The 72089-nt window shown below is 35.3% G+C and overlaps 4 protein-coding genes across 4 annotated transcripts in view; 3 read left to right on the forward strand and 1 right to left on the reverse strand.

The window, feature by feature from the left end:
* Window positions 1–8067: 8067 nt before the first annotated feature.
* On the forward strand, window positions 8068–11374 carry LOC145101451 (glycolate oxidase 1-like). Its single transcript, XM_079038654.1, has 11 exons — window positions 8068–8244; window positions 8938–9096; window positions 9176–9300; window positions 9554–9600; window positions 9775–9852; window positions 9970–10094; window positions 10185–10251; window positions 10352–10484; window positions 10604–10704; window positions 10835–10939; window positions 11051–11374. Exons 2-11 carry the CDS (start codon window positions 8960–8962, stop codon window positions 11234–11236), a joined length of 1104 nt encoding a protein of 367 aa, XP_078894780.1. The 5' UTR covers window positions 8068–8244; window positions 8938–8959; the 3' UTR covers window positions 11237–11374.
* Window positions 11375–18026: 6652 nt separating this feature from the next.
* Window positions 18027–19159, forward strand: LOC145098308 (uncharacterized). The gene is made up of 2 exons (XM_079035945.1): window positions 18027–18630; window positions 18696–19159. The coding sequence occupies exons 1-2, from the start codon at window positions 18027–18029 to the stop codon at window positions 19157–19159; spliced, it is 1068 nt and encodes a 355-aa protein (XP_078892071.1).
* Window positions 19160–69452: 50293 nt separating this feature from the next.
* On the forward strand, window positions 69453–71288 carry VAMP724 (vesicle-associated membrane protein 724). Its single transcript, XM_079038656.1, has 5 exons — window positions 69453–69793; window positions 70393–70534; window positions 70623–70743; window positions 70832–70894; window positions 70987–71288. The coding sequence occupies exons 1-5, from the start codon at window positions 69604–69606 to the stop codon at window positions 71134–71136; spliced, it is 666 nt and encodes a 221-aa protein (XP_078894782.1). The 5' UTR covers window positions 69453–69603; the 3' UTR covers window positions 71137–71288.
* A 50-nt stretch (window positions 71289–71338) lies between these two features.
* Window positions 71339–72089, reverse strand: part of LOC145101452 (DUF1365 family protein) — a 1479-nt gene continuing 728 nt past the window's right edge. The window contains exons 3-5 of the mRNA XM_079038655.1: window positions 72024–72089; window positions 71738–71935; window positions 71339–71653 (exon numbers count right to left, since the gene is read on the reverse strand). The exon at window positions 72024–72089 is cut by the window's right edge and continues 27 nt beyond it. Coding sequence (XP_078894781.1) covers window positions 71414–71653; window positions 71738–71935; window positions 72024–72089 — 504 coding nt within the window. The 3' untranslated portion in view covers window positions 71339–71413. The remainder of the gene's footprint in view (window positions 71654–71737; window positions 71936–72023) is intronic.

Below are 72089 nucleotides of genomic sequence, written 5' to 3' on the forward strand. Positions count from 1 at the left end.
AGGGTTAGGGTTTCATATTCTATATATACAAAGAGGTGACGGGTTCACACCCGGTGATGCATCTTCCCCATAACTACAACTTCGGTCCCTCCTCCCCCTTTCCTTTCAATATTAGGCCTTAATTTACAAAGCAGCCCCCAACACCCAAAATCCTTTCACAATTAGTCCATAAGTTACCATTTGAACCCTACCATCTAAAAACTTTTACAAATTAGGTCCGAATGATCAAACTTCAGCCATGTTAACATTTTTAGTCCCTCCCCTTCTCATTCTTTTCGACTTAAGTTCCAATAATTACCATGGAGCCCCTGACTTCATAAATATTTATAATCTAAGTCCGAAACTTACACTTTTGACCCCCAACTTCTAAAATTGACAATTAACTCCTCGAACCCAACACCCTGCATATATAATTATTTATTTTAGGCTACCATTTGTTCATTAATTTATTTATTTAACTAATAAATAAATGGGTGTTACAGATTTATACTTTATTTTAATACATATATATGCTATTATAATTTGTAACTCGTTCATACAAACTCCATTTTTGACGTTCTTTATATCCATCTGTTGGTATTTATGAGTACTACAACTTTCATTTAGACGTCGTCAGCTAATTCTCATTCTACCTTAGATTTACGAAACTGTATCGAATTTATCGCGCTCGAAGAGTAGGGACCAAGTTTCGTCCATATCTTTAACATACGATCTCTACTCTCGACATTCTTTATATCCGCGCATAGGTAAAAAGAAGATCTAAAACTTTCATTTAGACTCCGTAGGCTAATTCTCAACCGATCTTAAATTTAACAGTAGGAGGAGATTATACTGTTAAATGTTCGCGTAAAATTCATAACTTCTATATACAGACTCTGTTTTCGTCTGTCTTTTTACCGTTGAGTTCCTATTAATGAGATATTCAACTCTCATTTAGGTTGCATAGGCCAAAAACCGCTCGAACTAAAATTCGAGTTTCGGGTCGTGCACTGCTATGCCAAATGTTAGGAAATTCATAACTTCCTCATATGAAGTCAGATTTGGGCGTTCTTTTTATGGACGCTCTTAGTTTAACATATTCTACGACTTTTGTTTAGATTACTAAGGCTAAAAATTCCTCTATTGTAAATTCAGTATTTACGTCTCCCGGTGCCGTGCCGGTTTTGCCAAAAAACTTCGATGGGTCATAACTTCTTCGTTATAACTCGAATTTCGGCGTTCTTTATATGTACTATGTACTGAACCCTTGTAAAATATACTAAAACTTGGTTAGGATTAATCCTTATAAATAATATTCCATCAAAAACTCATTTTGATGCTTATTGTCTCCAAATTGATTAGCCCGGATCTGCGGGCGTTACATCTCTCCATTGTTGGACATGATCAAGGAGGCCCAGGTCGAGGGAGTGAAGAAAGAAAATAGAAAGATGGAGGGAATTCGGGGACAATATCCTTTGTTCGTTAAGGATAGTTGTGGCCTTTTGACACAGTGTGGACGGGTATGGGTACCGATGACTGGGGGAGTGAAACAGAGGATATTAGAGGAGGCACACAAGTCCAAGTTCTTTATACATCCATGGGCTAAAAAATGTATAGGGACTTGAGAGTGAGTTATTGGTGGCCCTGCATGAAGTGGGAGATCGCCTGGTTTGTGGAGTGCTGCTTGACGTGCAGGAAGGTCAAGGCCGAGCATCAGCGGCCTCATGGAAAGGTTCAGCCGCTACCCATTCCCATGTGGAAATGGGAAGATATCACTATGGACTTCATCACGAAGTTACCGAGGACGGCAAGAGGTGTGGACGCCATATGCGTGATTGTGGACAGACTGACGAAGAGTGCCTACTTCATTTCGATTTCTGAGAGTATATCCGCTGAGAAGTTGGCGAATATTTATGTGCGAGTGGTGGTGGCTAGGCACAGGGTGCCAGTGTCGGTAGTCTCTGACAGGGAAGTTCAGTTTACATCTAGGTTCTGGAAGAAGTTCCATGAGGAAATGGGCACTCAGCTACATTTTAGCACGACGTACCACCCCCAGACCGATGGCCAGAGCGAGAGTACGATCCAGACACTGGAGGACATGCTTCGAGCATGTGTGTTGGATTTTGATGGGAGTTGGGATATTCACCTCCCATTGGCAGAGTTTTCGTATAATAGCAATTATCAAACCAGTATCGATCGAGCTCAATTCGAGATGTTATATGGTCGGAGGTGCAGGACCCCGATTTGTTGGGATGAGATTGGGCACCAAGTCATGGGAAGCACTGAAGTAATGCTCAAGACTACTGGGCTGATTCAGCAGGTGTGCGACCGGCTGTGGGTCGCGCAGAGCCATCAGAAAAGTTATGTTGACCGACGGCGATCAGATCTTGAGTTTCAGGTGGGAGATTTTGTGTTGCTGAAGGTGTCACCCTGGAAGGGGATTATCAGGTTTCGGAAGAAGGGCAAGTTGGGGCCTCGGTACATAGGCCCGGTCAGGATCACGAACCGGGTTGACAAGGTGGCATATCGCTTGGATCTGCCGGAGGAGCTTAGCTAGATTCACAATACCTTCCACGTATCTCAGCTTCGGAAGTGTGTCACTGAAGAGTCCACAGTCATTTCGTTGGACGATATTCAGGTGGATGAGAGCCTGAACTACGTCGAGAGGTCGGTTTCCATCTTAGATAGGAAGACAAAGGGTCTTCGGAACAAGGAGGCGAAGCTGGTAAAGGTGCAATGGCAGCACTGAAGAGGCTCCGAATGACTTGGGATTCGAATGAAGAGATGCGGGAGCATTATGTCGTTCTATTCACAGCTACGGACTACGATGACAAGTTTAGTTCAAGTGGGGGAGAGTTGTAACACTCCAAATCAGGTATAACTTTGAAACCCTTGAAGAAATCTAATTTTAGCATAATAGCCCCTTATGTACGCTGGGCGTACTTATGAGTACGTTTAGCGTACTGTGCAAGGATGAACGCGGAGGGGCAACACGTACGATGGGCGTACGTGCCGGATGTCTTAACCCTAAATTACGGACTTGAGGCCTATTTAAACATCCTTAAGCCCCTTGTACTTAACCCTAGAGAGCCTCCATAGCCTTAGTTCGTTCTTCTACTCCAGAGAGAGCTTGTGAGACCATTTTGAGCTTAGAAAGGGTGTTGGTGGCCATTTTTAGTGTCATTCAAGATGGAGAAGTTGTCAAGGAAGCTTGGAGTAACATTAGGCTTCAAGAATCTGCATCTAGTTCACCTCGAGGAGCTTCTGGAGGTATAAAGCTTAGACATTTCCACCTTAATCATTAGATCTATCTAGGGTTTTCTAGTTTTGTTCCCTTTGTTGGTTTTGGATCTCCTCTTGTGAGTTGGGCAAGTCCAGAGGATGGAAATGTTAGATCTGAGGTCCCTTGGTCCATTTATAACAAAAAAATGAAGTCTCGATGGGTGTTTTGACCTATGCATGGGTTAAGACCCTTAAAGAGGTCTTAATAGGAGTGTTAGGAACATATGGACTTGCAAAGGCATAAAGTTGCTAACTTTATGCCCTAGGTCGTCTTAATAAGCTTAAATATGACTTTTAGATGTGAGAGAATCGAGTATTAAGCACTTAATGGAGAAAGTGCTTAATCTGTTAGTATGTTGGGTGTAACCTGGCGTACGCAGAGCGTAAGGCCCAGAGACTCAGTACGCTGCGCGTACCACGGTGGTATGCTAAGCGTATGCACGACAGATAGGCTTGGATCCATTTTGGGCCTTTGAACTGTTGCGCTTCAATTGGTCATTGGGCCTGTTTGTATTTTAGGGATGGTGGTCCAGTTTATCTGTTTTGGGCCAATGATGTTATGGTTGGGCCTTAGTGGGCCATGAGGCCCATTAATGATTTATGGACATGGACTTTGGGCCCATTATCAAAGGAAGAATATTTGGGCTTTATGGAGGGACTTGAAGTTTGGATTTTTCCATTGATTGTGTGAAGTTATAACAATGGGTAATGTTATTATTCAGTGCAGGTGGTTACAGACTGTTAGGAGAGCAGCCTTCGGATTCTACAGACAGAGGTGAGTCTCCTCATCATACCAATGAGTCTAAGGCACCAACGTTGGCCCATTAATTGTTACGTGATGTGATAGTGGGTTATGGAATATGTGATATGCTTGATTATTTGTGACATTTACGTGAAAGACCTCGGGGGGTTCCCAAGGCACCTAGTTGTAAGACCTTGGAAGGTTTCCAAGGCATCCTCGGTAAAGACCTCGGGGGGTTCCCGAGGCACGTGGGCTAAGACCTTGGGGGTTCCCGAGGCACCCGGAGTAAGAGCCTGGATGGTTTCCAGGGCATCCATATATGTTGTATGTATGGATTATGTGGTATATGTAGTCTTATGGCTAATATGATATGTGGATTGTATGTGCGGTATGCTCTGGGGAACTCACTAAGCATTAGCTTACAGTTTGTGGATTTGTTTTAGGTATATTTGAGCCCAATGGCAAAGGCAAGGCTTGATGGCGCGGCGTGCACTCTCTCATCGATGTTTTATGGGACACTTTGATGTTTTTAAATAAAGTTGTAATGGATGTGGATTTGAAAACAATTGTTTTGCAAAAAAAAATCTTAATATTTTGAGTTAGTTAATGAAATAGTATCAAATTAATTTGTTACCGGTTGAACTAGAAAAAAATGATCAGAATGCAACCTGTTACTGATTTTTAGGATTTTTTTGTATACAAATTAATTTGTGAATATTTCGTATACCGACCCGAACTGTTGAAACTTTTCTGAAGATTTTCCATAATTTCTTTATCCGTTTTATATGAAAAAGATTTTGTTATTTAGGGTTTGTTTATCGATTTATATAAAAAATGTTATTTTAGGGTAAATTGACAAATTTATTTATTTTTTTAAATTATAGTGATTATAATATATAAAATTAATTATTAGTTCTCAAAAATATTTAAAAAAACAAATTTGAATACATAGGATATTTTAAAAGTTAATAAGGGTAAATATAATATTTTGATTTAAAGTTGTACAAATATGATAATTTGATACAAAACAAAAAAAATATATGAAATTCATCCTAATTTTTTTAGGTCCTTAAATTTTTTCATATTTTCACAACTTTATTTTACTTTGTTTTTTCATTTTTTTTTACAAATTGTTTTTAGGGAAATCTCCAATAAAGTCTAGATATTTTGGGACAGTTTCCGGTTTAATCTAAATTAATTTTTGTTTAAAAAAAACAGATTACCGGCTAAAACTTCAAAATTATCATTTTTCATCTATTTCCCAAATTTAGCCAGTACCCCATCTTTTTTCGTTAATTGGTCAAAATATTAGGACTTTTTTAAAAATGCGTTATTTTTAGCCAATAACTAAAATTAGTTCAAGGGCAATCTTCAAAAAAGTCTTAATATTTTGTTTACTGTTAAACATAACTAAATAATATAGATTAGTTTAAGGATGATCATAAGAAAAATCTCAATATTTTAGTTATTGGTAAAAAATAATGTAATATTTAGAAAAGTCTTAATATTTTTTACCAATTAACGAATAAAGAAATAATACTATCTAAATTTGTGAAACTGACCAAAAATAGTTATTCCGAAGTTTTGGCAGGAACCTGTCTTTTTCTGTAAACAAAAATTATTTTGGAATTATACCATAATATGACCTAAAATATTTAGACTTTAATGAAGATTTCCCCTTATTTTTATAACTTTGTTTTTACATGTCTTTCCATGCTCCGTTTTACAAGTTTTTTACTTTGTTGTTATAAATTTTCAAAATTCCGTTTTACAACTTCATTTTTTAACTTCTTATTTACATCTTTTTCTTCGCAATCCTAAGTCTTCATTTTTTTACAGTTTTATTTTCTACCTTTTTACATGTTTTTTTTACAACTTTGTCTTCCAAGACAGTGGCGTAGCCAGGATTTTATTTTAGGGTAGACCAAATAATTTATAAAATATGAACAAGTAGTTAAATACTTCAGATGGTAACAACATGTAACAATATATAATTTTAAAGTAAATTGTTCGTTTAAATTGGAAGTGATTAATTAACTATAATAATAATAAAAAAAATATGCATATACTAACCTGATGAACGAGGAATTCATCATGGAGATTGAAATACAATTTAATATATTCAAAAAATTGTTGTCTTAATTTTTTAATCGAAAGTAGGTAAAGTATTCCATTCATTATGAATTTAAATTTTGAACGGGATACAATTTACAGTCTTAACATTTTTTATTCAATAGAAATATAAAATTTATATATAATATTTCATCTCAAATTTGTCTAGGGTGGACCAAGGTCCAATCTTGCAACCATATAGCTCCACCCCTTTCCAAGAGTGTGGACGTTGCCACACCCTCTTCTTGTGTTGATATTTTTCAAATTAATCGGACTTTACAAACATGTTTTTCAAAACGTTGGTAAATAGCAACCGAGCCAACTATGTTGATTAGAAAAACTTGGGTTATCACCGCCCAAGAATTGCAACCTTATATCCTTATTTCTACATAAATGGTATATTGTTATAAAAAGAATGTATTTTCAATCAACTTGTCTATCTCCATAACATATATTTAGAACCAATGTCTATCTATGAGGAGATGATATTTTCATTTGTATTTTTGACATATCCATTTTAAAATAGATATACACCCACATTAGATTCCCTCTCTTTTGATTGAAATGGTAGATATAAAAATTAAAATATTTTTTTAATGACAAATTGTAAAAAAAAATCATTATATTATCTTAAAATTTTAAATTTGAGACCTAGTTTATTTTTTTTTATAATTATGTCACTATATTTACAATTTTGTTGCAATATCAACCAAATGACTGATTCTACATGTTCTTCCGATAACCATTTTTTGAATTGTAATAAAGTCATTATGTTTACCAAAATTATGATTCTAACACTATGTGTTTTTCTTAATTATGTTATCAATGACGGATTTAGTATAGGGCCGACGGTTGCCCGTGCAACCCTTGACTTTTCCGGACGCAATGTAAAATTTCGAAAATTTTATTTTTTCTACTATCGTGCAACTTATGACATTCTTGTGACATCCTTACTATGAAATTTTGTGTCCGCCCCTGTATCTTATTATATTTACAATTTTGGTGCAATATCAACCAAATGACTGTTACCATTAATCCAGAGCCAGTTCATAGATATAGTTGACCCTGGGCGAAAAGAAAAAAGATGAGCCCCCAAAAACATAAATATGATAAAAATTAAATCGAAAATAGAAACACCGTTATAAAATTCACTATTAATATTAAAAAACATAAATATGGTCACAACATTACAAAAACAACTAAAGAAAAAAACTTCTCTTAACATTTTTAATTAGGTTAATTTCTTCTATATATATATATATATATATATATATATATATATATATATATATATATATATATATATATATATATATATCATACATTTTAGTAATTTTGGGTCCCTTAGAGACATGGGCCCTAGACGACCGCCCGTATTGCTCACCGTCTGGACCGGGTCTGTATTAATCTAGCGCAAGTTAGCAAATAAATAAAACTATATTTATGCTAGAATGTATATGGTTGTATATTGAAAACGTTTTTTTTTTACTTAATTATAATCGTATAATTTAATAAAGGAAAATTAAGTGATCTAATCACATTTAAAGAAAATAACCAAAAAATAGCGAAGTTTTGAAGAAGAAAAAAACATTTGTTAACAAAAAAATATATTTTAAACTGAGTTTCAGAATAATATTCCGAATTTCAGATTGAAACTTTGGATCTTCTCAAAAAAAAAAAAAAAGAAAAAAGAAAACTCTGAAATTTGAATAAAAATTCCCAAATCCGATGAACAATTTCAAAGTTTTGGAAATTTTTTTATTTTAATCTAACAAAATTAAACAACATAGTTAACGTATACTTGAAAAATCCAAAAATAACTCCAAAATTTAAATGAACCAAAACCATCATTCTTTTTATATTCATTTATATTCGTACCTGCAACTGTGAAACTCAAGAACCACGTTGGCTGCTTTGTATGTTTTGATTGTAGCTCGTATTGTAAGCCCCATTTGATAATAATAAACTGATGAGTGATGATCACGTGAGCTCTTACACAACAATTTTTGTTCGTATTACTTCCCCTGTAACTTCCCGGTGTTCTTCTTCACCGCCGCCTTTCGCCACCGAAAATTATTGCCATATATACAACTCCTCTCTTTCCATCTTCCCTGAAGTACCCGATCAAGGTCTGATTTCATGCATCATTTCTGGGTTTATGACTTGCTATTGCTTTTTTATATTCATCTTGGTGCTTTCTTGCTTGCTTTTTATCCGATGATTCTGAAGAATACGCTCTTAAATCATTCGAAGTTTCTAAATACCATCATTACTCTGAGCAATCGAATGATTTGGTGGCTTTCTATCATGATCTTGATTGTGATATATACTTGTGCTGCTTCAGATTGATTGATTTTAAGTGATCGTATGATTTGTTACCAAAGTTCCGTGATGGAAACGGAATTGTTAGTTTCTTGATTTACTGTTTCTATCAACTTCTGTGCAGTGTTTGATCCTAAATGAGTATCCAGACCAAAGGGTCAATTGGTCAGTGTTCTTGTGAATTCGAATATGGATTTGATTTTCATGTATTCTTTGTTTTGGAATTCAAGGGTTTTTGTCAAGAGGATTCAGTTTCTTTTTGGATTTTCAATGTTGAAGTTATTAACAAGAAATTAAGCATCTACATTAGTGTTTATGCATGTCTGATATGTACAAACGAACAATGAAAAATGAACGAATCTGAGTAGCTTGTTTGCCATGTTCATTAACGATCTCATTTCTCCAGCTTCTAATCATACATCAAAGTGCAATATATGCATGATAAACTGAAATAAACATTGTTACATTGCTCCAAATTGACCTTATACTTCATTTTTCAGCAAGTTTTTGTCTTCTTGAAATATGGAGATTACCAATGTAATGGAATATGAAGCACTTGCAAAGGAGAAGTTACCCAAGATGATCTATGATTATTATGCATCAGGTGCAGAAGATCAATGGACTCTTATGGAGAATCGAAATGCTTTTTCAAGAATCTTGTAAGTTGTTTCTTCACTTCACTTCATTCATTTCTCTATCCTCTTAACATTAATCTTGATTTCTTTTATACAAAAACAGGTTTCGACCACGTATACTTATCGATGTAAGCAAGATAGATATGACCACAACAGTTTTAGGCTTCAAGATTTCAATGCCTATCATGGTTGCACCTACAGCTATGCAGAAAATGGCTCATCCTGATGGTAAAGACTAGGGTTGTTTCTTTTTGACTTAATCTGGATAGAATGACTTAATGGGTTAAGCCAAAAAACCTGGCTTAATGTATTAAGACACTAACCCATTACCTATTTTCCCTTGTTTTGTTTCCTCCTAACACCCCCACGTTAAAATTGATGAATATTTGTGGAATGTGTTTATTAGAATGTAAGGGTAAAATGGTCATTTTGTATCACTCAAAACCACCTTATGTATTTAATCGAGTTTAATTTTTTACAGGAGAGTATGCAACAGCAAGAGCATCAGCAGCTGCTGGAACAATCATGGTTTAGTTCCTTACTTCTTCGTTATATTTTCTTTCTATCAGTGTCCCACATCAGTCTGACACAGTCCCATCAGTCTCAATATATATGTTGGAGTCTACCCTCTTTTTTTTGTTGCGTCTAAAATCTAGGACTCTACATATCTAACTAATTCAATTATTTACATTGGTTTTCTAGACATTATCCTCATGGGCTACTTCCAGTGTGGAGGAGGTTGCTTCAACTGGTCCTGGTGTTCGATTTTTCCAACTCTACGTGAGTACTCCCTTCTATCTTTAAAAACTTTTTTAAAAAATACGTGTGATTAATTATTTCATATAAAAGTACCCAATATATGATTAATTGTTCCCAAAACATTTCTCCTATCACTAGGTGTACAAAGACAGGAGTGTTGTTACACAACTGGTAAAAAGAGCCGAAAAAGCTGGTTTCAAGGCTATTGTCCTTACTGTTGATACTCCAAGGCTCGGCCGAAGGGAATCTGATATCAAGAACAGGTCAAACCATAGACTTCAAATTACTAATTTACCCCTCTTTATAGCTTCAATAACTGAGTTAACATGTTTCTTGAATGTGCCCTCTTACAGATTTGTTCTCCCACAAAATCTTTCATTGAAGAACTTTGACGGGCTAAATCTTGGCAAGCTAGATAAGGTGAATATGATACTATTATATACATAATCAACAATTATTAACTTTTCTTTTTCGTATTATAAATTTATAATTACATCAAGATTTTGTGATCAAATTGCAGACAGATGACTCGGGATTAGCTTCATATGTTGCTGGTCAAGTTGACCGGTCTCTTAGTTGGAAGGATGTGAAGTGGCTCAAGTCAATAACCCCGTTACCTATTTTAGTGAAGGGCGTATTAACTGCTGAAGATGGTATATGATATGAACTAATATATTTTTTTTTATTCCTAGTCCATTACATATACTAATCATGCTCCTTTATTAATAATCTTTTTTTTTATAACATTTCCATTTTCCAAAATTTCTTTTAGCAAGGATCGCAGTGCAATCTGGAGTAGCGGGAATTATTGTGTCAAACCATGGAGCTAGGCAACTTGATTATGTCCCTGCAACTATTACGGCTTTAGAAGAGGTCTATCTATACTTCACTTGATTCTTTTATTGTCCTTTGTCACACTGGACAATACTGAACTGACAGTATTGAACAGGTTGTACTGTGTTTGGCATGCATTGAACTGAGATAGTGATATTATATTCTACAGGTGGTGGAAGCTACTCAACGTAGAGTTCCGGTATTTCTTGATGGAGGAGTTCGGCGTGGGACAGATGTCTTCAAGGCATTGGCTCTTGGAGCATCCGGTGTATTTGTAAGTATAATTTTGTGGTTTTCATAATGTTTCTTATTGCACTTGAATAAATATGGATTCAAATCGGTGTTGGTTTAAACTATATAACATGTTTGTTATGATGTTTTTCAGATTGGACGACCTGTCATTTTCTCATTGGCTGTAGATGGTGAGGCTGGTGTGAGGAAGACTCTTCAAATGCTGCATGATGAACTTGAGCTCACGATGGCATTGAGTGGGTGTCGTTCACTAGCAGAGATAACACGCAACCATATTGTGGCGCCATGGGACCCACCACGTATAGCTCCTAAGCTTTAAGCTGTAGCTGAAAAATACGTGAAGTGTTATGGTTTGAGAGGTAGTTTATGTTTGTTGTAATTTAAATTAGTGTCTTTGGTTCGTGTATGGATGATAAACTAATAAAAATTTGAATTAGTGTCTTTGTTGCTCCTTCAATATATGTCCTCTAAATGAAGAAAAAAAGTTACAAAAAGGGATAATCACAAAAACGCCCGAAATGGTATGGTTTATTTGAGAAATTGTTAGTCCCAGCTTACTGTTTAGATTTGATGATGGCTTAAATGGTTGTGTCCCCAAAATATAAGCTTTCACAATCTGTCTTAGAAGATTGTGTGGATCGACAGATGGGGTTAGATTGTCTTGAATATTTAGCTTGGAACAAGCATAATTCTGTTAGAATATGTTGATCAATCTTTGTAGTAAACTGTGGCATTAAAATAAGTTTAGTGTTAAAAGTATCAATAAGGATAAAGTGTAGGGACCGTTACTATAAATATGGGGAAAATGAGTATAACCCTTTATTTATATAATGTAATCGTCTCTCTCTCTCTCTCTCTCTCTCTCTCTCTCTCTCTCTCTCTCTCTCTCTCTCTCTCTCTCTCTCTCTCTCTCTCTCTTTTTTTTTTTTTTTTTTTTGCAATTTAACCAATAAAAATGGTTATCACTTGCAATTTGGCTTAATTTTCAGGTTACCACAAACAAAAGTAAGTTTTAATCATTAAATTGTAAACAAAATATCCAAAGTGATTTTTTTTTGTCAATAAACTAAAATATAGGTATTTTTTATTTTTTTCAATGCATAATAATTTTTAACATCAAGTCTTATATATTTTAAGATTAAAAGGGTGTTTAGGATTTCATTTTGAACCTCAAAATGACCTTTAGACAAAATGACTTATTAACTTATAGTGGTGAGAAAATAATTTTTTTTTTTAAATGTTTGTCTTAACTTATACATGTTTTAAGAGGTATTTGACTTTTACAACCCAAAAAATTATAAAGAATTTTGAAAAGTTAGAAATCGCAACTTATTGAAATCTTTTTTATTTTTTTTATTTTTTTTGTTGAAACACCCTCTACATTCATTATAATCTATTTTTGTTGAAACAACCATTACAATTTGTTTGATTTTTAATATATAATCATTGTTGAGGATTTATTGCATCAAGTACATAGTTTAAAGGAGTATGAATAATCAAAAGATTCACATAAGTGGACATGCATCATAGAATCTAGGTTTTACTAGTTATAGCAATGAACTTAAAAACTAACAAAAGAAGTATAAAAATACTTACATCTTGGTCCTCAGATCATGTGGTTAACAAACAACCTTCCAATGGATAGAAAGCCCAAGATAGAACTCTTCTAATGTAGTCAGACCCAAGACTCCAAAAGTAAAACAAGGAAAACCCTATTAGGGTTTATTTGAAAATCCCATAACCCTAGAGAGGGGTTATGGATTTCGTATATAAAAGAGAGAGAGAGAGAGAGAGAGAGAGAGAGAGAGAGGGAGGGAGGGAGGGAGAGAGAGAGAGAGAGAGAGAGAGAGAGAGAGAGAAGGGGGGAGTGAGGAAGAGGGAGGGATAACGAAAGTTAAAAGCTTTATTCTTGTTATTATTTAGAAATATTACCAACTAATTAATGACCTTGGGCACCATTTCCAACTATAATAAATAAATACAATTTTTTAATTATACTTATTTAATAAAATATAAAAACGATTACAATGCATTAATTCATCCATGGATCGATAGAGAAGATGAAAAACAGTTTTGTCCGCATGGCATAGAAACTTTGTTCTTGCAATATCTCAGCAATAAGTATTCTTAATTTATATAGAATGTATATTACAATATACCACGTTGATACTAATATGTCTACGATTTTAAAAATCCAAACAACAAACGGCATACTGTATTCTTTCTCTCTTGGATTTTCATAATGGTTACCAATGTCAATAGTGGTTTCATAATTGTTTAAAAATATATTTATGCAATTAAAAAAACCGTGTTTTTGATACATATTAACCCACATGAAGATTTTTCAACAAAGTACTTTGTATATGAATGTATTTCGTATCAAATTTTGATTTAGTTCCATCATCAAAAACTGATGACACATTTCATAACAAAATACTTTTATATTTTAGTAAATAGAAGTATAATTAATATATATATATATATATATATATATATATATATATATATATATTAAAAATCAAACAAATGGTAATGGTTGTTTCAACAAAAGTAGATTATAGTTTAATCTTAAAATAGATAAGACTTGTTAAACTTATTATGCATAGACCTGACAATGGGGCGGGTTTGGAGCGAATCGACCTTGATCCAAACCCTTTTAACAATTTCCAAAATCCGATCCAAACCCGCTCCATAACCCGCAAGGTTTTCAATAATCAAACTCATATCCTTATCCACCGAATCAACTGATATCCAAACCCGCCCCGTAACCTGTATGTTTTTTGAATAATCAAACACATTTTAATTAAATCATAAAATCACATTTCTTAAATGAAACAAATGTTGATTTAGAAAACACATTATATACTCGAAGACTTTCTATTGAAATTAAAATCATTATTGTAATTACTTTCAATTGGTTTTTGACCCTCGATTGCATTGATAGAGAATAAAAATTACAAACTTTCTTCCAGTTGATAAATGAATTTATTGATTTATAAATGAAATTGGTGTTTACATGATGAAATATAAATGAAATGACATCATGATTCTTGGGAGAAGACTGGAAGTCTAGAAGTTGAGTCCCCGAATCTTATGTATAAATAGTTTAGTCTTTGGCTTTTTCTCTTTGGACTTTCGATTGGAATTTAAAGTAAAATTTAGGCAACATAAAATATAAATTTATAATTCTAAAATTTATATGGGGCGGATTATAAATGGAGCGGATCGGTGATGATCCATACCCGAGCCTTTTAATAAAAGTGTTAGCGGATACGGGTCGTTAACCGGTAAACGGATCAAAAACTATGCTCCAAACTCGTATAAGTGTTAAGGGTTTGGATTGGATCAAGATCAAAACTCGTTCCATTGTCAGACCTAATTATGCATTGAAAAAAAAATTATACATATTTTGGCTTATTGACAAAAAAAGTTACACTTGATATTTTGTTTACAATTTAACCATCAAACTTGCGATGATTTGCAGTAACCTGAAAATTTAGCCAAATTGCAAATAATAGCCGGTTCTGGTGGTTAAATTGCAAAAAATAAATAAATAAATTATGGGTAACTTTGTCAATAAAACCAAAATATAGTAACTTTAATGCATATTTCTCTTTTTCTTTTGGTTTTTGTGTGTAATAAACACATTCAATTCAAGAAATAATTTTATTTGGATCATTATTTGTTGATTTCTTTTACATTTCTTCGTAATTTATCATTTAATTCTTCCGTAAATACACAAGTGGTAACAAAGCTTGGAATGTTTGAATTTTTCTCAGAACGTGGGTTTAATTTGGAGGTTCTTGACTCAATTTTTATTTGATTTCTTCGACATTTCTTCATAATACATATATTTATTTATATTGGAGTTTTGAATTCATAAAAACTAGGAGTTACATCTCTGTGATGCACCAGAAACCTTATGTATGTAGAATAACAAAAGAAATTATTTACAACAATGTTAAGTTTAACGGTCAAAAAAGTGCATCCAAGGTTGGTTTGGAGAAACAAAAAAAATGTCGTAATATATTCAAAAGATATTACCACACGATTAACAAATACTAATTTTTAATTTATCATTTATTATAATTTTATATATTTACAAAATAGGTATTTAGATAACACTTAAATGATTAATTATATAAGATAAATCTACGAGGAAGGAATATAGAAAATAATAGGAATGTTTAGGTTGCGTTTAGTTACGGAAAAACAATTTTCATTTTCCGTTTTTTGTTTTCACTTTTCGATTTTCGTTTTCCGTTTTTATTTTTCATTGAAAAGTTTAGAAAACGCGTTTAGTTAAACTTAATTTATTTTTCATTTTCAGTTTTAGAAAATTAGAAAACGTGTTTAAATGTGTATTTTTCTATCGGTTTTCATTTTTAGAAAACGGTAGCGGTGGTAGGGTGTGGGTAGGGGCGGTGACGGTAGCGGGTCGGCGGCGGTGGTGGTGATGAGAGGCGATGGTGGTGGCGGCGGCAATTGTGTCAGTGGTGGTGACGGCGGCAACATCGGTGGTGGTGGTGCTAGTGACGGGTTAGTGGTGGTGGTGATGGTGATGGTAGGTCGGTGATTGTCGTGGTGGTGTTGGGTTGGTGGGGGTGTGAGTGTGTGTTTGTGTGTGTATATGTGTGTGTTTGTGGGGGTAGGTGTAGGTTTGTATGTGTGGGTGTGTGTGTCTGTGAGGGTGGGGGTAGGTGTGGGTTTGTGTGGGTGTGGGTGTATGTTTGTGGGGGTGTGGGTGGGTATGTGTGTGAGTGTGTTTGTGTGGGTGAGTATGTATGTGTGGGTGGGTGTGTGTGGGTGGGTATGTATGTGTGTGTTTGTGGGTTGGTGGGTGTGTGTAGGTGGGTATGTATGTGTGTGTGGGGGGGAGGGGGGTTGGTGTGTGTGTGTGTGTGTGTGTGTGCGGGTGAGTGTGTGTAGGTGTGGGTATGTATGTGTGTGTGGGGGGGGAGGGGGGTGTTAAGGTGGGGATAGGTAGAGGTGGATGGGGTGGAGTGGGTGTGTGTTTATATTTTAGAAAAAAATTGGAATTAGAAAAATGTGGAAAACAATGATTATCAGTTTTCCAAAAATTTCCACATTCTTTGTAATTTTAGAAAACGGAAAATTTTCATTTTCCGTGAAAATTTTAGAAAAATAGACGAACTAAACGCGTTTTCAAAATTTTCATTTTTCTTGGAAATTTTTTCCGGAAAACGGCCCATTTTTCTGCAACTAAACACACTCTTAGAGTTCAGCAAAATATTTTTCAATTTACCATTTAGTATAAAATATATATTCCTAAATTAGTTATTTAGATTACAATTAAATATGTAAGTAAATCAAAATAGAATATAGGAAACAATTGAAGTGATTGTGGTTGAATAACATAATAGTAAGGTTTTGTTTGTTTTTTATTAAAAACCTCTTCAAACCTCTTCTTGCTGCGCGGCGCAGCACACGCGCAACACTTTTTTTCCCGCAACTGTTTGTTTTTTCGCAGCCTTCGAAATTAAAAACCTCTTCCCGTCCTTTGCTTGGGACAACACTTGAAAATTGCTTCTAACCTCTTCAAAACTAAACCAAAAAAAAAAAAAGCGGCCATCTCCTTTCTTCCAGCAAATCGATCGTGAGGAGCTCTCCAACCTCAACTCGACATCGTGTCTTCTCAGCCCAGTTATCACCGGCGCAACCACCACCCACCGGCACAACCCCCACCGGCCTCTCCTCTTCCGTCGGTCGTCCTTCCAGGTTAGTTTTCTTGTTTTTTTTTTCGTTTTTGGCTGCTGAAGGCAGCGATTGTCTTGAACCTTTCTAGTTTGTGTCTTGAACCTGAATCGATTACCTTTCAAGCTTGTCAATAGAATCTCTATCACAACATGGGATCTCAAACAATCAAACTTGAACCAGATTTAAAATAATCAATGAACGATTTTTGTTGTGCAGCTTCATTGGTGTTTTACTTCATTGTTCATGCTTCATACTAATTGTTTGATTTTTGTTGTTGAATCTTTGATTTTGCTTGTTGGTGCTAATCTTATCAAATAGTTCATGCCTTATATCAAATAGTTGTTCTTGAATCTTTGTTCTTGCCCCAATTTCTTCAATTTGTGCTTAAAATGTCATATGTTGTTGCTTAATTGTAATGAAATATTGTTGAATTATTGCTGAATTGTCACTAATTATTGCTGAAATGTCACAAATTGTTGTTGAATTGTCACAAATTGTTGCTGAAATGTCACAAATTGTTGCTGAAACGTCATGAAATATTGTTCAAATGTCATAAAATGTTGCTGAAGTGTCATAATTGTTGCTGAAATATGAATAATCTTTGTTGAAATTGATTATGTTCATCATTACAAGTTGTAATTATGCTGAAAGTTGTTGGTATTAGGTCATGTGTGCTAAAGTATGTATTCCATATGGTTTTTTTTATTAGCTAGTGCCTCACCTGAGCAACCTTCTAGTGCCTCCCCTAAAGCTTCTATTACTGCTGATGATTTAGCATTGGAGATGTAGAAAGCTCTACGACATTTGACTCAAGGGCCAACAATTCCCCAATGTTTAGAGAAGCTAGAGTTACTCGAGTTAGGCACGGTTGACCCTCTACGATTTGTTGCTTATCATATTTTTGGAGGGACCATGAATATGAGAGAGATGTGGGTAAATTTGCCTAATGATCCACAAATATTAAGAGGGTGGATCGAGATGACAGCTACAAGTTTAGGAGTATTGAAGGATGGAAAGATTGTCCATTAAGTTTACATATTTGAATTGTTTAGATTTTAATTGTATGTGTTAGAACTATGTGGTTATGTTTTTTGGTTATTTGGTACTTGGATGTTATTTGTAGTATGTGGTTATTTGGTACTTGAATGTTATTTGGTACTTGAGTTTTATATTTTTTTATTTGTAGTATGTGGTTATTTGGTATTTGAATGTTATTTGGTACTTGAGTTTTATATTTTTTTATTTGTAGTATGTGGTTATTGGTACTTGTGTTGATTACTAGGTTCCTAATGGATCACGACAAAAAGATACTACTCATAATTCTAATGTACGTGTACGTCCGCTACTTTTGGAAAAGGGGTGTAAAACGAGTGCGGGACAACTATTCGGAAATGACGGGACATGAATTTACGTTAGAGTTACTTCACCGTAATCGTCTACAATGTGTTGAAGTGATACGCATGTCCCGTAAATCATTTGTCCGACTATGTGCTCATTTTAGAGTAAACTATGCGTTAAATGATAGCAAACATGTGTCGGTTGAGGAGAAGATGACTATGTTTTTTATGATGATCGGTCATAACCAACGTTATGTGATTATCAAGCGGAGATTTCAACACTCAAAGCAAACAGTTCATAAGTTTTTTCATGAAGTGTTGGACAAAATGTTGCTTTTCGCACATGACATTATAGTGCCAACTTCTTTTAATCCGAATCCAAACATTCCAGGACATAATAGGAGGCTACGACGGGTGTTCAAGGGAGCAGTTGGTGCACTTGATGGCACCTTGATACATGATGTTGTCCCTGCAAACAAACAGGATTTATATAGAAGTAGGGGAAAAGGCGATTGTTACCAAAACGTATTGGCAATATGTGACTTCAACATGATGTTTACGTTTGTTGTGGCCGGTTGGGAAGGGATAGCACACGATTCTAGAATTTTATCAGAAGCATTAGCAAATCCACATGCACCATTCCCACTTCCACCACCAGGTAAATTTATGGTTATTGAAATAGTTTTATCTTAGCTTGAAAAAATAAATGACTTTTTTTTACAGATAAATATTATCTTTGTGATGCCGCTTATGCAAACATTCGAGGTTTTATGGCACCGTACCGTAATGTGAGGTATTGGCTTGGAGATTTCCGTCGAAGACGTGCATTAACGAATAAAGAAAAATTTACCCATGCACACGCAAAACTTCGGAATGTCATTGAGCGTGCTTTTGGTGTCTTGAAAGCACGATTCCCTATATTGAAGAGGATGACACCATTCTTATTGGTTACACAACGAAACATTACCCTAGCATGCTTTGCGCTTCATAATTTTATAAGAAGAGAGGGACTACGTGATGAGTTTTTTGCACGATATGACGAACCAAATGCCTTGGTTCGGAATAACAATGCAGTCGTTGATAATGATGAAGATGAGATTCCAACACATGGTACTGCAGCGGATCGTGAATATATGACTCAGTTAAGAGATGAAATTATCGAACAATTGATGCAAAATATGGAATGAAAATTATTAAAGTTTGGTTGTATGAATTTTATTTAAAAATGTTATTGTAAGACTAATTTGGTTGTTTGAATTTTACTTCAATGTTTTAAGATTACAATTATTAAATTTTTGGTATTAAAAAACTATTATCGGTTTATTAAATTATTTTATTTTAATTTTTTTAATATCTGCAGCAGTCTGCAGCCGTTAAAAAAACAAACATGCTTCTCATTACAGTCTGCAGCACTTTGGTCCACCTCTTCTGCTGCAGAGGGCGGCAGAGGTGGTCCGCAGACTTCAGACAGTTTCACTTTGAAAAAACAAACAGCGCCTAAGTGAAAGTTGATAAAATATAGTACTGAAAACATCTAGAATATTAGAGTATTTTGGTTGAAGAAAACAATGATCTGTACATGGACATGTAGTCGTTTTTTACACCACAAATAAAAAATAAAAATAAAAAGGTGTTGAACATGATGCAATGCACCAGAAAATATGTACATATAATAGGCAAAATATAATATACAATGAAATGATGTTTTATATGTTTGTACAACCTTACATAAATAAAAACGGATTTCTGAAAAACACTAATTTGTAAAATGAAGAAATCTTTAAGAAACATGCATAAAAGCAAAAGCATAAAGATCTTTGTAAAAAAAATTCTAAAGAAAACTAATTTTATAGATATTTCATAAAAATATGTTGTAAAAATATGTAAAAAGGTAATATTATAAAAAAAGAAAATGAATTTCCAAATAAAACAATTTATAAAAAAATCTTAATGAACACGAATAAAACAACAAATGTATATATAAAAAGTTAGGTTTAAATGATCAAATCCATATTCTAATAAATGAATAGTTTTAATCTTTTATTTATAAGTGTCATTCTAATACAACTTCTTATTAATATTATGTCATGTGTCATATAAATATATTAGACAACTCATTTCAAAATTCAAATTTATATTTTCTAATTATATTTTAAATTTGAAGTTATAATAACTTTAAAATTTTGATATATCTCTTAATTAATAATTTATTTAAAATGACTTATTTAAAATAACTGATTAATAATTATAAATTTTATTATAAAAGTTTAATTAATTTTATAATTGTGGTTCTCACAGGTTATAAACTAATGAGACAATAAAATTATGTGAGACATGGAGACCTATTCTTAACCAATTATTTTTCATATCAACAAAAAATATTATAAAATTCAAAATAAATAGAAATTCCAGAAACAAAATTAATATTATTTTCATTATTATTTATCCAAAAGATAAATTACCATTTTTTTTTCCATTACGTGTATATTTTTTAGAATTTATAGAATATTTTAATATTATACTAAAATATTGTATTATTTTTTTTAGAATACCATAGAGTATTCTAATAAAATATTATGCATATAAGTATTCCAACACAATATTATAATCTTTTAAAATATACGAATAGAATATTATACGTACAATTCTATTAGAATATTCGTATATGTACATTTAAAAACAATGATTTTTTTTAGATAAAATAAATAACAAAAATAATATTTATATAAAAAATTTTGAAATTTTCAATTTACTTTGGATTTTAGAATTTTTTTTTTTTTTTAGTTTTTTATCTCAAAATAAAGTTAAGATTATGTCTTCGTGTCTCACAAAAAATTCATTGTTTCAAATGAAATTTTACCTATATATAAATACTTGTAAATTTAAAATAACCAATATGTATAACCCGCTAGGCAACATATATTTTTGTGTTGTTAGGGTGGTTGGAACTTGGAATAGCACGGGTTGTGCCTAATATTTACTTCTAAACAATATTTGAGACGAATAAACTAGTACTATAGTTACGATTTGTGGATTGCCAAATGTTACTATTTAAATTTGTTAAATATTAATTCAAATTGGTTTTTTCGTTTATCATGTGATAAAATCAAGACGAAATTGTGAAAGTGTTAAATAATATGAAAAACCTATATGACCAAAAAATCAAAACAGAAAGCAACTTTTATCATACACCAAAAAATGATCATTACAATTTCAAATAACAACTCAAATTATAGAATACATTTTAATATAATTAAGTACAGATAAAATAGACAATATTACATTGTATTTAAAAACAATATGACATTTAATTTAAACTACTAGTTTTAAATAATATTTATGATATAACAATTTAATAATGTGAGTAAATTACAATATCCAGTTCGTTCTGAATTTCCAATCATCTCTATTCTTTTTATGGAAGGAGAAAATACATAAACTCTTACTAATGACTAAAAATCATTAAAAAAACATATTTTCAACTTAATGATTTCTCAGCTAATAATTTATTTTCATGAAATTTTTGATCGATTTGATTTCTCTATTAATGGTATCTCGATCGTAATGAGTAATTTCATTTTTCTGCTACATATTTTTGTAATGGTGTGTATTGGATGGTGGTTTTGATTTGGGAAAATGACTTATGAAAGTAGCCACTTCTTATGTTTGTTCACATGTTTGACAACTTCTTCTTTATTATACACATAAAGCCAACTAACTTGTTTTATGTGTTCAATTTACACCAATATTATTGGCTAACGTATGTTTTAACCGGCTGACTCAAATTAACTCACTTAAAAGAAATTATGTGGCATATTACATGTTCATTACACCCTTTTGTTCGAAATCGACTTCATTTAATTAGGGTTCCTCATATTTACTCCCAAATCGTCCCCGATTAATTAAGTTTTCTCATAAAGCAATCGATCGAAGCAGTAGAAGCTCATTGTTTGGAATTGAAGTTGGGACTTGAAATCGTCGACTGTAACATGTCAGAATCATCTAACGGTACGTATCTTACAGTAGATTTTCACTACAATGGAAGGTTTGCACCAAACCCATTAGTGTACTTAGACCTTATAAGAATGTCAGTTCGTGATGTGGATTTTGGTGGCATGAACTATAGAGAATTTGTGTTGTGGGTTACAAAGCAGACTAGAAGAAGGTGTGAAATTTTGTACTATTATAGTAGAAATGAAACATTGGCAAAAGGTATTAGAAGAATCGACAATGATGCTAAATATTTTGAGTTATTGAAGATGATTACATGACTAAGAACGAGCTAAGCATGAATGTTTACATTGACCATCAAAATGAACCTATTCTTGACTGGGCCGATAAGGAGGTGTTAACAGGTGATGAGGTGTTTGAGTTGGTAGAAGATGATGATAAGGACTCATATATTTCAGATATAATGGAATGTGATCATAAACCTAATAAAGAGGTGCATACTTTTGACAAAACAATTGATGATGAATTTTTGAACAAGTTGTGTGGTAAACCCATTCCTAATAGTAATGAAGAAGAAGTAAATGATGATGATGATGAAGATGATGAGGTTGTGTCCCTGTCTTTGAACAAGTTGTGTGGTAAACCCATTCCTAATAGTAACGAAGAAGAAGTAAATGATGATGATGAAGATGATGAAGTTGTGTGGTTTCTTGATCTTCTGATTGATGACATTGGAATGAGAGTTGGGCATGGACTAACCATAATATCAAACCAACACAAAATAATGTTCAAACTTCCCTTATTGATATTTTTCATACTTGATATGTTTAGGCTTATGCTTTGTATGTATTGATTATACGAATTAATTAAAGTTGTGAAGAAAAGTGTTCTAGTTGCAGAGCATAGGCCATGTGCTAGGCACATCTATGCTAATTTCCAGAAGATTTAAGGGTCAAATATTTAGGAAGTTGTTTTGGAGAGATGATGGATCTACAATTCAACAAAATTTTGAGTACCATATGAATGAAATCAAGAAGCTAGAACCAATGACTTATGAACATTTGATGGAAAGGGACCCTAAAACCTGGTGTAAAGCATTTTTTTCACGGTGATAGGAGTTGTGATGCATATGAAAATGGTGTTTCTAAAATTTTTAACTCATTGATTGAAGCTTCTAGGAAGAAACCACTCATTACCATGTTCGAAGAAATCCAGATTTATGTGATGGCAAGGGTGTGTATCTGCAAGAGCAAGGGTCAATCTTGGGATGTAAATATATGTCCTTCCATAAGTTGAAGTTAAAAAAGCTTAAGGAACAACAAAGGTAATTTGTTGTTGCTTATATGTTTGACATTTTTAATATTTTCTAAATTATATGTAATTATGGACAGGTTTTGGCAAGTGGTAGCTTCTGGTTATATGTAATTTGATGTGAGGCTAAGGTCTGATGGATATGTTGTAGACCTTAATACCAGACAATGTGGATGCATGGCTTGGCAGTTAACATGGTATCCTTGTATGCATGTAGATGCTGCCATTTTAAGCCTCAATAGGGATCCTAAGGACTACGTGTCAGAATGGTTTACTACATCAATGTATGCAAGTTATATAGGTATAACATTAGGTCACTGAACTGTAGTTCTATGTGGCTTGAAGTGGACTACACCAAACCATTGCCCCCTAAAAAAAAGGAGGCTACCTGGAAGACCAATAATGAAAAGAAAAGGGGATCAGGTTGAGAGGGAAGCTAAGGGAACAAGGCATATGGTCTCTAAAAGGGGAATGGTCTTGAGATGTATCATTTGTAGGGAAAGAGGACATAACAAATCAACATGTCCTCAAAGACCAAATGATGTACCATCTACTTCAGGTTTACAAAAAAAAAAAAAAAAAAAAAAAAAAAACCCTAAGAAACAAGGTATTGTGTTAACTTATCTGATATTTTACACTTATGTACCATTTCTGAACTTTTGCCCTCTTATAGGTAAAGTTGATGTTCAAGTGGACATTGAAGCTGAATTGGAAGTGGAACGTGTAGTTGTGTTTAAAAGTGAAAGTGATAGTGACTTTGAAAGTGAAAGTGAAGTTGAAGCTGCAAGTGATGTGGAAGTTGCCATTGAAGTACCTGAAGTGGAAGCTAACATTGAAGTTCCTGAAGCTGATGTGGAAGCTAACATTAAAGTTCCTTTAGTTCAAGATGAAGTGGAACAGGACATTCAAGAAGAGGTTCAAGATGAAGTGGAACAGGAAATTCAATTTAACATTCAAGACTAGGTTGAAGATGGTGTGGAACATGAAATTCAAGATGATGTGCAACAGGAAATTCAAGACAATGCAGAAATTCAAGTTAGGAAGAGGACAAGAAAAACTTCAGAAAGAATTACAAAGATTATGCTAAGGAAGAACATAGGGAGGAAAGAGGGAAGCAGTAATGAACACCCATTGGAGGTTTGATTTTAATGTCTTGTTTATATTTTGGCATAACTTTTGGTATGCATGTTTTGGAATTTTGGGTCTTGTAATAGCTTTTGGCACAATAGGACAAACTTGACACATCTTTTGGGTCCCCATATTTTGGAATTCATGTTTTATGATACATGTTAGGGAATCTTTTGTATTGTAAAGTACTTTAGTACGTGTTTTGTAATGGCTTTTGTGATGTTTACCATCTTTATTTAAGTACATGTTTTGTAATGGATTTTGTGATGTTCATAATACCGTTTGTGTTCCTTGTCTTTAACATCTTTTGCACAAGTTCATTATATATCAAACTTTAGTCATGATACATCAAAATTATGTTACATTAACTAAAACACATGCTTTAGTCATAATACATCCAACTTTCATTGCATACAAAACTTCATGAACTACATGATTTATTCAAAATACATCAAATAGGATATAAAGAGCACATCAAACTTTCAAAACTACATCTTTAACATACAAAAAAATAACACAAATAATGCAAATTTATGAGTAAACAACTTTCACTTCACTTTATCCAGTTCTTGTCTGAAGAACAAATCAGAGTTCTTCTTTTCTTCCAACTTCTTCATGCATATACTAATTTTGTTTTCCAAATTTCCAAGCTTCAATGATAGGTTGTAGATTTGTCCCAAATCACCGTTCTTCTCTACTGCATAGTCATCCTCTTCCATGCATTCCCAGAAATTACATTTTGGAGTTCTTGCACTTTTCAATAAAAGTATAAAAAGGTTAAACTGAAGAGAATATGAAGAAGAAGATTCAATTACAGATAATAATAAAAAACTAATTTACCAATGAGTTTTGACAAACTCGATTTTTTTTCCAGGATTGTCGAGTGTTTTGAAATCCTCACGCGAGATGTCATCTCGCACTTACATGGATGGTCAGTTTGCAATTCGACATTGTGTTTAGAAGAGACAAATGAAGAAGAAGAAGCCAATGTCGATCTAGGGCCTTAACATACAAACGATCCATATAACACCCTTTATATAATGAACTAATGTGTACTATGTCACGTAGATGCCACGTATTATGTTGTATATGCCAACCAAGCCTTGATTTAGCCACATCATCTGAAACAGGCATTAGCCGGTAATATTGGTGTAAATTGAACACATAAAACAAGTTAGTTGACTTTATGTGTACAAAAAACAAGAAGTTGTCAACATATGAACAAACATAAGAGATAGTTATCCTCCTAAGTCATTCTTCCTTTTGATTTTGCTTTCAATCACTTTGATTTCTTTGTTAATTAGAATCTTCAATCGATTTGATTTTTGTCAAAGACGTTTGTAGGTTTTGATTTTAGGTGGTGATGTGTCGTTAAACCGATGGTGGAGAATGTAACACTCGTGTTTCTAGCCTAGGCATTTATATTGAGTTAATAGTCTAGTTTAACCTTTGTAACTCATTTTGAAGAAATGAAAAGGAATTATGTGAATATTATGTGTTTTATGCTTAATTATTAGGGCTTAATTAATTAAGAATAAAAAAATAAGCGTCAAAATTAAAGTGTGAGATAAGCCCGATATCTTTACATAAAGTTGTAGTGGTCGAAACAAGGATTTCGGGGATATAAAGAATACCAAAATCCAAGTTATAACGAAGAAGTTATGACCTGTCGAAGTTTCGCGACAAAACCGGCACGGTGCTGAATGTCGTAAAAAGTGAGTTTTTGATAAACTACTTTTTAGCCTTATTAATCTAAACGAAAGTCGTAGTATTCGTTAAACCGAGAAGTTCGATAAAAAGAACACCCAAATCTGACTTCGTATGAGGAAGTTATGATTTTTCGAAGTTTCAGCGTAGCAGTAGACAGCTAAAAACTCGAATTTTAGATCGAGCAATTTTTAACCGACACAAACTAAACGAGAATTGAAGGTCTCGTCATTAGGAGCACAACGGTAAAAAGTCTGACGAAAACGGACGTCGGATGAAGAAGTTATGAATTTTTAACGGATTTCCTGTCCCGGTCTGTTAAAAATAATAATATAAAATTTAAAGTCCAAATTAGCCGACGAAGTCTAAACAGAAGTTGTAGATCGTAATTTTAGCTACGCGTGCATATAAAGAACGTCAAAAACGGAGCTTGTATGCGAAAGTTATGGATTTTAGAAGTTTTGGCGCGAAAACCAAGAAATTTCGCATAGTCACACTTTGCCACGTCACCCTCGCCTAGCATGCGCCACGTGTCCTGCTGAGTCACCAGGCTGCTGAGTCACCGCATCTGCTGAGTCATCCGAGCACATGGCCCTATCCGAAGTGGTCCAGTGAAGATCCGACGCGTGCTTTCTCCCTCGTATCCGAGCCCTTGCAGAAGCCACGAGCTTCCCTCATCGGATCCGGACTTCGGTCCAATCACAGGCCGCCAGCAGCTCCTTCGCACGCGCAGACCTCATGCGAGCCTCCCCCCTGCGATCCTTCTCAGCCGTCGGATCAGAAGACTCCTAACCGTCCGATCAGAAGCTTCCCCCTATAAATAGAAGGCTGCGAGCCTTCTCGGATAACTTTAAGAAATTGCCACTTTTAACCCCTAAACCCATATTTTCTTCATTTTAACATCCCGCAAAGCCCCGGTATTGATTGTAAAGCCCGGAATACCCCACGAAGTGCCCAAGAAGCCCGGAAAATTTATCTTTTCGGTTTCGAAGCCCGACTTTTACAAAGCCCGGTTTCCCAATAAAACTCCCGGTTTTATTAGAAACAATCGTTTTAGGAAACGAATTGTTGCCCGATTATCATCAAATCATGTGAGTGTATAGTCACTTTCATTTTGCACATAGATATGAAGTATTTACCTTATAATACGTGCTATGTGTAAATATATTAATTATTTATTTGAGGTAATTGTTGTGTTGATATTTTATACAAGTTTTAAACTGTATAAGTATTTTTATCTACAAATATGTTGGGTAGAACATGGGTAGATTCTGATGTGTGATAAAATAAAATTGATGAGAGGCCTCGATGTGTTTTGAGATCCAGTCATCTAGCGGAGTTTGGATGACGACCACAGACTTTCTAGACAGTCCAATGGGAAACATTAGCAGGTCCGCAACCTGTAGGTGTTAATGAACTAAGAGTGTTCATTCGCTGTACTCCATCCCCCTCATGGTTGCCTTTAGGACATGTATGGCTGAGGAAACCCCTTAGCAGTAGTGTCCATCCCGATGATATTCTTTAGGCTAGGTCCCTTTTGATAAGTGTTTAGGGACATAAAGTGAGGATAACGGGAACGGATAATCAGGGTTATTGTTGATTGATGAACTTAGTAAGTTTATTATTATTGTGGGTTGAAAACCCTATATGCTCACCAAGCTCCCAAGCCTGACCCACTCAGCTTTTTATGTTACAGGTAGTGGACCCCGAGCATAGTCGGAGGACAACGAGAGATTTTTGGATTATAGGCCAGTAGTTGTAAATAACTGTTGAAAGGCTTATAATGTCTTGTTTATGCTTTTGATCTGTATCGGAACATGACATCCCGAGGTTTTGATATATATATATATATATATATATATATATATATATATATATATATATATATATATATATATATATATATATATATATATATATATATATATATATATATATATGGAAAACATATACCTTCTTAATGAAGGGTTTTGATAAACTTTTATCATATTTTGTTTGGGGACCAATTCCGCAACATCTTTTAAAAAGATTTCTCTGATTTTATTTTAAAAAGCATAAATTAAATCGGTCTTTTCTGGCCGAGAAATTAGGGGATGTCACAGTTGGTATCAGAGCATTAGTTTAAGCGAACTAAGAAATTGTAGAATTTCTAGACTTGAACTTAGAATGCTAAGTGATGATTGTGAGATGAGTGTCTACCATATTTTAGACACAAGCACTAGTTTATTTTAGGGAAGATGCCTAAAATGCCCTTATGTGCTAAATGCTATGTGTTTGCCATGTGTGCCATTATTTGTTCGGATCTATGGTATGTTACCGACCGGATCTGGAAACCTTATGTGTGTAGGATTCTAAGCGTATGATTACGGGATTAGAACTAACATGTAAACATTTCGGAGTGATAAGGGAATTGACATGTCTAACAAAGATAAAGACCTAAATTCACCTTATTCGTTATATAGATTGTAATGGCCATAACTTGTAGTGGAGCTGCAAATGCAAACGGAAACAGGGATCAACAGCCTCAACCTCAAGTAGTTGAGCAAGTACCTGTTGTAGGAGCTGCACCTGAGCCAATGACGATGGCTGGGGTACAAGCAATGATGCAAATGATGTTAGATCGCCAAATGGAGGAGACAAGGCGATTACTACAACAACATAGGGAAGAGACTACGATGCCTGTTGAATAGCCCGTATTGAATGAAGGGCAATCAGTAGGACGGAACTACAGTGGGACTCTTGGTCAAGCCAACCCACCGATAGTTAGGCAAAACAACCAGGATGGAGGAGTTAATGGACGCGGATGCAAATACAAAGATTTCATGGCATCTAAACCGCCGTGTCTATCTGGAAGTCCGACACCGGTGAAAGTCATGAATTGGATCTCCGAAATGGAGACGATGTTTGAAAGTTGCGAGTGCAGCAACAAACAAAAGACTGCACTTGCGATTCCTCTGTTAAAGTCTGGTGTGTTAAGCTGGTGGAAGTTACAAGCTGATTCGATGCCCAAGGGTGAAGCTAGTAAGATGTCTTGGGAAGAATTTGTGGTACAACTGAAATTGCAGTACTGCTCTGAGAAGGATCTTCTGGAAATCAACAATGAGTTTCAGAATTTAAAGAAAGGAAAGATGAGCGTTACTGAATACGCTGCTAGTTTTATGGAAAAGATGAAGCTAGTTCCTCATATAGTTCCAACTGAACTCTCTAAGGTCAACAAGTTTGCCCTCGGATTACCAGCGGACTTTGGTCCGATGGTTAAGCAAGCAACCACTTTGAAAGCTGCCATCTGGGCTGCTAAGAATTTTGAGGTTCAGATCAAAGAGAAGGGTCTGGAGAGGGCAGAAGTTGGTGAAAAGAGAAAATTTGAAGGAACTTCGGGTTCCAACAAGAAAAGCAAATTTTCTAAGTCCAAGAAGTTTGGAGGAGGAGGAGGTGAAGTGAAATGGTGTGAGAAGTGCAAGAGAAAGCACTTTGGGAGATGTAGTGAGGAGGTGACTTGCTTCAAATGTGGAAAGACTGGGCATTATGCCAATGTGTGTCCGTCCGACAAGAGGGTATGTTTTGAGTGCCATGAAGTAGGGCACGTTCTTAAAGACTGTCCAAAGAGGAAGGATGCCGCAAAGCCCAATCTACCACCAAAGTCGAAGGCGAGAGCCTTTCAGATGACACTTGAAGCTGCAAAAGAAGAAGTCGATGCCGCTTCAGGTACCTTTCTCGTAAACGAATTGTCTGCCCAAATTTTGTTTGATTCTGGAGCCAATTACTCCTTTATATCGCATGAATTTGGTAGAAAGCTAGCTTTGCCTGTAGATAGGCTAGTTAATGCCTTATTAGTCGAGATTGCTAGTGGCAAGTTTGTACCTGTTAGCCATCGTATGAAAACATCCTCATTGACTTGGATGGGAATAAGTTCCAAGAGGAATTATTGCCTATCGAGTTAAATGGATTCGACATAGTTTTAGGAATGGATTGGCTTAGCGCCAATGATGCAGAAATACTATGTAGAAAGAAGATAGTTAAAGTAAACCCGCCAGGGAAAGAGTCGTTTATGGTGTATGGAGAAAAACGCAGAGTAAACTCTGGAATCATTTCCCTAATGAAAGCCAGAAAGTGTTTGGCCAAGGGATGTACATCATATCTAGCGTTCGTGATCGATGCCAAGATGGAAAAGAAGGAGGTGCAGAATATTTCGGTGGTGTGTGATTATCCGGAAGTCTTTCCCGAAGATCTTCCCGGATTGCCCCCTGATCGACAAGTAAAATTTCGTATCGACTTGTTACCAGGAACGACGCCGATAGCGAAAGCACCTTATCGATTAGCGCCAACCGAAATGAAAGAACTTATGACACAACTTCAGGAGTTATTGGACAAAGGTTTCATTCGACCTAGTTCATCACCCTGGGGAGCCCCTGTGTTATTTGTAAAGAAGAAAGATGGAAGCATGAGAATGTGCATCGATTACAGAGGGTTGAACAAAGTGACGATAAAGAATAAGTACCTGTTGCCAAGGATCGATGACTTGTTCGACCAGTTGCAGGGTTCGAGCTATTTCTCGAAGATCGATCTTAGGTCGGGATACCATCAACTAAAGGTGAGAGAGCAAGATATCGAAAAGACTGCTTTTAGAACGAGATATTGACACTATGAATTTTTGGTTATGTCATTCGGACTAACCAATGCCCCAGCAGCTTTCATGGATTTGATGAATAGGGTTTGTAAACCATTCTTAGATAAATCCGTGATAGTATTCATAGAAGATATCTTGATTTATTCGAAAAGCAAGCAGGAACATGAAAAGCATCTACGTGAAGTGCTAGAAGTCCTGAAAAAAGGAGAAGCTGTATGCAAAGTTCTCCAAGTGTGAATTTTGGATTCAAGAAGTCCAATTTTTAGGTCATGTGGTTAACCAAGAAGGAATAATGGTTGACCCAGCAAAGATTGAAGCTGTAATGAAGTGGGAACAACCAAAAAGTCCTATGGAGATTCGAAGCTTTTTAGGATTAGCTGGATATTACCGAAGGTTTATCCAAGGCTTTTCTTCGATTGCTACTCCATTAACAGCTTTGACCCACAAAGGAGCCACTTATGCTTGGAATGAGAAGCATAAGGAAGCCTTTGAGAAGTTGAAGAAGAGATTGTGTGAAGCACCGATTCTTTCATTGCCTGAAGGAGTTGATGACTTCGCAGTTTATAGCGATGCATCTGGAGTTGGGTTAGGTTGTGTTCTGACCCAAAGGGATAAAGTGATCGCGTATGCATCGAGGCAATTGAAGGAACATGAAAAGAACTACCCCACTCATGATCTAGAGTTGGCAGCGGTAGTATTTGCCTTGAAGATATGGAGGCATTATCTTTATGGCACAAAGTGTAAACTTTTCACTGATCATAAGAGTCTCCAATATCTCTTTAATCAAAAGGAATTGAACATGAGACAACGACGCTGGCTAGAGTTACTCAAGGACTACGACTGTGAGATACTTTACCACCCTGGTAAAGCAAATGTTGTTGTCGATGCTCTCAGTCGGAAGGTAAACCTTGAAAAGAAAAGGCCAAGAGCGTTGAGAATTGAAGTTGTCTTGACAATTGTGGAAAGTATAAAGAAAGCTCAAGAGGAAGCTTTAGAGAAAAATGACCGAAAGGAAGAACGTTTGGGCAAAACGTTAGTGTTCGGTACAAACAACTAAGAGTTGAGGGTATTCCAAGATAGAATTTGGGTACCTAAGACGGGCGGAGTCAGAGATCTTCTGATGGAAGAAGCTCACAAGACCATGTACTCGATTCATCCTGGCAGTACAAAAATGTATAGGGATCTAAAACCCTATTATTGGTGGCCGACGATGAAGCTCGATGTTGCTAAGTATGTGGCCGAGTGTGTAACTTGTGCTAGGGTTAAGGCACAACATCAGAAACCGTATGGGAGTTTAGAACCTTTACCCGTACCCATGGGTAAATGGGAAGATATCACCATGGATTTTGTGACTAAACTGCCCAGAACAAGGAACGGTCACGACATGATTTGGGTGGTCGTTGATCGCTTCACTAAGAGTGCGCATTTCATAGCGCCCAAAGAGAAATGGTCTATGGATAAACTTGCGAATTCTTACGTGAAGGAAATTGTGAGGCTTCACGGTGTTCCGTTAACGATTGTGTCCGATCGTGATAGCCGTTTTACCTCAAGGTTTTGGAGGAGTCTACAAGAGGAATTGGGTACCAAGTTATGTTTGAGTACAACTTACCATCCGCAAACCGATGGTCAGAGCGAGCGAACGATTCAAACATTGGAAGATATGCTAAGAGCATGTACCCTAGAATTCCAAGGTAACTGGGATGAACACTTACCTTTAGTAGAATTCTCCTATAATAATAGTTTCCACTCAAGCATTAAGATGACACCTTATCACGCTTTGTATGGGGAGAAGTGTCGAACGCCATCATGTTGGCTGGAAGCTGGGGAAAATCAGTTTATGGGACCTGAAATAGTCCATGAGACTGCTGAAAAGTTGAAAGGGATAGGGAAAGGATGTTAGCTGCTCAAGATCGGCAAAAAAGTTATGCTGACAAGAAAAGACAACCGATATCCTTCGATGTTGGAGATTCGGTTTTACTTAAAGTCTCGCCGTGGAAGGGACTTATAAGATTTGGTAAGAGAGGGAAGTTGAGTCCAAGGTTTATTGGACCATTTAAAGTTCTTCAGAGGATCGGGAATCAAGCTTACAAGCTAGAGTTACCGGAAGAACTGGAAGGTATTCATAACACCTTTCATGTGTGTTATTTGAGAAAGTTCACAGGAGATGTGCCCGACATAATTCCGATTTCTGAGTTAAGGTTGGATGAAAACAAGAGGTTGACCGAGGAACCTGAGGCAATCGTTGACCGTAAGACTATGAAGTTACAACGCAAGATGGTCGATTTAGTGCTTGTGCGCTGGAAACATACGAATGGACCAAATCTCACTTGGGAAGCGGAGAGTGACATGATGAGTCGCTACCCGCAGTTGTTTGGTGATATGTGATTCCGGGGACGGAATCATCCTAAGGGGGAGAGAATTGTAACACTCGTGTTTCTAGCCTAGACATTTATATTGAGTTAATAGTCTAGGTTAACCTTTGTAACTCATTTTGAAGAAATGAAAAGGAATTATGTGAATATTATGTGTTTTATGCTTAATTATTAGGGCTTAATTAATTAAGAATAAAAAAATAAGCGTCAAAATTAAAGTGTGAGATAAGCCCGATATCTTTACATAAAGTTGTAGTGGTCGAAACAAGGATTTCGGGGATATAAAGAATACCAAAATCCAAGTTATAACGAAGAAGTTATGACCTGTCGAAGTTTCGCGACAAAACCGGCACGGTGCTGAATGTCGTAAAAAGTGAGTTTTTGATAAACTACTTTTTAGCCTTATTAATCTAAACGAAAGTCGTAGTATTCGTTAAACCGAGAAGTTCGATAAAAAGAACGCCCAAATCTGACGTCGTATGAGGAAGTTATGATTTTTCGAAGTTTCAGCGTAGCAGTAGACAGCTAAAAACTCGAATTTTAGATCGAGCGATTTTTAGCTGACACAACCTAAACGAGAATTGAAGGTCTCGTCATTAGGAGCACAACGGTAAAAATTCTGACGAAAACGGACGTCGGATGAAGAAGTTATGAATTTTTAACGGATTTCCTGTCCCGGTCTGTTAAAAATAATAATATAAAATTTAAAGTCAAAGTTAGCTGACGAAGTCTAAACGAAAGTTGTAGATCGTAATTTTAGCTACGCGTGCATATAAAGAACGTAAAAAACGGAGCTTGTATGCGAAAGTCACACTTTGCCACGTCACCCTCGCCTAGCATGCGCCAGGAGGGTAACCAACTGTTGCATTTGTTCTCATTTGGTTCCTTTCCTTTTGTTTGTACTCAATATATCATCGAACTTGTTGTTTGTGTTCACCATAACCCTTTGACTGACTATCACAGGTCAAAAGTCGGTCAAAAGAGTTATGGTGAACACAAACAACAAGTTCGATGGTATATTGAATACAAAAAAAAAGAAAAGAGACCAAATGAGTACAAACGCAAAAGTTAATTACCCTCAAGAGTCATTTTCCTAAAATAAATAGACAAATAGTTTGACAACAGTTGTTAACTATACCACAGTCGTTAATTTCTTTTTCAAAGGTCCCGTACGTTATGTTCCACTTTCCTCTCAAATATTTATTTTAAAAAATATATAATAAATATCATCTCATACAAAAACAATATATTTTTGTCAATTTTGTAAAGAGGTGGCGGAATAGACAATAGAGGGTGGTTAGTCCTCTTTCAAAAAAAAAAAAAAAAAATAGAGGGTGGTTAGTCGCCCATTTATGTGAAATCATATACAATTAGCTTCAGTTAGTTATCAGGATCTAATTTTGACTTTTGGTGGTGATAACTATTAAAATGATATCCAATAATATATTATTGGAAGTGTGTTTTTAATGTGTTATAACTTTAAAAAAGATATATTAAAATGAGTTTACAATTAAGGATCTTTACATAACTTTTAATTTATTTCAATACACATTGTACTTTCACGTTTTTTTTAATGTGTAAATTATATGTGAAAGGAACTTATACATGCCACATTGTCCTCGACACTATCATCGCCATCACTACTATCTCTGTCATCGACCACCGTCACCTCAGCCACCACCAACAGTCACCGCCTCCACCATCACCGTCATCGACACCACCACCGCCATTGTCACTACTAGTGGCGAGTCTATAATGTAAAATCACGCGGTTCACTTTATAAGTGAAATCGATAGAAAATGAAAAAAATAATCAATATATTTTAGGTGTAGGTCCAGGTTGGGTCGTATCAAAAGATACGCATCTCTGAATGTAAAAAAAAAAAAAAAAAAAAAAAAAAAAAAAACAACGAATATATATGTAACTGTCGGAGTTGTCGTTGCGGTGACGGACAGCTTTGGGCAATGGCAACACTCAGCAAGCAGCCTGTCGGGAGTTGAATTGTTGATCGCTGATTGATATGTGCATAATTAGTTCATATTAAGTATTCATTTATTAACTTAATTATCGCATATTAGGGACAAAAGGTACTTAAAAGTGTTAAATTATGTTTTTCAGTCCAAAGATGAAGCTCGGAAGCAAAAGGAAGCAAGAGAAGCGGTTAGAAGATTGAGAATGGAATAAAGAAGAAAAACACTGAAAAAGGCACCTACTCGGCGAGTCAGATCGTCTACTCGGCGAGTCCAATCGAAGAATCGAGAAGATAATGACTCGGGATCCCAGAGAGTTATCGCAATACGGGGAATGTGAGAGGGACTCGACGAGTCACCACTTGACTCGACGAGTCGGATGCTGTATTTAAAGATAATTCCACAGATCGATAGGATTCGACTTCTAACCTAATTTAGTCGACAATTAACTTCTGTTAAGCCGTTTTGAGGGTCTAGAAGGCGGCCGGAAGGCCGTTAAGCTAACGGGAGCAGAGATCGGAAGGATTGGAGAGCGGATACATGTCGGTTATCATATGGTTTGCTGACGTGACCATGTTTAGCATTCCATTGTGGTACTTTTCTGTATTTAGTTTCTGATTTGGGTGTAAAAACCTTTTACTTTGTGTTTATGATTGAATGAAGCTTTGATTATTAGACTAATTGCTATATTAAATAGTTTATTTGTGTTTAATTTATCTTGCCAAGCTTGTTTAAAGATCCTCATGTGTTAATGATGATTATTTTCTGTTAATTGTTAAGTGAATTGAGTTGCTTGAACATCCGCTTGATTTGCTTGTCTCTTATGATTTTTGATGACCATCGAGATTATAAGACTAGAAATAACGAATGTGAAACTAGAATTAATTTGAGAATAAGTAAGTTAATGTGTGAGCCTTGTTTGATGACCATCAACAAGAGGTTAATTAAATGTCTAAATTGATTAACTATATTTACAAGTCTTGCTCGATACGAACTAAACACTAGGAAGCATGTTAGTTTAATCAACTGATCACTGTTTGAATTGACTTGTTTGCTAAAGGATTAGTTATAGTGAACGCGAATCTAATCATTTTAGGAATCGGTGAACATTGAATAATGAATTCGTGTATGTAATTGTCTATGTTTTTAAAGTGTAATTTATCTAAACCAAAGTACCTGAAGAGATTTGCTTTCCTGTTAGTTTATCGAGAGTTGTTAATTGATTTATTAAACCATTTTATTATTTTCGTGTAACCTGTAACCTATAATCAAATATATTAAATTAATCCACCGTTCCCTGTGATCGACACCCGACTTACCTAAGCTATACTGTAATCTGACTAGGTACACTGCCTATAAGTGCATAGATAGTCTAAGTTTGTTAGGTTATAAATATTAAAATTAGTGGGTACTTTTGTGCACATCAAGTTTTTGGCGCCGTTGCCGGGGAACGGTTTGTCATTAATTTAGTTTATTTGATTATTCGTTATTTGTTTTTAGTGAGTTTTTTTAGTTTGATTTTCGATGATATCATTTCACTTGTCGGGAAGGTTCTTGTTGTTATTTTGCAGGAATTTGGGATCATACACATTGCTTGGTTTTACTTTTTTGCATGGGTTTCGAGATTGCAAGCGATTAGGGAATTCTTGACTTGTTTAGTCTACTACTTTGTTGATTTGTCCAACTCAATCTATGAGGCGTAGTATAGCAAGGCGTATCATGGTGGTTAAGTGGAAGACCGAGCTCTTGCTGTTCTTGATTAGTTTGGTCACTTCTTGTTCTACTTTTAGTTAAAGGTGCAAAGAAACCAAAGGAAATAGTCTGACAGGTCCCGAAAGTTTTTGTTTTCACAAACCACCTCTTGCATGCAAGGGATTTAATCAACAATTGTAACTTGATTTCGACGAAGTCGAGTGATCGTGATATCCTTTTTAGTTATTCTTTTTATTTGTAGTTTGTTTAAATTTTGTTTTCCATGTTGATGCTCTTGATGTTTCAGATCTTTGCAAAACTTTTACCCTTCAGATGCTTTCAGAATTGGATTAGGAGTACTAGCTTCAAATGGGTTTAGAGTCATGGAATCAAAGTGAGAAAGAGAGTCAAGGAGGTGGAACTTTAACGTTAAAGTGTCGAGTCCGGTCCTTAGGAGTATGAGCAATTGAGTCTAAACATGGGGAAGAGTTAGAGACGTTTTTTTTAGAGGCTAAAACAGTTGCAAAATACCAAGTTTTTTTTCGTTTAGTGGCCTACTCGACGAGTGCACTAAGCTGACTCGACGAGTCGCCTTGTATTTCTACATATTCTGAGAAGGCGCGCTGGTACTCGACGAGTCCACCATAAGACTCGACGAGTCGTTCAAATGTTATACCGACGGACTGCTGATTTGATGCTGCTACTTGTCCCACTTGCTCACTTATTCTTCCATATCCATTCTTGAAGATCTTACACTGATTTCCGCGTATTGGGAGCAACCCACACGAGTTTTGACACCCAAGTCATGGATGAGATGTTACCATGTCTAAAGTTGATTGAAGTTGGAGCTTGAATGAGAGTGATCAGCCTATCCACTGCTATCCCAGGGGAGTTTGTTCCAATTCCCTCTTTAGTTTATTTTTATGGCATAATATGCAATGAGGGCATTGCATCAAATAAGTGTGGGGTAGGGGGTTGGTTACATAATAGAAAATCTAGAGTCTTACATAATAGAAAATCTAGAGTCTTAATTTAGGTCAATTTTAAAATTTTGCATACCAAAAGTATTACTTAGTATTTATTTAGAAAATTTTGGTAAAAAAAATTAGGATTCCATGTTAGAGTTGTGCTGATAATTGCATGATAGCCCAAATGTTTAGTTAAGCCTATACACGTTCTAGTGCATTTGTGGCTTCCTTATTTTAGTGAAATCATGAGACAAAAACACAATCTTGCTCAGCCTGAGGGATGCAATATGTTTAGCAGCCTAAACCTGAAATGTATCCAGGAAAGTTTTTATCATTAGCCAATAAAGGTTGAGATTGAGCGCCCCTGTTTAAGCATGTAGGGATTTGAGTGAAAAAAATATATTGAGAATTACATGAAAAAAAAAAAGAATTGCTAGAAAAGTTGTAAGAATTTTGGAGCAAATGAAGTGAAGATCAAAAGATCAAAATTCCAAGAAATCCAAAAAGTTGAAGATACCAAAAGTCAATACAAGTTGGTGAATTCAAAGATATCAAAGATCAAATTATCAAGAAAGTGAAGAATTCAAAGAATTCCATAGTGGTATCGAAAAGTTGTAATTCTAGAATATTTATGCTTGGGTTGCTCAATTAAAAATACCTTGAGGGTAAAGAGGTTTTCTGAGGATGGATTCGGAGGGTTGCATAAAATGAGCATAGTTCGGGGTGAGTGGGTGAATGTTTATGAGGATTGTGAGTATTTGGAATATGGGGGGTTCTTTAGGAAATAATTTAGACACAAATGCATGCGTTGCGGTCTTGGCATAATGGTTGGGTTAGATTGGAGTTGTTATACATAATTCTAATGTGATTAAAATTCAGTTTTGCTTGGGGGCAAGCAAAAGACGAGTGTGGGGTATTTTGATATGTGCATAATTAGTTCATATTAAGTATTCATTTATTAACTTAATTATCGCATATTAGGGACAAAAGGTACTTAAAAGTGTTAAATTATGTTTTTCAGTCCAAAGATGAAGCTCGGAAGCAAAAGGAAGCAAGAGAAGCGGTTAGAAGATTGAGAATGGAATAAAGAAGAAAAACACTGAAAAAGGCACCTACTCGGCGAGTCAGATCGTCTACTCGGCGATTCCAATCGAAGAATCGAGAAGATAATGACTCGGGATCCCAGAGAGTTATCGCAATACGGGGAATGTGAGAGGGACTCGACGAGTCACCACTTGACTCGACGAGTCGGATGCTGTATTTAAAGATAATTCCACAGATCGATAGGATTCGACTTCTAACCTAATTTAGTCGACAATTAACTTCTGTTAAGCCGTTTTGAGGGTCTAGAAGGCGGCCGGAAGGCCGTTAAGCTAACGGGAGCAGAGATCGGAAGGATTGGAGAGCGGATACATGTCGGTTATCATATGGTTTGCTGACGTGACCATGTTTAGCATTCCATTGTGGTACTTTTCTGTATTTAGTTTCTGATTTGGGTGTAAAAACCTTTTACTTTGTGTTTATGATTGAATGAAGCTTTGATTATTAGACTAATTGCTATATTAAATAGTTTATTTGTGTTTAATTTATCTTGCCAAGCTTGTTTAAAGATCCTCATGTGTTAATGATGATTATTTTCTGTTAATTGTTAAGTGAATTGAGTTGCTTGAACATCCGCTTGATTTGCTTGTCTCTTATGATTTTTGATGACCATCGAGATTATAAGACTAGAAATAACGAATGTTAAACTAGAATTAATTTGAGAATAAGTAAGTTAATGTGTGAGCCTTGTTTGATGACCATCAACAAGAGGTTAATTAAATGTCTAAATTGATTAACTATATTTACAAGTCTTGCTCGATACGAACTAAACACTAGGAAGCATGTTAGTTTAATCAACTGATCACTGTTTGAATTGACTTGTTTGCTAAAGGATTAGTTATAGTGAACGCGAATCTAATCATTTTAGGAATCGGTGAACATTGAATAAATGAATTTGTGTATGTAATTGTCTATGTTTTTAAAGTGTAATTTATCTAAACCAAAGTACCTGAAGAGATTTGCTTTCCTGTTAGTTTATCGAGAGTTGTTAATTGATTTATTAAACCATTTTATTATTTTCGTGTAACCTGTAACCTATAATCAAATATATTAAATTAATCCACCGTTCCCTGTGATCGACACCCGACTTACCTAAGCTATACTGTAATCTGACTAGGTACACTGCCTATAAGTGCATAGATAGTCTAAGTTTGTTAGGTTATAAATATTAAAATTAGTGGGTACTTTTGTGCACATCAAGTTTTTGGCGCCTTCTCAGAATATGTAGAAATACAAGGCGACTCGTCGAGTCAGCTTAGTGCACTCGTCGAGTAGGCCACTAAACAAAAAAAAACTTGGTATTTTGCAACTGTTTTAGCCTCTAAAAAAACGTCTCTAACTCTTCCCCATGTTTAGACTCAATTGCTCATACTCCTAAGGACCGGAATCGACACTTTAACGTTAAAGTTCCACCTCCTTGACTCTCTTTCTCACTTTGATTCCATGACTCTAAACCCATTTGAAGCTAGTACTCCTAATCCAATTCTGAAAGCATCTGAAGGGTAAAAGTTTTGCAAAGATCTGAAACATCAAGAGCATCAACATGGAAAACAAAATTTAAACAAACTAAAAATAAAAAGAATAACTAAAAAGGATATCACGATCACTCGACTTCGTCGAAATCAAGTTACAATTGTTGATTAAATCCCTTGCATGCAAGAGGTGGTTTGTGAAAACAAAAACTTTCGGGACCTGTCAGACTATTTCCTTTGGTTTCTTTGCACCTTTAACTAAAAGTAGAACAAGAAGTGACCAAACTAATCAAGAACAGCAAGAGCTCGGTCTTCCACTTAACCACCATGATACGCCTTGCTATACTACGCCTCATAGATTGAGTTGGACAAATCAACAAAGTAGTAGACTAAACAAGTCAAGAATTCCCTAATCGCTTGCAATCTCGAAACCCATGCAAAAAAGTAAAACCAAGCAATGTGTATGATCCCAAATTCCTGCAAAATAACAACAAGAACCTTCCCGACAAGTGAAATGATATCATCGAAAATCAAACTAAAAAAAACTCACTAAAAACAAATAACGAATAATCAAATAAACTAAATTAATGACAAACCGTTCCCCGGCAACGGCGCCAAAAACTTAATGTGCACAAAAGTACCCACTAATTTTAATATTTATAACCTAACAAACTTAGACTATCTATGCACTTATAGGCAGTGTACCTAGTCAGATTACAGTATAGCTTAGGTAAGTCGGGTGTCGATCACAGGGAACGGTGGATTAATTTAATATATTTGATTATAGGTTACAGGTTACACGAAAATAATAAAATGGTTTAATAAATCAATTAACAACTCTCGATAAACTAACAGGAAAGCAAATCTCTTCAGGTACTTTGGTTTAGATAAATTACACTTTAAAAACATAGACAATTACATACACAAATTCATTTATTCAATGTTCACCGATTCCTAAAATGATTAGATTCGCGTTCACTATAACTAATCCTTTAGCAAACAAGTCAATTCAAACAGTGATTAGTTGATTAAACTAACATGCTTCCTAGTGTTCAGTTCGTATCGAGCAAGACTTGTAAATATAGTTAATCAATTTAGACATTTAATTAACCTCTTGTTGATGGTCATCAAACAAGGCTCACACATTAACTTACTTATTCTCAAATTAATCCTAGTTTCACATTCGTTATTTCTAGTCTTATAATCTCGATGGTCATCAAAAATCATAAGAGACAAGCAAATCAAGCGGATGTTCAAGCAACTCAATTCACTTAACAATTAACAGAAAATAATCATCATTAACACATGAGGATCTTTAAACAAGCTTGGCAAGATAAATTAAACACAAATAAACTATTTAATATAGCAATTAGTCTAATAATCAAAGCTTCATTCAATCATAAACACAAAGTAAAAGGTTTTTACACCCAAATCAGAAACTAAATACAGAAAAGTACCACAATGGAATGCTAAACATGGTCACGTCAGCAAACCATATGATAATCAACATGTATCCGCTCTCCAATCCTTCCGATCTCCGCTTCCGTTAGCTTAACGGCCTTCCGGCCGCCTTCTAGACCCTCAAAACGGCTTAACAGAAGTTAATTATCGACTAAATTAGGTTAGAAATCGAATCCCCTCGATCTGTGGAATTATCTTTAAGTATAAGATCCGACTCGTCGAGTCAAGTGGTGACTCGTCGAGTCCCTCTCACATTCCCCGTATTGCGATAACTCTCTGGGATCCCGAGTCATTATCTTCTCGATTCTTCGATTGGACTCGCCGAGTAGACGATCTGACTCGCCGAGTCGATGCCTTTTTCAGTGTTTTCCTTCTTCATTCCACTCTCAATCTTCTAACCGCTTCTCTTGCTTCCTTTTGCTTCCGAGCTTCATCTTTGGACTGAAAAACATAATTTAACACTTTTAAGTACCTTTTGTCCATAATATGCGATAATTTAGCTAATATATGAATAAAAACTATACTAAATACACACTAAATATGCACATATCAAAATACCCCACACTCGTCTTTTGCTTGCCCCCAAGCAAAACTGAATTTTAATCACATTAGAATTATGTATAACAACTCCAATCTAACCCAGCCATTATGCCAAGACCGCAACGCATGCATTTGTGTCTAAATTATTTCCTAAAGAACCCCCCATATTCCAAATACTCACAATCCTCATAAACATTCACCCACTCACCCCGAACTATGCTCATTTTATGCAACCCTCCGAATCCATCCTCAGAAAACCTCTTTACCCTCAAGGTATTTTTAATTGAGCAACCCAAGCATAAATATTCTAGAATTACAACTTTTCGATACCACTATGGAATTCTTTGAATTCTTCACTTTCTTGATAATTTGATCTTTGATATCTTTGAATTCACCAACTTGTATTGACTTTTGGTATCTTCAACTTTTTGGATTTCTTGGAATTTTGATCTTTTGATCTTCACTTCATTTGCTCCAAAATTCTTACAACTTTTCTAGCAATTCTTTTTTTTTTTTTTTTTTTCATGTAATTCTCAATATATTTTTTTCACTCAAATCCCTACATGCTTAAGCAGGGGCGCTCAATCTCAACCTTTATTGGCTAATGATAAAAACTTTCCTGCAAAATAACAACAAGAACCTTCCCGACAAGTGAAATGATATCATCGAAAATCAAACTAAAAAAAACTCACTAAAAACAAATAACGAATAATCAAATAAACTAAATTAATGACAAACCGTTCCCCGGCAACGGCGCCAAAAACTTAATGTGCACAAAAGTACCCACTAATTTTAATATTTATAACCTAACAAACTTAGACTATCTATGCACTTATAGGCAGTGTACCTAGTCAGATTACAGTATAGCTTAGGTAAGTCGGGTGTCGATCACAGGGAACGGTGGATTAATTTAATATATTAAGCATGTAGGGATTTGAGTGAAAAAAATATATTGAGAATTACATGAAAAAAAAAAAAAAAAAGAATTGCTAGAAAAGTTGTAAGAATTTTGGAGCAAATGAAGTGAAGATCAAAAGATCAAAATTCCAAGAAATCCAAAAAGTTGAAGATACCAAAAGTCAATACAAGTTGGTGAATTCAAAGATATCAAAGATCAAATTATCAAGAAAGTGAAGAATTCAAAGAATTCCATAGTGGTATCGAAAAGTTGTAATTCTAGAATATTTATGCTTGGGTTGCTCAATTAAAAATACCTTGAGGGTAAAGAGGTTTTCTGAGGATGGATTCGGAGGGTTGCATAAAATGAGCATAGTTCGGGGTGAGTGGGTGAATGTTTATGAGGATTGTGAGTATTTGGAATATGGGGGGTTCTTTAGGAAATAATTTAGACACAAATGCATGCGTTGCGGTCTTGGCATAATGGCTGGGTTAGATTGGAGTTGTTATACATAATTCTAATGTGATTAAAATTCAGTTTTGCTTGGGGGCAAGCAAAAGACGAGTGTGGGGTATTTTTATATGTGCATATTTAGTGTGTATTTAGTATAGTTTTTATTCATATATTAGCTAAATTATCGCATATTATGGACAAAGGGTACTTAAAAGTGTTAAATTATGTTTTTCAGTCCAAAGATGAAGCTCGGAAGCAAAAGGAAGCAAGAGAAGCGGTTAGAAGATTGAGAGTGGAATGAAGAAGGAAAACACTGAAAAAGGCATCGACTCGGCGAGTCAGATCGTCTACTCGGCGAGTCCAATCGAAGAATCGAGAAGATAATGACTCGGGATCCCAGAGAGTTATCGCAATACGGGGAATGTGAGAGGGACTCGACGAGTCACCACTTGACTCGACGAGTCGGATGCTGTATTTAAAGATAATTCCACAGATCGATAGGATTCGACTTCTAACCTAATTTAGTCGACAATTAACTTCTGTTAAGCCGTTTTGAGGGTCTAGAAGGCGGCCGGAAGGCCGTTAAGCTAACGGGAGCAGAGATCGGAAGGATTGGAGAGCGGATACATGTCGGTTATCATATGGTTTGCTGACGTGACCATGTTTAGCATTCCATTGTGGTACTTTTCTGTATTTAGTTTCTGATTTGGGTGTAAAAACCTTTTACTTTGTGTTTATGATTGAATGAAGCTTTGATTATTAGACTAATTGCTATATTAAATAGTTTATTTGTGTTTAATTTATCTTGCCAAGCTTGTTTAAAGATCCTCATGTGTTAATGAAGATTATTTTCTGTTAATTGTTAAGTGAATTGAGTTGCTTGAACATCCGCTTGATTTGCTTGTCTCTTATGATTTTTGATGACCATCGAGATTATAAGACTAGAAATAACGAATGTGAAACTAGGATTAATTTGAGAATAAGTAAGTTAATGTGTGAGCCTTGTTTGATGACCATCAACAAGAGGTTGATTAAATGTCTAAATTGATTAACTATATTTACAAGTCTTGCTTGATACGAACTGAACACTAGGAAGCATGTTAGTTTAATCAACTGATCACTGTTTGAATTGACTTGTTTGCTAAAGGATTAGTTATAGTGAACATGAATCTAATCATTTTAGGAATCGGTGAACACTGAATAAATGAATTTGTGTATGTAATTGTCTATGTTTTTAAAGTGTAATTTATCTAAACCAAAGTACCTGAAGAGATTTGCTTTCCTGTTAGTTTATCGAGAGTTGTTAATTGTTAGTTTGAGATTTATTAAACCATTTTATTTATTACTTTCGTGTGACCTGTAACCTATAATCAAATATATTAAATTAATCCACCGTTCCCTGTGATCGACACCCGACTTACCTAAGCTATACTGTAATCTGACTAGGTACACTGCCTATAAGTGCATAGATAGTCTAAGTTTGTTAGGTTATAAATATTAAAATTAGTGGGTACTTTTGTGCACATCACTGATTTTCAATTTGTACGATTATGTGTATCAACGTATGTTGAGAACCGGGAGAAGAAATGACGTGGTAAAAAAAATCTTGTTTTTTTTTTCCTTTTTTCTTTAATTATCTAATTATTTTAACTTTTATTGTGTCATTTCTTATTGGATTATACTTTAAATGAAATAGGTATTTGGCATATTAAAATATAAGTTGTGGGCTATAAAATCTTGATTTATATATTCTTTTTTGCCCAAACACATTAAGGCGGTTCACTTCAAATATTTAAAGTAGACAAAATTGTTAAAATGTCCCATGTGGTAAGCATTTTCTCTAGGTTTTTGTCAAACCCTTGAATTTTTTGGCTTCGTAGTCATTTTGGTCATGTTTCTATGTGGAAACAGTCCCTCCGAAATTAAAATGACTATCATACCCTTTTATTTTTATTTTTACATTTTTTTAATATCTATTTTAATATTTTAATTATTAAAACAATAGAAGGGGCCCACTAACATCCTCTCTCTCTCTCTTTATCTCTATCTTTCTCTCAATCTCTCTCTCTCTCACTCTCTCGCTCTCTCTCTCTCGTATACCCACCTGTGGAGACCATGGATTCTCATTTCTCTACTCTTTAATGTTCAAACATGCTCGATTCGATACACACACTTGATTGGGGTTCAATTGGTAGATTCGATACACACACATACTTGATTGGGGTTCAACACACACATTGGAAAAATGAAAAACACACACTCAAACACAGTGAAGAATACGAAAAGGGTGTGTAAACCCATTTGATTGGGATGGAGACGACGATTTTGAAGTGGCTCCTCCATCAACAAAAGCTGAAACAACAGGAGATGTCTGTGAAGCAGCTGCATGTGTGCTTTCACAATATAGACTATCGAACCCGGTTACAAACACATTGATATCGAGTCTGTACAGGATTGTGATTGGATGAACTAAAAAATTAGATACGAGACCTACATGAGAAAGAGAAAAGGAATGCACCCTTTTTTTGTCCTGGTTCCAAATTTCTCATCGGCGATTGAAGAAAAAGGGGTGGCTTTGTGAAATTTTGAGCAGAGAAAAGAAAAAGGAGTTCGATTTCCCTGTTTATGTGATGTGCGAGACACACACACACACATAGAGATGGGATCTACGATCATAAAGAAAGAAGAAAGAAGATAAACCAATCTATTGCAAGAGAATGAGGGGGTGCGATTTTGATGGATTGAAAATGGCGTCTTCTATAACAAGTTTCTTTCCTAATCTGAATCCACCATCTGAAAATGGTCTCTTCCCCAATCTGAAGGAGGAAAGAAGGAGAAAATATAGACAAACAGAGAATGAGCAATGGTGTAGTTGGTGTTCATCGACGATGCTACCTAGTCTGGTTTAGGTGATAAGCGAGGTATGGTGGTTGATGTTGATGTTGATGTTGAGGGTCAAGCGGTTGGGTGAGGCGAGAGAGTAGGGGTGTTTTCTGGTGATTGTATTTTCCGGCGATAGAGGAATGGGAAGGATGATAAAGACTTTTTCACCAGATTGCAAATCGGAGGGTGGAGTTTAAGAGAAAAAGATGGGGTGGGGGAGGAGAGAGAGAGAGAGAGAGAGAGAGAGAGAGAGAGAGACTCTTTTTTATTTGTTTTAATATTGATATTTAAATAAAAGGAAATTGTTTAAAAAATGAAGAAAAAAAATAATTAAAAGGGAAGATTAGTCTTTTCAAGTTTAACTGGGACTAATTCCACTATAAAACTAGTTGAAAAAGACCATCAATCCAAAAAATCATGGTTTGGACCAAAACCCGAAAAAAAAAATGCATACCACAGGGACCATCTATAACGTCCGAAAAATATTGACATAAAATTTCGTTTTATTATAGAAGAAGGATCATCAATTACTTGTTTAAATGAAACTGATACATTATAATCAGAGTATAAATCCCAGAACAAGTCAAATGCGGAACAATAAGTAGTCAACTCGAGCTCTTCCTTTTGAAAACCGAAGTATCTGAAACATAAACTGACAACCGTAAGCACAAAGCTTAGTGAGTTCCCTAAGATACCTCATACCATACATAACAAAACATATAATGGGCCTTGCCCGGTAGTAAATCGGGCCCCACCCGACATGCATATAACATATATCAAATAATCACACACACATGCAACATAGATACATAGCATACAACCAGTCATCGGTCCCCGCCCGGTATCAGACCTTAGCCCGGAAAGCATATAAACACATACACATGCAAGAATCATGAAGAGAGCTAGCATACTAACATAGCATAAAAATGGGCCGACATTGGTGCCTTCGACCCGCTAAACCTAGTGAGGAAACTCACCTCACACTGTTGAAGTACCGCGGATAAAACTATGACTGCTGGCTGACAGATCCTCGAATTGTCAATATCAAAACAACACCCAATTAATAATTGGGTTCGAGTGCATAACCATAAATCCATACTTGGGATAAAGAGACCATTTTACTCCTAACTTAGCTTGGTCCAAGACCGAAGCCCAAACTCACACTCTGGAGGCCTAAAAGCCAAATAATCAACCAAGGCCCAATATATGGCCTAATTTTCCAAATTGGGCCCAAACCCCTTACACGGGCCTTACCCTAGAGCTCATCTAAATATCCTAGTCCATACACCTGTTCTCAGATGGCCCAACAAAAACCCAAACACCTAAGCCCAAAAAAAGGCCCAACTCGAAGCCCAAACACAATTAGGGTTTTCACATAAAATGACGATTAGGGTTAAGTAAAAACACTTAACCTATTAAGGACTTAATCCATCAAGTCCATCCCTATACTAGGTGAATCATACAATATGGTCAGGCATAATTCATAACTCTAATCCAACCGTCCAAAACGTGAGTCCCGGCAAGTCCAAACTAAAGTCTCCAAGATTAAGGTTTCCTAAACCCTAATAAGGGTTTCCAACCCAAACATATTCCAATTAGGTCCAAAGTTAACTTTTTAGGTTAATTAGATTTTCACTAGGTCGAGCACCACCCACTACCACCTCAGGCAGTGGTGGTCGACGGTGGTTCACAGCGGCAGCCACCACCTCATGGTGGTTATGATTTTAGACGAAAACATATCAAAAGTATCCCCATTATCAGTCCAATCACACACATATACACACACCTGCCCATGGTGGCAGATGGTGGCGGCAGAACGGCGACATGAGGTTGCAGCCACCACCTCACGGTGGTGGTGACGAGTTTTCCTTGATTTTTCCGGCAAAAAACATTTATACAACATCTGCTCTAATAGAATTGCACACACACCATATAACACACACATAGCCACCAACACACAGTGACTGGTGGTGGTAGATAAGCATTAAGGGCGGCAACCACCATGGTTGGCTGCCATTGTGGTCCTCCTCACTAATCCGACCAGCAAACTCCCTCACACATGCATCCATCACATTACATTAGCAATATACAAACCCGATTACGAAACACGAACACAGCCACCCTTCACAGTATCATGAGGTGGACATAGCAATTGGAAGCAACTCACGACGACCGCTCAGAGCGGCGGCGACGGCAACGGCGCGATAACAGAAGGAGATGAAGAAGAGAAGAGGTGGGCGACCCCTAATGGAAACAGCAGCAACGACAACCGTGTATTGCTTCTTCCGATTTTCTACTGCCACGACGCCCCAATGGCAGTCTTCGTCTTCAACGGCGGTGGATGTAGCGGTGGTGGCTATGGAGGAGGCGGCGGCTGGAGAGACAAGGGTGGTAAAGGTGGCGGCTGACATGGTTTAAGGTTAGGGTTTTGATATATGCGACGAGGGGAAGGAAAGTGATTGTCTTAAATCCCGCCTCTAGTTAAAACTTCATTCTATTGACACATTCGACCCCTCCTTCTCTAATCATTACAATCCAAATCCATATTTTACTCTTTAGCCCCTACTTCCCAAAAATCTATTCAATACAAGTCCAGTTGCTATAATTTAGACTCCAAATTCCCGAAATCATAACATTTAACTCCCATGGCTAACACTGATAAATTATTATGGATTTAGGGCTACAATAAAATAATATAAAAAATATGATTCATATCTCAGGGTTTTAGGGTTTATTATTTATTTACTTATTATTTATTTAATTTCAAACGCAATGTTACACCATTTTTGAAGTTTTGTCTTTAAAGTAAGTCACGATTATTATTTATATTTAATCTCTTATATTAGAAAAAAAAATAGGTACGTCAAGTGACCCACCTTCATTACATGTACACTCGTCCCTTGTCACCACCATCACCTTTGTTTTATTGTTGCCACCACCACTTTCACCACCGCCACCACCACTGTCACCTCTCCCGCCATCACATCCGTCACCAAAAGTCATAATCATATATGAATAATCACTTCTGAATAGAGACATATGGATAATCATATGTGAACAATCAAATGTTAATATACTAAGTAATATTCATATATAAATATTATCTTTTCTGTCGAACCGGTATGTTGGCAGATGAAGAAATGTGTGGTCCAAATTCATTTTCGTGTCTCAACCTTTTTCTTTCACAATTGAACTTGTATGTGTGTGTGTGTGTGTGTATATATATATATATATTAATATACTAAGTAATATTCATATTTCTTTCTACCAAAAAAAGGAATAAATTTTCTGAAGTTTCAAGGTTATCAAGATCAAAATGATTCATATTGTTGTGATTCTCGCAACTATAATGACTATAGCACTTAGCTTCCTATTTTTCAATCTCACATCGGATGTATTTTATCCTGATTTATCTTATCCTTTCTTAGTCTTGTATGGGATGATTCTGCTCCCGCTTATGTTTTGTGCAATACAAATTGAAATAAATGGATTTTAATTGTCATCTTGTTATTTTATTTAAATTTTAAGTTACCATATGTCCAAAATTGCAAAGCTCGAGTTTTCAGCATAAGAAGTTACTGGGAAAAAGTATGTGCCATGGATGATAGATGTAAAAATGCATCTTGAGTCCATGGGAATCTGAAATGCTATATATGAATTTAATAATTGCTTGGCACAAGACTAGGCGAAAACCCAAGTTTTGCTTCGTAAGAATATTAATGAAATGTTGAGATTTGAATATCTTGATATTACTGATCTAAGTATTCTTCAGAATCTCTTGAAAGAAAGATTTAATCATCAAAAGGAAGTTATACTTCCAAATGCTAGAGATGAATGGAAAACACTGAGGTTTCAAGACTTCAAGAAAGTAAATGTATACAACTCAGCTTTGTTCAGAATATGTTCACAAATCAAGTATTGTGGACAAGAAGTTACTGATTAAGATATGTTAGAGAAAACTTACTCCACATTTGATGCAACAAACATTACCTTGATGAAACAATATCGGTTGCAAAATTTCACAAAATATTCTGAACTGAATGCATGCCTTCTTGTTGCAAAGCAAAAAAATGAGGTCTTGATGAAAAACCATGAATATCGACCAACAGGACCAGTAGCACTTCCTGAAGCAAATGCTACAAATATTGATGGTTATCGAAATAATACATGTGGACGAGGGCGTGGCCATGGTTGAGGACGAGGTCATGGCTATTTTAATCGAAACCAAATCCATAATCAGAACCATAATTTTGGTCGTGAACAAGGTAATAATCGTGGTCGTGTCCATAAAAGGAATAATTACCAATCTTTATAAAGAAACAATATCCATACACAAGAAAAGGCCAAAGTGGCAAGGCATGATGTTGGGACATCACAAAAATCTGATGGTTCATGTTATAGATGTGGTAGCACAAGCCATTGCTCAAGGACTTGTCGCACACTTGCACATCTTTATCAACTTTCTCAAGAGTCCATTAAAGGAAAAGGTAAAGAAGCAAACCTCATTGATAATGTTGAATGCACTCCACTAACTGTTGTTGATTTTTGCAATGACATTGAAGACATAAACTAAAAATTTATGTTATTGTTCTTGTAAACCTATTTTTTCCTTCCTTTGTTTTTCATGTAATGTCTTTCCTACAATAAATGAACTTTCTTTATAATAATTATTGTGATTATGTTTATTGGCTTATTATTTCTTTCATATGTGAAGGTTAATATGAGTCCAACTAGAGCACAACACCAAGAAAATGTTGGAGATCTTTGTATAGCAGATAGTCGTAGTATGCATATTATTTTGAAATCAAAGAAATATTTTTCAAAATTAGTACCAACAAAAACAGTCATACATACAATATCATGTCCTAAAGACCTTATAGAGGGAACTAGGAACGCCTAATTTATATTACCAAATGGTACGAGCTTTTGTATAGAAAATGCCTTGTTTTCTCCAAATTCCAATAGAAACTTACTAAGTTTCAATAACATATATTTCAAAGGATAAGACACAAAAACTGTGACCATTGAAAATAAGAATTATATGTATATTATGGACAAAAACCATGTGCCTGAAAAACTACCAACACTTGATTCTGGTTTGCATTATACATATATACACATGATTGAATCAAATATGGTTGTCAAAGAAAAACATTGAGATCCTGGAACATTCAGTTTATGGCATGATAGGTTGGGCCACCCAAGATTAACAATGATGCGAAGGATAATTAAGAATACACATAGGTAACCATTGAAGGACTAGAAGTTCCCTCAATCCAGTAGCATAAGACCATGTACATCTTGTTCCCTTGGAAAGTTAATTATAAAACATTCTCCAATGAAATTTTAAAGGGAGCCACCTAGATTTCTAGAAAGAATTCAAGGTGATATATATGGACCAATTCATCCACCATCTAGACAATTTAGATACTTTATGGTCCTAATATATGCATCCAACAAATGTTTTCATGTTTGCCTATTATCAACTCATAATTTGGCATTTGCAAGGTTTCTTGCTCAAATTATTAAATTAAGGGTACATTTTCCTGATTATACTATCAAGAGGGTGATACTTGATAATGCTGGTGAAATTACTTCACAAGCATTTAATGACTATTATATGTCTGTAGGAATTGTTGAAGAACATGTAATTGCTCATGTACACACACAAAATGGTTTAGCTAAATCATTGATTAAATGTCTCCAGCTAATAGATAGACCATTGATAATGAGAACTAAACTTCCTGTTTCTGTTTGCAGCCATGTAATCTTACATGGTGGATCATTGATACGCATGAGACCAAGTTCATATCATGTATATTCTCCCCTACAACTTGCTTTTGGTCAAAAGCAAAATATATCCCATTTGAGAATTTTTGGGTGTGCAGTATATGTCCTCATTGCACCACCACAAAGGACAAAAATGGGTCCTCAAAGAAGGTTGGAAATGTATTTTGGTTATGAGTTAATCTCTATTATAAGTGTAAGGCCATGTTCTGAATCGTTTCTTATTTCGGGAAGTGGTCAAAGATTGGGTATCAGCAGGCTTATGACCTTTGAAGAATTGAGATATGGACTCATTTGGAGGCGGGTGATGTATTTGGATGATCTTGGTGTTCGGTTTGTGTTTTTAAGCCAAGGGGTATTTCGGTAAAGTGTAAGTTCGGGTTTTATGGAAATTGGATTCTTGTTCGGGAAATTTTATGGAAGATATGAGTTGATGAAAGTGTAGAGTTTCTCGTTACCTTTTCAAGGATATAAGGGTCGTCGGAATCGGATTTATAACGAAGAAGTTATGGCCTTCAGAGTGTTTTAGGGTTTAAGAGGAAACTCTAGTATGCGGGGCGTACTGGTGTGAAGGGTAGTACGCGAGGCATAATTTAGTGTATGCTTAGAATACCGCGAATGGTGGATCGGGAGTGCGAGGCCTGATGGTTTATATGTTTGGATGCTAGATGGATGCCTTACTCTTGCATGTGTTATGTGATGGTATGCTTACTGGGCAAGGCCCAATGCCAGGCCAGGCCTGGTGAGTATATTGTATGCTAGTTATCAGTATGTGCTTTTATGCTTGCCGAGCGAGTCCTGATGTCGGGCGGGGCTCGATGACTGTATGGTATGCTATAGTCTTTGTGGTTATTGCATGGGCTAGTAATAGTATATTTTTATATGATTATATGGTTATATGATTAAGTGTGTATCGGGTGGGGGGAAATGTCAGGCGGGGCCTGGTAATTAACAGATATGTAATCCGAGCGGGGATCGATGTCGGGCGGGGCCTAAGTCCGAGTGGGACTCGAGACCGAGCGGGGCCTAATGGATGGGCGGGGGCCCAATATGTGGTTTATATTTGTAGGGTATGTGGTATCTTGAGGAACTCACTAAGCTTTGTGCTTACAGTTTTCAGTTTATGTTTCAGGTACTTCGGTTTTCAAATGGAAGAGCTCGAGATGATTGCAGAGCATAAACCACATGTTTATGAATTATGTGATTTACTCTGATAACGATGATGTATTAATATAGCTTTGATTACCCTGGTTTATGAAATTGAGATGATGTACTATTTTAGAAATTTAAAAACGAAACCTTTTTGAGTCTTTTAGTTGGGACGTTACAATAAAATATCTTGAACCTTTAACAGGTGATTTTTTACAACATGCCTAGCTGATTGCCAATTTGATGAGGAAAATTTCCCATCATTAGGGGGAGAAATGAAGATTATAGAAAAGGATGTTGCATGGCATGATCCTTCTTTATCATATCTTGAACCTCGCACAAAGCAATATGAAATGGAAGTTCCAAAGATAATGCATTTCCAAGAAATGGAAACTCAATTGCCTGATGCATTTACTGACATGAAAAGGGTGACTAAATCATATATACCAGCTGTCAATGTTCCAGCTCGAATTGAAATTCCATATGGACAATCTGATGATAAAGTCACTCAAGAGTCTAAACCACTGTAACGCCCATAGATCCGGGCTAGTCAAGTTAGAGGCAATATGTGTCGAAAACGACTTTTCGACAAAAGATTATTTAGAATAAATAATTTGAACCAAGTTGTATTATATGTCACAAGGTTTCCGTACATATAAAGAACGCCGAAATCTGAGTTATAACGAAGAAGTTATGACCCTTCGAAGTTTCGCGACGGAACCGGCACGGCACCGGGAGGCGTAAATAGTGAATTTACGATAGAGAGAGTTTTAGCCTTAGCGATATAAACGAAAATCGTAGAGTATGTTAAACTAAGAACATCAATAAAAAGAACGCCCAAATCTGACTTCGTATCAAGAAGTTATGATTTTTCGAAGTTTCGGATTAGCGATGTACAACCCGAAATTCGAATATTAGATCGAGTGATTTTTAGCCGACACGACCTAAACGAGAATCGAAGATATCGTTAAGAGTAGCGTAACGAGAAAAAGATGGGCGAAAACGGACATCGGATGAAGAAGTTATGAGGATTTAACGGACCAATCATGTCCCGGCCTGTTAATAATATAAAATTTAAAATAGAATCAAAATTTTCCGACTGAGTCTAAACGAAAGTTGTAGAGTACGTTCCCACCTTTGCGTGGATATAAAGAACGTCGAAAACGGAGCTTGTACGCGAAAGTTACGAATTTTTAAAGTTGAAGCATGAAATTACGAAGTCTGTTGCTAAATCGATGATGTGGCAGCACCACAACCGTCCGATGATGGTCTCAGAAGTTACTTCGGATTGCGACATGTCGCCCCTCGCATTACACCCAGCGTCCGAGCTCGGAACGCGCTGCGTATGCGAACCCTTCCTTCGGTCCAGCTTGATCCACGTCGCACCGTCCGGAGCTTGCCACCTGCTGTTCTTATCCAAGGACTACGCCCCGCGTAACCTCCCTACGCCCAACGTACTTGCGAGGCCTCGCACCTATAAAAGGGGGTGCGAGGGCAGCCGGTTTTTTACACCTTTCTTCAGTCTCTCTCTAGATTTCTTTCTCTCTCTAAGGTTCCAAACCCTCCCTAAAGTCTAGGTGAACCCCTAGCACCCTAAGGAAGCCCCGAGGCTCCCGGAGTCCTGAGAAAAAGAGTCTTTTGGTTTCGAAACGCTGCTCCAAATAAAGTCCGGTTTTCTTTAAAATCCGCTGTAAGTAAGCTACGCTTACGCAATTTTTAATATAGCTTCCAAATAATTATAGTAATGTTATTAGGTCCTTAAAATAATTATTTGGGCTATTATTATGAGTTATATAAGTATCGTTTAACGCTTATATAATAGTAATAATAGTCAGACTATTAATTTGTCGTGCTTATCGTTAGACTAAACCCTAGTGGTATTGATACTAGGTTTTATCAAAGGAAATTGTTTTGAGAGTATCGAAGCGCTGTCCGAGTGCTGAGTTGCCACCTTTCAGGTGAGTGCATAGTTACTTTCATCTTACACATAGATATGAAGTATTTTATAAACTAAGTGTTATGTGTGCATATTATCTGAATACTTGCTTTCTATGCTGAATGAACATTTTATACATGTTTTAAATTGTATACGTGTTTTATATATACGAATATGTTTGGTATGACATGGGTAGATGAATGATAAGAGATAAAAGATGATGTGAGTAAACATTGGCAGCTGTAGACTTAGCGCCTAATAAACATCGGTAGCTATGGACTTAGTGCCTATTGGACAAATACTGGTAGCTATGGACTTAGTACCTGTTAGGAATTGGTAGCTATGGACTTAGTATCTATTAGATAAACATTGGTAGCTATGGATTTAGTACCCAATGAATAAACTATAGCAGCTATGGAATTAGTGCTTTACGAACGAGCATTGGCAGCTATGGATTTAGTGCCAGTCCTATAACCCTGGAAGTAAGGGACATCGGAATAAACGAATGCAGGATAGATGACTCTTAGGATAAATCCTTAAGAGTAAAGAAGATAATGGGGATGGGTAATTGGGGTTGATTGTTTGATTGATTAAACATAATAATTATATTATTGTGGGTTGAAAACCCTATGTACTCACCAGGTTTCCCAACCTGACCCACTCAGTTTATTTATATCACAGGTGTCGATACGAAGTGACATTACACTGAGAGATTAAGGACATGTAGATCACTAGTGTAAATAAATGTAAGTTCCGTTTATGCTTATGTTCCTGTATTGACGATAACATCCCAAACGTTTTAAAATTAATAAAATACGTTTCTTCGAAAATGTTTTGATAACATATTTATCGTATTTTTCTGGGAACAAATTCCGCAACATTTTTATGAAAAGAAGTACTCTGATTTTTATAAAGCATAAACAAAATCGGTCTTTTCTGGTCGTGAAAATGGGGATGTCACAACCACGCCTGAAGCATGGAAAACCATTTGGTTCTAAGGATAAGAACACACAAAAAAAGAAGAGGAGTAGAAAATGCACTAGATCATGAGTAAGGTGCTCCTAGAGAAACACGAAATATCAAAATTCCCCCATGAAAGGAAGATGTCGCACTAAATTATTGTCAAACAAATAGAATATGTGACCAAAATGAAACTGATAATATTAGTGCAATATTTTCTTATTCAGTTGCATATAATATTATGAATGATGATCCCGAACCACAATCTGTCATTGAATGTCAAAGAAGAAATTATTGGGCTAAATGGAAGGAGGTTATGCAAGTTGAATTAAATTCTCTTAACAAGGAGGTTAAGAAATTGTCTTGGTTTGCAGATTGAGCATATGCCTAACGAAATACTTGTACATCAATCAAATTATACAAAAAGAGTCTTGAAACGTTTCAATATGGCCAATACCAATCCTTTAAGCACACCAATGGTTGTTAGATCATTAAATATTAACAAAGATCCATTTTATCATCGGGAAGAAAATGAAGAAGTTCTTGGTCCAGAAGTACCATATCTAAATGAAATTGGGGCTTACTAGACCTGACATTTCTTTCATTGTAAACTTGATAGCAAGGTTTAGTTCATCCCCAACAAAAAGACATTGGAATGGGATTAAACATATTTTTGCAATATCTTCGAGGAACTACTGATTTAGGGTTATTCTATCCTAATGATTCAAAACAAGGTTTGATCGGTTATGCAGATGCATGCTATTTATCTGATCATCATAAAGCTTGATCTCAAATTGGATACGTATTCATGAACGGTGTCACCATAATTTCTTGGTGCTATTAAAAGCAAACACTTGTCGCCACGTCCTCAAATCATGCTGAAGTAATTATACTAAATGAAGCTAGTAGAGAATGTACATGGACTAGATAAAGATAAAGTTCAAACTTTAATTTATGAAGATAGCATGTGTCACTCAAATGAAAGAAAGATATATCAAGAGCGACATGACAAAACACATACCTCCATAGTTTTTGAGCACATTCAAGAGCTTATAAAAGATGAAAAGGTTGAGATAAAATATGTTCAATTTAGCAACAATGTAGCAGACCTCTTCACAAAAGCACTTCCTACTACAATCTTCAGAAAACATGTACATGGCATCAGAATGGACATGTGCATAACACGCAACATAACAAATGTATAAATGAGGGGGAGTTAACTGTATGTTGCACTCTTTTTCCATTCGTTAAAGTTTTTTTCCCATTGGGTTTTCTTTAACAAGGTTTTTAATGAGGCAATACGCCGAGGTTGAACTCAAATTTGAAAAAATATCATCCAAGGGGGAGTGTTATAAAAGCCTGGTGATTGTCGAGTCCAAAAAATATATACCCTAAATATTATACACTAAAACAGTGTATAGTGGTAAAGGGATCGTATCCACAGAGATTTGTTCAATTTTATAACTCTATGAAAATCTCTTTGTAAAAATACTTTTAAATAATAATAATAATAATAAAAATAGGGGTTATGGTCTTTTTAAAATACTTGAAATAAAACTATAATTGAACTAAGATTTAAATAGACAATTTCAACAAAAATAAGAGTTTGATGTAAAATCAAGAAGAGAAAGATGGTTGACTTAAGGTTTCCTTACTTTGAATTTTGATGAACATATCATTAGAATCGAATGGTGCAATACTTGTTTTAGATCCTTAATTTGACTATAGTAATCCAAGAAGCTTGAGATTACCTAGACTTTTCTTAGTTGTTAAAAATAGTTACAGAATCTCATAACAATTTCCTTAGTTAAAGCCACAATTTTCATTAAGCATGTAATTAGTGAAAGTCAACTAGCATTAAGAACCAAAAAGTCACCAAATCCAAGAGGAGTCAAATGATTTCACTACCATGTTGGAGAAAATATTTTTATGATTGTGTGAAGCAAAACTAACACAAGAATCATTTGTTGCTTGCTAATTTGAGAATCCTTTACTTAATTAAGAAATTAGACAACTAATCACCACAAACAGATTTAAACTCATGAATAAAAACATACAAGTAGTGATAGGCTATTAAAACACAAAACATTCTCATAAAGATTCAAGAACTAGTTCATGGAGTCTTCAATATTCAATAAAAGTTCAAAGGATTCCACAAAAGTCAAGCAAGTCCAGTTTAGCCTAGCATAGCTAAACTCAAGTAAACAAAGTAAGAAAAGATTGTACCAAACATTCAACAAGATTTAGAGATGAAAAGATGATGTTATTTAAGGTTCTTGGCCTTCAAAACCTTCAAAATCTCAAGAGAACATGCTCCAAAATCGGATGTGTAAGTCTCCCAAAAGAATCCCACCAAACTTCCTCAAATAGAAACCAAAAGTAAAATCACGAATTTTCCCCTACAGGAACTCATGTGGGACGCGTAAGAATTCCATGCAGGTCGCGTGAACTTACGGAGAATAGGTCTTCTTTGAGTATTGGGTGTCTACAGCATAGTCCATTGGCCCAATTTGAGTCCAATCAGCTTCTAGCCTATTTTTCATCAAGCTCTCTTCAATTTGAGCCCAATTTGTCTTCTCCAAATCACCCATACCTCTCCTATTTGTCCGATCATTAATTCCCGTACGCTTGAAAAATTCTTCGATCTTCGTTTAATTAAGAGACCATCTTCTTCCATGCCCCATCCATCTAAAGCCCATTTTACGCATCACCTCCAATAGATATTAAGCCCAAATATCTTTATTGTTCTCCAAATCCAATCGCCTCCTGAAGATCCCGCTCTGCTAGTCTCCTTAAAATATGCTATTATGCTCACGAAACTAGAAACTACCTGAAATGGTCATAAAATAACAAAAAGGAAACTATGCATGGAAATTAACTAAATTATGAATGAAATATTCTAAAATAAACTATAATAAGAAGTAAGTAAAATGAAACTATCAAATCACCACAAGATTAAACCTTACTATTCCTCAAGTAAGACAAGACTAATATGAACTTGGGATGAACTATCCTAGGAAAATAAAAAGAATGGATAGAACCATAGAACCTGGTCATAGTTACTCAGCATGGTCAGAATTAATCTTGTTATTATCTTCTTACTTTTTCATCCGATGACAATAGAACCATAAACCACAGCCAGGACAACTCCTCTAGGTGAGTAAGGAGGGATGGTCAGTCGCGGCCCCAATGGAACATGCATACAATGAAGAGCATATGTAGTAGGGAGAAAGCAGATGAACGGGCTCGCGTGGAGCTCTTCTTTAAGTGTACACTCTTATCATGAAAGTTGTGTGATCTCACGTCTATCGGCCACTCTCAAGTGTGATTGGGTTTCATCACTTGGGCACCGTTGGAGGAATCACTTCACTAAGTGTTGGCCCAAACCTCCCGTAGTATCCGACTCGACAAACTCCCAACATCACCAATTTGCGAAAAAAAAACAACTCGATCTATATACAATAAAACAAACCTATATAAGTGAATATCAAACGTCGGGTGACCAAAATGTAGGAAAATTTGTTCAACAATTGAACTGGTCATCCATCTAAGATAATCGCCGCTTGGAATTGCTTGTTTAATCTTCTCATGTTTTTTTAAGATACTTGAAGGTAATACACTAACATATCGAATTTTTGCTTTCTTATCAAGAAAAATTTTTAACTCGAAATTTGGTTCCCAAAAGTATGTAAATGGAATCGAAAGGTAATAATAATCTGAATGGTCTAAGTGTGAAAATGACCATGTGTGGAGCATAAAGGTGTAAGCTCCTTTTCAAATTTGTGATTTTCCAAAAAATATGAAAATGTCCAAATGTAAAGAGACCATATATGGATTCTACTTGGGGACAAGCACCAATGCTTCATCGTAATGGTTCAAACATGATCAAGTGTGATCCTCTCAGCGGTATGGACCGTAGGGTTAAGAACATTCATTGCTATAGTATATCCTAAAGCTATTAGTATTGCATGCATAAGTCTTCATGAAACTACCTGGCCATGATCGCTTATCCCTTTAAGCTCCAGCAATTGATCCCAAGTATGAAGTCCCAAACTACAGCTAATGGTCCCGGTTCGATGTGTGAGATAACAACAAGATCCTGGACCAATAATGATACAATAACTATGAACCTGTTCCATGACATCCAAGGGGGTGAGAATAAACAGACAACAAAAATGCATGCATGCTAATGTCCTAAGCTAAATGTTATGCAAAAATAAAAAGTGGAAAAGAAGAAAATAAAATCTTTTTGGAATTTTATAAAATAAAAAAAATGAATGCAAATTAAATTAAATTAATATGATATGCAACCTAATCTAAAAAAATGCATGAAAAAGTAAAAAGAAAGGGAAATACCCTACCCCAAGCTTAAGAACAAGCATTGTCCTCAATGCATATGGTAAGGGCAGAAATGACCATAATCGGAGGATCATGCGGCGGAAAATGTCCGTGGCGGTGGTCTCGCGGGATTCCGACCGGTAGATCTTCGAGAAACCGAGTTTTTGTGCGGGGCTTCAATGGAGGTGGGTGTTCTTGAGAGGGAAAAGAAGATGTAGAGAAGAAAAAGAAGAAGTCGATGGGGGTAATGAAGAAGAAAGGCCACATTTAATCGTCAGGTCAACATAAGTCAACGGAAGTCAACACACTTAAAGACCGGTCAACATGTTACGTGCGAGTAGGGTGCGGGCCGCATAGAAGCCGCATGTAACATTCTTTCTTTTGTCTCGAGTCCAAAGAAGGTCCCGAAGAATTTTGGGTCGAACCACGTGGGCTGCACAATGGCCGCGTAAAGGCCGTGTGAGTTGAAGCTCAAAAAAATACTAAGTGTTGAAACTAGCCACACAGGCCGCATGGAACCCGCACGCTGGCCGCATGTGCTTAACAGGGTTGGAGGTAATTCTTCTACGTGGGCAAGGAATGGGCCGTACATAAGCCACATAGGACCTTACGCGGGCCACGTAGGATCCTCACATGGGCCACGTGACTTCTTGCACTACAAAATTTGACATTTTTCTAAAAACTTGATTTTTGGCCAGAATGATTCCCGCAAAGTTCCGGTTTCAAAAACACAACAAAAGTTTGGACCAAAGGTGAGAATAAAGCTTGAAACTTTTCAAAACTGAACACTTTCAAAACAAAAAAAAAACATTTTCAAAATCATTTTATTCGGTTTATAAAAGACGAAAGCACAATGCTTCCCAAAAATGACCTTCTTTAACGTCTTCGGCGAGACGTCTTACCAACTCTTCCTCAATATTTTGGGGTGTCCAAATGAATGATGAATTGGACATTTCCATCAAAACCTCCATATAAAGGCTTCAACCGATGTCCATTAAACTTAAAAACTTGTCCCGTGTCAGCAGTTTTTAATTTTCACACTTCCATTAGGACTCTTTTCTTGTATTTGACTTTATTTTTACGGGAGAACCATACCGGACTTTGACCTTTGGTAATAGCAATCATCCAACCATATTCTTTCTTGTACTTGTTCAGTAAGGTGGCTAACTTTTCCATATTTGACATGGTGGTCAAGCTGGTGACCGGTTGGGTGTCTTCTTTCTCGGGATATGTATACTTTAAAGGGTCCGACATATTTATCATTTACGGCCCTTGTGGTTCTTCTACCACTGGAGTTAGTTTCTCAATGGTAGTGGGTGGCTCAAACTCTCTTTCATTAACCCCCAACACGTCCTCTATAGTTTCATTGACATATTTTTCAATTTCTTCTTCTTCCTCCTTGATAGCCTCTTCCACTTCTACTCCTTTTTCCTCTTCTCCATATAACACTCTTGGGCCATCAAAACTTTTCTCATCTTTCAAAGGAATGGCATATATGCTATGTCATGGGCTCTCTTCAGATGGTAGTTTGTCTTGAGATTCCATTATACTTATTGATTGAGCAATTTGTGTTATTTGTTGCTCTAAGCTTTTGAGGTTATCTTGGGTTGTTTCTTGGAAAATTTGGGTAGATGTTGCAATGCTTTTCAAAATGTCCTCTAAGGACATTCTTGTAAGTTCAGGTTGTTAAGGATGTGGATGATATGGATGTTGGAACTGCGGAGTTGTTTGATATTGGTCATTTCTCCAAGCTTGGTATGGGCTTTGGTATTGGTTGTATCCCCAAGCTTAGTTGTTGTCCCACCATTGATCATGTTGAGGTTGATCATAACTCCATTGATTTGACCAGTGGTAGCTTCCCCTTTCTTGCACTTCTTCCCATTCTCCTTGTATATATGGATACGTATCGGAATGATGTCCATTTTGGGCGTAACTATCGCAAGGAAGAGTTGTGGGTTGCACACTTTGGTCACTTCCAATCATCAAAACTAACTGAGCTAGCTCAGAAAGTTGGTCTTCAATGAAAGGAGTGTTCATTTCCGAACAATACTTTTTTTTTTAATTTTGGGGTTATAAATTAGAGTACCTGCACAATGAGATCTAGGCATAGAGAAACAAATTGTTTATAAATAAACCAATCCCTGACAACGGCACCAAAATTTGGTGGTTGTCGAGGCCAACAAAATAAATATTCTAAATATTACACACTAAAATAGTGTATAGTGGTAAAGGAATCGTATCCACGGAGATTGGTTCGATTTTATAACTCTATGAAAATCTCTTTGTATAAATACTTGTAAAATAACAATAAAAATAAAAATGGGGGTTTTGGTCTTTTTAAAATACTTGAAATAAAACTAGAATTAAACTAATATTTAAATGGACAATTTCAACAAAAATAAGAGTTTGATGTAAAATCAATAAGAGAAAGATGGTTGACTTAAGGTTTCCTCACTTTGACTTTTGATGAACATATCATTAGAATCTAATGGTGCAATACTTGTTTTAGATCCTTAATTTGGCTATAGTAATCCAGGAAGCTTGAGATTACCTAGACTTTTCTTAGTTGTTAAAAATTGTTACAGAAGCTCATAACAATTTCCTTAGTTAAAATCACAGTTTCCATTAAGCATGTAATTAGTGAAAGTCAACTAGCATTAAGAAACAAAAAATCATCAAATCCAAGAGGAGTCAAATGCTTTCACTACCGTGTTGGAGAAAATGTTTTTATGATTGTGTGAAGCAAAACTAACACAAGAATCATTTGTTGCTGGCTAATTTGAGGAACTTTTACTTAATTAAGAAATTAGCCAACTAATCACCACAAACACATTTAAACTCATGAATAAAAACATACAAGTAGTGATAGGCTATTAAAACACAAAAGATTCTCATAAAGATTCAAGAACTAGTTTATGGAGTCTTCAACACTCAACAAAAGTTCAAAGGATCCCACAAAAGTCAACCAAGTTCAGTTTAACCTAACATGGATAAACTCAAGAAAACAAAGTAAGAAAAGATTGTACCAAACATTCAACAAGATTTAGAGATGAAAAGATGATGTTCTTCAAGGTTCTTGGCCTTCAAAACCTTTAAAATCTCGAGAGAAAAGGCACCAAAATCGGATGTGTAAGTCTCCTAAAAGAATCCCACCAAACTTCCTCAAATAGAAGCCAAAAGTAAAATCACAAATTTGCCCATGCAGAAACTCACACGGACCGCGTAAGAATTCCACGCGGGTCGCATGAACTTACGAAGAATGGGTCTTCTTTGAGTATTGGGCGTCCACAACATAGTCCATTGGCCCAGTTTGAGTCCAATCAGCTTCTAGCCTATTTTTCTTCAAGTTCTCTTCAATTTGAGTCCAATTTGTCTTCTCCAAATCACCTATAACTCTCGTATTTGTAACGCCCGTAGATCAGGGCTAGTCAATTTAGAGACGATATGCGTCAAAAAGTGAATTTTTGATGAAAGATTATTTAGAATGAATAATCTTAACTAAGTTGTAGTATATGTTAAAAGGATTCCGTACATATAAAGAACGCCGAAATCCGAGTTATAACGAAGAAGTTATGACCTGTCGAAGTTTCGCGACAGAACCGGCACGACACAGCGCGACGTAAAAAGTGAATTTACGTTATAGTGATATTTAGCCTTAGCAATCTAAATGAAAGTCGTATAATACGTTAAACCATGAGCGTGCATAAAAAGAACGCCCAAATCTGACTTCGTATGAGGAAGTTATGATTTTTCGAAGTTTCGACATAGCGGTATGCAGCCTGAAATACTCGATTTGAGATCGAGCGGTTTTTAGCCGAAGCAATCTAAACGAGAATCGAAGATCTCGTTGTTGGTATCGAAGCGATGAAAAGTTAGGCGAGAACAGACGTCAAACGAAGAAGTTATGAATTTATAACGAAGTTTTTCTGTCCCGGCCTATTAAAAATAAATAATAAAAATAAAGTTAAAATTAACCGACGGAGTCTAAACGAAAGTTGTAGAGTGTAGTCTCACCTTCGCGTGGATATAAAGAACGTCGAAAACGGAGTTCGTATGAAGAAGATATGAATTTTCGAAGTTTATTAAAGAGTTAATAATTAAATTTAATTATTAAATCCCGGCATTATCCGAAGGGGAGTCACCGGGCATATCCGAAGTACGCCCAGCGTACTGCTGTACGCCCCGCATACAGCGAAGCATGACGACCTTCGCACTCGAGTTCTTCGGATGACGCATGCAGTGACGATTTCGGAGCCTTACGCCCCGCGTAACGCAGTACGCCCCGCGTACTCCGAGGCTCCAGCCTCCTATAAATAGGATGCGAGGGTTCCTGGCTTATTTGCTCATTTCTCCTCGTTTTTGTGCCGAAGCTTTGCGTGTAAACCCCCGAAGCCATCCCGACACCCCGGATCTCATATCCAAGTTAAGAAGGAAGTTTTACGCTCCCGAGATCCCGTGAAGTGCGATTCCCGAGCCGAAGCTCTGCCCGCGAGAAGTCCGGTTTTTGTGGAGATCTTCCAGATCTACCGAAGAATACTACTTCTGCAAGTCGTAGTTTTGTCCGATCATCTTCTGATCAAGTGAGTGTATACTACCTTTCATAAACACGATAATAATACAAGTGTGGTTCGAGTGTATTAAGTATATTGCTGGTTATATGTGTGGGTGTGTAGTTACTTTCTTCTAACACATAAACATGAAGTATTTGTTATAAAATACGTGCTATGTGTTTATATATTGTTGTTTATTTGAGATGAGTGTGGAATAGATGTTTTATATAATTTTTAAATGAGTTAAACTGTATATGTATTTTATATCTACAAATATGTTGGGTGGAACATGGGTAGATGAGATAATTGGTATATGATAAAATGATGAGATATGAAAGATGATTAAGAATGATATTGGTGGATGCACCAATTAAAGAATGTCATAAAACTAGCAAATGCGCTTGAGAACAATATCGGTAGATGCACCAAGTAGTGAATGTCGTGATCTTGGCAGATGCGCCAAATAGAGATTGTCATAACAATAGTAGATGCGCTTATAGGATAATCTTGGCAGATGCGCTTATAAGATAATATCGGCAGATGCGCCTAAAAGAGAATGTCATAAACCTGGCAGTCATGCCTCATAGTGTATGACGTAATCCTGGCAAAGGCGCTTAAAGGATAATGCTGGCAGATGCGCCTTATGTAGCAATGGAAGTTTGTGTAAATTCCTTAGGTCAATCCTTAGGAATGAATGAATGACGAGTAGTTGAATTCCTAGGGTAAAATCCTAAGAAGGATAATAGGGATGAGTAATTGAGTTGATTGTTTGATGGTTGAATATAATAATTATATTATTGTGGGTTGAAAACCCTATATGCTCACCGGGCTCCCAAGCCTGACCCACTCAGTTTTCTTTGCATTACAGGTAATGGCACAAGAGTATAAGTTGGTGGACTTGACGAGAGATTTTGGATTATAGGCCAGTAGTTATGAATAACTGTTGTAAGGTCTATTTTATATTGTTTATGCTTTTGGTCTGTATCGGAACATGACATCCTGAGGTTTTATTATTTAATGAAAATACATTCTCTTTGAGAAACGTTTTGATAAACGGTTATCATATTTTATTTTGGGAACAAATTCCGCAACTGTTTTCTTTAAAAGATTACTCTGATTTTAAAAACCAAACATAAACAAATCGGTCGTTTCTGGCCGAGAAATTGGGGATGTCACAGTATTCGCCCGATCATTAATTCCCGCACGCTTGAAAAATTCTTCGATCTTCATTTAATTAAGAGACCGTCTTCTTCCATGCTCCATCCATCTAAAGCCCATTTTATACATCACCTCCAATAGATATTAAGCCCAAAAGATCTTTATTGTTCTCCAAATCCAATCGCTTCCTGAAGATCCCGCTATGCTAGTCTCCTTAAAATCTACAATTATGGTCACGAAACTAGAAAGTACCTGAAATGGTCATAAAATAACAAAAAGGGAAATATGCATGTAAATTAACTAAATTTTGAATGAAAATATGCTAAAATAAACTATAAAAAGAAGTAAGTAAAATGAAACTATCAAAGCCATAAAATTATTGAGTTAGACATAGCATGTGGATGAAAGTTTTTCACCCTTGAAATAGTTTCCTTTAACTATTTAGTTACTACTTTGATGATGTAAGAATATGATGATATGTAATATAAATACCTATCAAATGTGAAAGAAATAAACACACGATTTTGAATACAATCTTCTAAGTGTTCAAAACTCTCTCAAATCTCCTTCTTTTATTTTATAATGTTTTAGTTTAATTTTTTTAGTTTAATTTTACTTACATCAAATTTATAACACACACACACACACACACACACATATATATATATATATATATATATATATATATATATATATATATATTTAGAGATTTTATTTTTGTCACCAACATCCAATACATTAACAAAGTCTTCGATGTGTTTAACGTCAAACTGATTTTATTCTTGTTTGGTACAAAAGGGAAGGTAACAAAAGCTAATTGAGCCTCCATTCAAGCTAAAAACGAAAGTTTAATAATAATGATGATTTAGAGATTGTCGGACAAGAAAATTCAACGTATTGCATCCGAAACCTTCATACATACAAAACATATAAAAATGAATATTATTAAAGTTCTCAATATCAAAATTCAAAATTAAAGAGATTTGTCTTGTTTGCCCAGACCGAAAATTCTTATGACTAGGGATATTGCAAAGAGAAGAAAATGAGGTATCATTGATGAATGTTGTTAGAAAATATCCTCTTAATATGGCCATCAAACTATTTTGTAATGCTTTTATGTGTTATATGCAATTATATTATGCATTGTAACATTTTCCATAATGCTATGATAAGTCCCTAAACTTAAGTATATGGAGGCTATGTTTGATATAATAGCTGAAAAATTAGTTAATAGTTAAAAGGTTAGTTGTTACTTGAAAAACTAACTAATAAAAATAATATCTGATAAAAAAAATTAACTTAAATATATAAAATGACATAAAAGGACATTTAAAATAATATATTTTTATAATTAGTTAAGGGTATATTGAAAAAAAAAATTATGAAAAACTAGTATAAGTAACTTTTTAAAAAGCTGGCTTATAAGCTATTTTTTGGTTTGTCAAACATAACAATTTAAAAAAGTTCAAAAAATAAACTAACTTATCAACTAAATGTGACGCACCACACAATTCATAGTATGATGGATATAACATTTTATCTATTATAAAAGAGATTAAGGTGTTTGTTTTTTTTCTAAGACAAAATGTTTGCAGTCTGCGGACCACATCTTTAGACCTCTGCAGTAGAAGAGGTGGATCAAACGTCTGCAGTCTAAAAAAAGAAGACTGTTTATTTTTTTAACATCTGCGGACTACTAAAATAAACTTAAATCTAAATAAACTGGTTTGTTTAAACTTCAAAGTGATTTTTTAATATTTTTATGACTTTATTATAAGTAATTAATGGATCTAGATCAACTTTTATGTATTATTGTATAAAAAATAAAAATAAAAATGGTATGAATTAACGTATATATTTGATAAAAACCAACAACTTTGGTTGCAAAGTTATAACTAAACATTATAATTAGTGATCAAAGAATTTGATACATAAATCGATGAAAATAAACTTCAATTTTTTCAATTAAATCCATTAAAAACGTACCATAAATATTTTCTCGAGAAATTGATGATACTGTATTAAATAATGTTTTACAAAATTTGGCAAAAAAATATAAGAATATATTATGATTTTTTCATATTTATATAAACAACTTTAACGACTATTATTATATTAAATCTTTATTTATAACTTTGTTAAAAATATCATGTTTGTATCGTCGAACGTTTTTTTTAAGTTTTGTAATTTTTTTTTCAAAATGTTTATCATTAATAAAGTTGGAAAAAATATAAATTAAAAAAAAAACTTAAAAAAGAAAATAAAGATATACATGTTTTTTAGACTAGAAGATGTTTGAAGATGTTATAAGACTTTGGTCCACATCTGCACCAAGAAGAGGGCACGCAGACATTTTTAGGTCTACGGTCTTCAAAAAAACAAACAGTCTGCGAAGGCTTATGTCTACGTGTGGTATGCGTGACGCAGACAGAAGAGACCACGCAGCAAAGACTACCTAAATCTATATGGTTATATAACTTACCTATAAAGTATAATTGATAAAGTAAACACGCAAGCGTTAGAGAAACCTACGAGTAAAATCTCATTTGGTTCATATCCTCTAACATAAATTCTCTATAAACACCATAATCTTATGTGTTATTCCATCGTACGTAATTTTTACCTGTTGATGGGAGGGGGGAAAGAGAAAATAGAAAGGTAGGGAGGATAGAAAGTGAATGGTTGAGTTCTTATTTCAATTTTTGTAATAATTTACATATATGGTACTTGTAGTTTATATCTTTTATAGACTTAATTTATGAGTAAAATAGTCATTACCTATTGATGGTAACGCCCAGAAAAACAACATTAATAGATTTTAAAACCATGAAAACTATCCGTATAAATTTTTTAAAACTTGAAGCAAAGATAAGTACCACAGGGACTGAAACTGTAATTTACTCAAAAATTCAATCGATGAAAGTAACCATTAGCCCATCCTCATGTAATTTTTCCTTTTCCACCAAAATATCTTTAACTTTAAAACCGGAAAAACAAAATTAATCATTCGAATATTTTATTTTTAAACATCCCATGCCAATTTTATTAGTATTAAAATGAAAACTGTGGCAACCGGTGGGAAATACTTTTCTTAAAATGTGAAAGGAGGAACTGTGTCGGAGAACATCTGCGGATATCGGTCACTGAGTTTTCTCTCTCCTTCTTCCCACCATAACTCGGAGCTAAATCGAGAGAAAACTCAAACCAAAAGCAAACTTGATGGGTCAGGAATCCTTCATCTACAGCTTCGTAGCTCGAGGAACAATGGTTCTGGCCGAGTACACCGAGTTCACCGGCAACTTCCCCGCAATCGCAACTCAGTGCCTTCAAAAACTACCTTCTACTAATAACAAATTCACGTACAATTGTGATCACCATACCTTCAATTTCTTAGTCCAAGATGGTTACGGTAAGTTCTTCTATTTCCTTCTTCGTTTTTTCAGCTGGATCTGACAGTTGGTTTGTATTTCGTCCGAGATCTTACTCTGCTTTACGTACATGTTAATCAATTAATTGACTGATGAATTTGGGGAAGAAATAGAGAAATTGCTTTGCGAGGTTCAGGGTTTTGTTAAAAGGGTAAAATTCAGATTGTTTTGATTGGCTTACAAAGAATGGTTTAGACTTTAGATTGTTCTTGGATGATTAAATATGTTTTGGTAGGGTTTGCTTTGAATGAAAATTTGATAAGATTGAAAGACGAAAGTGCCATAAAAAAGTAGGGTATGTTGTGGGTGAAAAAGGGTCTCTTTAGATTCTGAACTGGTTTTTGGGGATTAGGGTTTATAAACTTTATTCATGCCAAAATTCATCCTTCTAACACTAAACAACATCATATATTCAAGAACAGCTAATCCATACATTTCCCCATTTTAACTCCTTTTTTATATCATGAACATTTACAAATTTGAAACGTATGGTATTTAAATATTTGTATAACAACATGATCATTAAAATATTGAGTCACGAAATTGTATAACTCACAATTACTCTGATTTAAAATTTCAGCTTATTGTGTTGTTGCAAAAGAATCAGTTGGCAAACAAATATCAATTGCATTTCTTGAACGTGTGAGAGCAGACTTCAAGAAAAGATATGGTGGTGGTAAAGCCGATACAGCAGTTGCCAAAAGTCTCAACAAGGAATTCGGGTACTTATAAAAAAAATTATGTTTTTTTTTATATATATTTAACCATGTTTTTATATTAAATTGACACCAACACGATTTGTGAATGCAGCCCTATAATGAAAGAACACATGCAATACATAATCGAACATGCAGACGAGATTGAGAAACTTATAAAAGTGAAAGCACAAGTTTCAGAAGTTAAAAGTATAATGTTGGAGAACATAGACAAGGTTTGTATGTTTTTATTTTTTTTATATTTATTTTGGTAGTTTGTTAGTTTGTTATATTGACATTAACATTCTTGATCTTACATTTCAGGCTATTGATAGAGGACAAAACCTTACAACTTTAAACGACAAGGCTGAAAATCTGCGTGATTCAGTATGTGCATTTTCCTATTTGGTTAAATCAATTTTTTTTCGTATAACATATTTTACTAATTCTTTATTTTATTTTATTGTATATTTTTCAAGGCACAAGAGTTTAAGAAAGCGGGAACAAAAATACGAAGGAAGATGTGGTATCAAAACATGAAAATAAAACTAGTTGTTCTTGGGATTCTTCTGTTACTTGTTCTTGTTATTTGGCTTTCAATTTGCCATGGTTTTGATTGCACCAACTGAGGTTATAATGTAAAGTTGTGTTGTTATATGGTCTGAGACAAAGAGTGAAACTAATTTCCCTTTTTCTCTCTCTATTTTACTTACTTGTATTTTCTACTTAATTTGTTGTAAAATAACAAAGACAAGTAACTTGATTTATATTATGTTTTCAACATGTTGTAGTCATTTCTCTTATTAATACAATACTCTTACAATCATCATATGTTCATTCAATGTGACATATTATTATCTTAATAAATCAATTTTCAAATAATCTTACAACAATGACTTAATCGATTCAGCACCAAGGCCATTTAGCATCTGTCCATTGAAACCATCGATCCTTTTTGTTCACATCAGAATCAAAAAAGTCGGATTCAATACTCTTTTCGATTTTCCCACTTTCATTTCTTTGTGTTCCAAAAGCTTGACAACATGCAAAACTTCTATCTCGTCTCAATGCATCTTCTTTATACGATGAATTTCCATACCTTGGGTGCATGATAAACACCACATTCTTCCACCATAGCTTCAAAGCCTGCATCATGTATTTGAATTTTGAGGTGCCTCATATATTAAACTGTATTTGAATTTTGAATTTTGAATTTTGACACACACTTACATGCCAATAGATCCAGAGTGCAACTTTGTGTGGCATTAACCAGAAGAAAACTGCATGATCAACTGATGATGAAGATACCCTATTTGCCCTCAAGGAAGCTGTGAAATAGTCGCCATGTTTAGGATGTTTAACGGAAATATTCACCACAAGATTATCCCCAGGTGTATCTGTTCTTATACTCCAGTTCCCAAGCATATCCTGTAATCAACATGAAATCAAATCAGTTTATGCATACATATCTATGTCTACATGTTTGTTTGCAAGTGTGTTTAAGTCAATTGAATACCATGAAAGGGCTAACATGAAGGGGTTTAGCGACTACATCAGAACTTGGGTTGAAAAGGAACTGTAC

This window comes from Lactuca serriola, chromosome 4, assembly GCF_051521515.1.
Source record: "Lactuca serriola cultivar US96UC23 chromosome 4, Lser_US96UC23_V15, whole genome shotgun sequence".
Classification (NCBI taxonomy): Eukaryota; Viridiplantae; Streptophyta; class Magnoliopsida; order Asterales; family Asteraceae; genus Lactuca; species Lactuca serriola.

Excerpts from the sequence above, each read along its gene's own strand:
- LOC145101451 (XM_079038654.1), top strand. The coding sequence starts at position 8,960 with ATGGAGATTACCAATGTAATGGAATATGAAGCACTTGCAAAGGAGAAG. Across the intron at positions 10,485-10,603 it reads CGTATTAACTGCTGAAGATG|CAAGGATCGCAGTGCAATCT; the intron begins GTATATGATATG and ends AATTTCTTTTAG. Across the intron at positions 10,940-11,050 it reads TTGGAGCATCCGGTGTATTT|ATTGGACGACCTGTCATTTT; the intron begins GTAAGTATAATT and ends GATGTTTTTCAG.
- VAMP724 (XM_079038656.1), top strand. The coding sequence starts at position 69,604 with ATGGGTCAGGAATCCTTCATCTACAGCTTCGTAGCTCGAGGAACAATG. Across the intron at positions 69,794-70,392 it reads CTTAGTCCAAGATGGTTACG|CTTATTGTGTTGTTGCAAAA; the intron begins GTAAGTTCTTCT and ends TTAAAATTTCAG. Across the intron at positions 70,535-70,622 it reads AGTCTCAACAAGGAATTCGG|CCCTATAATGAAAGAACACA; the intron begins GTACTTATAAAA and ends TTGTGAATGCAG.
- LOC145098308 (XM_079035945.1), top strand. The coding sequence starts at position 18,027 with ATGACGGGACATGAATTTACGTTAGAGTTACTTCACCGTAATCGTCTA. Across the intron at positions 18,631-18,695 it reads ATTCCCACTTCCACCACCAG|ATAAATATTATCTTTGTGAT; the intron begins GTAAATTTATGG and ends TTTTTTTTACAG.